Here is a 72089-nt window from a genome sequence, read left to right on the forward strand (position 1 = left end):
TCTGAAGAATTGATATATATGTACCAAACTACATGGTGTAACATCGTACAAGACATTGTCCCTGAAAAAAATTATTTCGAACATAATTCTTCGATAGCTATTAACTCATTAAAGAGAGCATCAGGCATGATAAAGAAAAATATAAATGGAACATTCTGTATGTATGAGGACGCCTGTCCTCACTTCTACTGCAGATGCACAAGCCTCGCTGTAAAAAAAAAAAAAGATAATTTTATTTTCAATTAGTTATTATAATAATTCGGAGCATGCGGTAGCAAAGTTGGTTGAGGCACTGTGCTACAAGTCGGAAGGTCACGGGTTCAATTCCCGATGATGTAATTGGATTTCTTCAATTGGTCTAATCCTTACAGCCGCACTATGGCCCTGGGACTGAATCAGCCTGTAACATAAATGAGTACCAGGAATTTTCCTGGGGGGTAAAAGGCGGCCGGAGCGTAAAGCTTAAAACTTCACAGACATCTGTGAGCCGATTGTCTAGAAAATGTGGGAACCTCGAAGTCTCACAACCCTATTGGCCTCCATGGCCTGTTACAGAGATAGGTTTACCTTACGTTTTACCTTACTGTAATAATTCCAGTATCCTTCATAGTAAAAAAAAAAAGTAAAGATATCCTTGTAAGAGGCCGTGAAGGCCCATAAGGTTGTGAGGCTTCGAGGGCCCCACATTATCTAGACAATAGGATCAAAGATGGCGGTAAAGTTGTCAGCATTACGCGCCGGCCGCGCTTTACTCCCCAAGAAAATTATTTCATTAATTCCTGGTACTCATTTCTGTTAGAAGCTGAGTCGACCCCAGGGCCATAGTGCGGCTGGAAGGATTATGTCAATTGAAAAAAATCCAATGACCTCATCGGGACTTGAACCCGCGACCTTCCGGCTTGTAGCATAGTTCCTCAAGGAACTAAGCTGCCGCGTGCCCCCATCCTTCATAATGTTCGACATTCTTATTTTGGACTTCGTACAATATTCTGGTTGATTAAAAGCAAGCTTTTTGTGGCTGTGAGCGTGACTCTGTTGGACCACTCGGTGGATGAACCCAAAACCAAGCTTTAAACTTAATCCATGAAGCAGGCTTTGAGGTTCTCAGCGGTGGTTCTATCTTCCGGTATATAACTCCGTGTAGTCTGGTAGGTCTTTACCAACATTTCTGAGTAACATATTGTCTCCGTCTGTATTATCTTGATTGATTTGCTCTTCAATCCTGAAGACAGAAGAGGCAGATTCCTTCCAAGCTTCTGTTCGCTTCTAACACACTACATGGCTTTTGGCCCAGAAGACAGAACTCGTGATGCCTGCGCGCATTGTAGAAATGATTTGGACTGTATAATCAGAGACCTGAACAAGAACCAGTATAGTTTTAAAGTTAAAAATATTTTGAAGTGTCAAGTTGTCCCAAACGTTAACTAATTTGTCTCCATGAAGGTGATCCCTTCTTAAGAAGCCATCATTCGCTCAGCTACTCAAGAATTTTCCAAAGTTTTATGAAACCCGAAGGTTCATTCCCGTGCACATAACAGCTCTCAATTTGTCCCTATTTTGAGTAAGATAAATCCAGCCCAAACCACTCCAACCTCTTTCTCTAAGATCCATTTTAATATTATCCTACCACCTACCTCTGCGTTTGGGTAGTGATTTCTTTCATTCTGGCGTTTCCATCAAAATCTATATGCATTTATCTCCTCTAATGAGTGCTACATGCCCTGGCCATCTCATCCTCTTTAAGTAGATGATTCTAATTATACAAGTTATGAAGCTCCTCATTATGCAGCTTTCTACAACCTCACTTCATCTCTCTTAAGTTCAAATATTCTCCTCAGCACCCTGTTCTCAAACAACCTCAGTCTATGTTCCTCACATAATGTCAGAAACCAAGTTGCAAACCCATACAAAAACACAGACAAAATTACAGTTTTCTGTATTCTAATTTTTATGTTTTTAGACAACAGACGAAAAGCCAAAGGATTCTGATCTGATTGGTAGCAAGCATTACCCAAATTTAATGTCATCTTAATTTCCTCCTTAATCAAATTTTGATCTGTTACTGTCGTTCCCAAACATTTGACTGTACCACAATTTCAAAGGGTCTATTAGCTATTTTTATATTAGGATTTTACCCTGTATTCTGGCGACGAGACATCAAGATATTTTGTTTTCATTTCAATCGATTCTAAAACAACCCCCTTACTATCACCAATCAGAGTTTGGGCTTGATTTTATGGTATCTATATTATCACCGGATAGATTTACATCATGCTAAACATTACGTAATACACTAATATTACACGTACTTAAACATTACTTATAATATGATAATAATGTACTTCATTATGCATACATCCCCGCTTTCTTTCGCGAGTTCCGGAAATTCGAATATGTGTTCTGGAATGCACAGTTTTATTTACATACCAGGTGCCCTTCAGCCTTAATACGCTTCACCTTACCCACATTCTGTGCCACGTCGTTTCTCTTACCTGAAATACTGCCAGCGTACAACTGGCTGGAGTTCCGAATGGCCCCCATACCAGGCGTCCTCCCCCGTCCCCCCATGCATACACCTGTCACCGCTGTCGTCCCCCTTATCACATTATTTTCTTCAGGCTACTCTGTGATACCTGGGTAAGTTACTTAATGTGGTGGCGGAATATTTTGCTTTTGATGTTAGCTGTCAGAATGCGGCGTATTTCTTTAAGACGTGACCATAGGTTGCAGCATAAAAATTCCGAGAGCTAGTGTTAAGAAATATGTTTGGTATTTAAGCGACCTTTAAAATGTACTCATTTTGAAGATGTAAAGGTACGTATAATTGGTGTATGAAATGAAACAAAGATTATACTAAGTTTTTAAAGTTTGTGACTGTTATATATTAATACAGTTGTTGTGTTTCTGAACATTAGCAATTGTTCTGCTTTTATTTAGAGCACGTGTTTCGAGACTGAATTCTGTCTCCTTCTTCAGGTGGAACCTACTCAGTTAGGCCCAATCGATAGCGGTAGACGGCGACAGAACTTTTGGAGACTTTATTCTGTCTCCGTCTTTAGGTGGAACCTACTCAGTTGGGCCCAGCCGATAGCGCTAGACGGAGACAGAATCCAGTCTCCGAAACGTTTTGCGTTTTAAATAAAAATAGGACGTGGATAATGCCCAGAAACATAATAATTGTAAAACTTGTATTACTATTGCAAACCTTTGGTTATAAATTTTCTTGCTAGACAATTTGAAATAGATATGTATTTGACTCTGTAGCAATGTAGCTAATATGTATTTGCAAGTCATCTAACTGTTCTAGCTCTTCTAGATTTTGTTTTCGTGGTTTTATCCTGTCCCTCCAAGCTAACAACAGAAGAAGTCGGCTCAGGTAATAACGCTACTGAATCTATTCGGGAGATTCCGCGTTCGAATCTTGGCCAGGATTATTCTGAATCAAGTTTCGTTGTTTTCTTCAGCCCCTCCAGAAAATTGTAGGAATAATACCTTCATTTATTCAACTGCTGCTTCCTTCCAGATACTTCCAATTCATTTCTCGCTCTCATCAATCATTATACGGCCAATGCCCGGATATGCTAACATCGTCGTTAAGTAAACTGCAAATAAAAGTAAAATTGTTCATGTGCTTAATTAATTAAGCACCATGCCATGACGGAGTATGGGAGAGTGGAGGTGTAGCTCCACTATTCTTGACCTCGACACTAGATGGAGGTGAATGGTCAGTTTTACGCCCAGACCGCTTTTCCTCTCGGGAAAAAAGTCCCGGTTCCCATCGGATACGAGGCTTGGTGGGCCTCAGCACCAATCTAGACTCTGTGGAATACCGAAAAAGCTTTCTCCTGTCGGGAATCAAACCCCTGCAATCCAGCCTATGCCGTCGCTATACTGACTGAGCTACCCCGGCACCTCAGATGAACTATAAATAAATAAAATAAATGCATACTAGATATGAGGTTCTGACAGCGGTCACTATGAGGAAGACGGTGTTTTGGGAAGTAGTGTCGTGTAGTTTGGTAAGACCTCGACGTTTCGCGGAAATATATCGCCTCCATTTTCAGGATCGAAGAATAAGCCTAGCAAGTAGTAGGACTTACCGCTTGCCTCTGCTGGCCTCTCAGTTATAGCAGCTGCAAACTGACAGCGATCTGAAAGTCGGTTGCAAATTTGGGCGTTCGACAGATTTAGAGATCAACCACAAGTAGCAGTTGGATGCATGGTCTTTCGGTTCTGTCCAAACCATTGGTGCAGCAAAGGGTATAGCATGTCGTTTTCCGTTAAACCAGACCCTGAGGTCCGCAGCACACATTGGGCAACACGTATAAGAATCTCAGTGCTTCTCCTGGTTACCAGGAAAAGGTAAAGTTGTTCCAGTGCATAACTTATTAAGCGTTATCCCATGAAGACGTATGATGGAGTGGGTGTATAAATCCACAATTTCTTGACATCGGCATTATTTGGAGGTGAGTGGTCAGCTTCACGCCCCGGCCGCTTTACCCCAGGGGAAAGAGCACCCAATACCCATTGGATAGGAGGCTGTGTCGGCCCCAGAGCCGGTCTGGACGATTTGAAGAAAAGAAAATTCTTGACCCTACCGGGACTGGAACTCTGACCCCTCAGTCGTCCAGCCCGTAGCCAGTCGCTATCCCGGCTCCTTATATTCACATATAAGTATATAAAAACTCTTTATATTCACTGAGTATTTGCTAAACCGACTCTCAATTAAATAAGAATTTATTTATTAAAAAAACTTGATTACTGTAAGCGACATTGAGGTGGATGTTAATAAAACTTGGGAAACTATTAGAGAGAACATAAAAATGTCAGACAAAAGGAGTCTAGGTTATTATGAACCGAAGAAGCATAAGCCATGGTTTGATGAGGGATGCTCAAAATTATTAGATCAAAGAAAACAGGCCAAATTGCAATGGTTATAGTATCTAAGCGAAATAAATGGGGATAATCTGAACAATATAAGACGTGAACCCAGCTGGCATTTCAGGAACAAAAAGAGGGAAATATCTGAAAGACAAAATTGTTGAGATTGCAATGAACAGTAAGAACAAGAATATTAGAGACCTGTATAGAGGAATAAATGACTTTAAGAGGGGTTACCAGCTTAGCAGTAACTTAGTGAAGGATGAGAATGATGATCTGCTTGCAGATTCCCACAACATTTTGAATAGGTGGAGGAACTACTTCTCTGTTATTGAATGTACATAGTGTCAGTGATGTTAGGCAGACATAAATCCATATAGCTGAGCTGTTAATACCTGATCCTAGCCCTTTTGAAGTTGAAAGTGCTATTGCAAAATTGAAACGGTATAAATCGCCAGGTAGTGATAAAATCCGGCAGAACTTATTCAAGCAGGAGGCGAAATATTACGTTCTAAGATCCACAATCTAATTACTTCTATTTGGCCTAAGGAAAAATTGCCTGATCAGTGGAAGGAGTGTATTATTTTACCAGTTCACAAGAAGGGTGATAAAACTGACTGTAGTAATTATCGGGGGATATCACTGCTATCGACTTCATATAACATTTTGTCCAATATTCTTCTTTCAAGGTTAAGTCCATATATAGATGAAATTATTGGGGATCATCAGTGTGGGTTTTGTCGTAACAGATAAACTACAGATCAGATCTTTTGCAATCGTTAGATATTGGAGAAAAAATGGGAGTAGGATGAGACAGTACATCAGCTATTCATAGACTTCAAGACAGCCTACGATTCAGTTAGGAGGGAAGTATTGTACAATATTCTAATAGAGTTTGGGATACCCATGAAACAAATTAGGTTGATTAAAATGAGTTTAAACGAAACGTATAGTAAAGTCCGTGTAGGTAAACATTTGTCTGATAAGTTTCCTATCCAGAATGGTCTAAAACAAGGAGATGCTTTATCGCCACTCCTTTTCTACTTTGCCTTAGAATATGCCATTAGGAAGGTCCAGGGAAACCAGGTGGGACTGAAATTAAACGGGACACATCAGCTGTTGGTCTACGCCGATGATGTGAATCTACTGGGTGATAATGTAGATACCATAAAGAAAAACACACAGACTTTAATTGATGCAAGTAAGGAGGTTGGTCTAGAAATAAACACAGAGAAAACTAAGTATATGTTGCTGTCTCATCACCAAAATGCAGGGCAAAATCATGACATAAAGATAAGAAACAGATGTTTTGAAAACGTGGCACAGTTCAGATATTTGGGAACAACGATAATAGATCGAAACCTGATTCAGAAGGAAATTAAGAGGCGATTGAACTCGGGTAATGCTTCCTACCATTCAGTCCAGAACCATATGTCTTCTCGTCTGTTGTCTAAAAACATAAAAATTAGAATATGCAAAACTATAATTTTGCCTGTGGTTCTGTATGGGTGTGAAACTTGGTCTCTGACATTATGGGAGGAACATAGACTGAGGGTGTTTGAGAACAGGGTGTTGAGGAGAATATTTGGACCGAAGAGGGATGAAGTGACAGGAGATTGGAGAAAACTGCATAATGAGGAGCTTCATAACTTGTATGCTTATCCAAGTATAATTAGAATGGTCAAGTCAATCAGGATAGGATGGGCAGGGCATTTAGCACGAATGGGGAGAGGAGAAATGCATATAGGATATTGGTGGGAAAGCTGGAAGGAAGGAGACCACTGGGATGACCAAAGCATAGGTGAGTGGACAATATTAGAGTGGATCTTAGAGAGATAGGATGGGATGGTATGGATTGGATAGATCTGGCTCAGGATAGGGACCGGTGGAAGGCTCTTGTGTACACAGTAATGAACCTTCGGGTTCCATAAAATGCTGGAAAATTCTTGAGTAGCTGCAGAATTGGCAGCTCCTCCAGAAGGGCTCAACTCCATGAGTGAGTAAGTAAGTAAGTATTAATATTAATATTATTATTATTATTATTATTATTATTATTATTTATGAGCCTACAGTTTAAATGAAATGTGAAAGAGATACAATTAGTTACTCCGCCCATCAGCTACAAAAAGTAACTCTTTTTTCGCAGATCCATAGAATAATTTCATACCAAGTTCATGCAAAGCAAGCTGACTAAATTCCCCCAAATAAAATCTTGCAAAAGGGATGAGTTTGTCGACTGAAATCCCTCAACAACATCTGTGATATTTCGGTTGTGTAGGATAGGTGATACTCGTAAACATAAGAGAGACACTTGTCAATACTGCACGCTGCGTCATCATGTTTTAATGAAGAAACGGTCTCTATATGTCGAGGGTATCTGCTAGTATATTGATTAAGTTGGGGACACTCCATCCAAATTGGTGATTGAAGGAAGGTTAAGAATTTCTCGTCATAAAACGACATCAAGTTACTAAATGCTTCACAGGACCTCAGATATGTTTCTTTTTCTTGACCAGTTGATAGGTTAGCAGCTTCATCATAAGGACTCCAGCCTATGAAATTAGCACACATATACAAAATAATAATTCGACTTCATAGTAAATTAAACACCACAGAAAATTATTTTAAAACCTTTAAAACAAAGTCACTCGTCTCTTTGCATATACAAATGTGCTACACCACTAACCGTGTTAAATGGTGATAATCTATTTGCAGATTAATTCTGTCGATTTAATGCCCCTCACAAACACAAGCCTATTTTAATTTAGGTTAATCCTAATAAACTGAAAACTGAACTCAGCAGTTAAAATGTAAAAGTCACAAGACAGGAATGTGTTTGGTTGTGATATATATTGTAAAATTGTGTTGTGAAAATGGACAAAGGAAAGTGTCATTTGTACCCGTGCGTTGAAGTCTCCATGTATAAGCATGGGACAGAAGAGTTAATGGACCTTGACCTAGTGAAAAGCAACGTTTCATTAACTCGATATTGACAATCTCTACCAGCTTGTATCCACGAACAATGAAATATGTCACAATCTGTGCTCCTTCGACTTCAGAAAAGCACAAATGTGTTAAGTTACCCACTCCACATTCTTTCTGTAATCTAAAGTTCTGACATGCTTAGTAACTCCTCTTATAATGTAGGACATCTTTGAGGCTCTGCTTGGGTTAGAAGCTAAATTGCATGAAGCGCGGAGGAAGTGAGGAATTAAAATAGGAATAAGAAGGTAAGAGCTGTGTACCGGTACATTACTGTGTGAGGTAAGGCATACTGCCGTCACCTCTGGTGCCTCTTCAGCACACAGTTCAACTCAACTCTACGAGATGTACTCTACAGATGTAACTGATACTCAACGTCTTGTTATTGCCAGCACTGGACACCGCGCGATACCTCAAGCAGTGTGCTGTCAGCGGCACTGCAGTTGTAGGCAACCAGTAATGCAAGTATTATCTTAAAAATACAAGTGAAGAATATATTTCATGTTTGTTGGAGCATATGTATGTATGTAGTGAGTCTGGAACGGGGTCCACTCAGCCTCATGAGGATAATTGAGGAGCTATTTCAAGGAAATAGCGGCTCTGATCTAGAAAACCGACATTAACGGCCGTGGGGGTCCGTTGCCCTGACCACGTGACATTCTCTGTCCACAAAAGTTGACGCTAACTTCGCCGACAAGCGGCGGTCGCTCGGTCGGTATAGTTGGCTTGCGGACTACAGGCCACGGGTTTTTTTGTTGGAGCATATCCTGTCACTTGTGTAAGTAACAGAGCAACGCAGGATAAAGTCCGTCCTGCCTTAGTCCCAATCTCAACTGATTCATCCTACTTTAAGCAGTAGGCTCCTGCAACGAAGATGTGTACATACGGCCAAAGGTTAGTCTGTAAAGGTAAAGTTGTCCCTGTGCTTAGCTAATTAAGCATTACCCCGTGAAGACGTATGGGTAGTGACTCATACTCATCATACTCATACGTCAGGGGATTTAGATAGACGAGGAACTTCTATGGATTGATAATTGGGAGCGGCAAACCAAAGCACACGGAGAAAAGCCGTCATCAGCACAACAATCTCAGCGCAATGCCACGTGACCTGTAGCGGAGCTGAACCCGGGAATCTGCTGGTATATGGCAAGGTCTCTGTAATCAGTGACTCATAAAACAACCGAAATTCAGTAATTCGTAAACCTCACCAATATTGCGTTTCCACAGGAACAGTTTTCGACATTAAGGAAGAGGTATGATTTTTTTAATGCTAGTGGGGTGGGACTAATACTGTGGCCACTTCTGAGCTATTGTACCAGCCCCAGATGATAGGTGAGGGTGATTGTGGAGCAACTGGTGGAATGAAGATTGGAAGGGGAAACCGAAGTATTCGGAGAAAACCTGCCTCAGCGCCACATTGTCCACCACAGATCCCACTTGACCAGACTCGGGATCGAACCCAGGCCGCCGCGGTGGGAAGCCAGCGACTAACCTCTTAAGCTATGGCGCGGCCTGATATAATTCTTACGTACCACAAAAGTTTTGAAGAATTCTGTATTCTGGGATATAACGGCGTGTAATCTGTCGAAAGTCGACCGATATTTCCTCCATCTTCAGGGTCGAAAAATAATCTAATCAAGAAACAAGCATGAAGTAAATAGCAAGATTGCTACCTGCTTGATCGCGGCTTCTTGCTTGGCTTACTCTTCTATCCTGAAGATGGAGACGAAATTTTCCTCCGAAACTTCGGTCGAATTTTGAAGGATTAAGCGGCCTTATATCTCAGAAGATAGAACTCTTTATAACCACGGCTGTAAGAACCTCAATTCCTACATAAGTTTTCTTCTAAGCTGTATTACGGTCAGTGGCCTGTGACCTTGCTAAGTCGTCTTCAACTTTGTTCTCAAAGGAAAATAAGCGATGTCATCAGGTTTGAGTTTTACAATGCGCCATATGCTGTGGAGTTTCAGTGTTTTAGGTCAGACCATTTGGACAGCATTTTAGAGTAATCTGTGAAGGTCGGTGTTTAGTTTTACCTCGTGGTGCTACACACAGGAATAATCAGCAGGTAGCACAACTCTACGGTCCGTTTGAATTAACTGTAAAAACCTTTATTCAAGACTTTCATGTCCGTTGAACTAATAAGCAAACAAATGCATATGACATGGTAGTGTCTTATATTAGCTACATGCTTGTGTTAATCGTATGGGATTCTGAAGAAAATGACAATCCAGAAAATCTGGAATGAACAACGGAGTTAAAACACAGATAAAGTAAAATATAAAACTGATCCTATGTTTAATTAATTAGGTACTATATTATGAAAACGTCGGTCACGGTAGCCGAGCGGTCTAAGGCATGCACTGTCTTCGCTCGCTCGGAAGCCGGGATCGTGGGTTCGAATCCCACTCAGGGCATGGATGTTTGTGTGCGTTTTTCTGTGTTTGTCTACAGGTAGAGGCCTTGCGACGAGCTGATCACTCGCCCAAGAAGTCCTACCGAATGTGTAAGATCTAGTAAACCGAAGTGAAACGGAGAGTTTCATGGAGGTAGGCATAGGCCCAAATTGGGGCTGTAGCGCCACAGAAAAAAAATTATTATGAAAACATATGGGGAGTGGAGGTACAGCTCCATTCTTCTTGGCTTCGGCACTAGATGGAGGTTAGTGGTCAGCTTCACGTCTTGGCCGTTTTCCCCCAGGAACCCGCTCCTAGTATCCACTGGATAGGAGGCTGGGTGGATAAAATACAGAATGATATTATCACGTGTTGGTTGTGTGACTATAGACGGGTTTGGTATTGATGGCCGGATTTACTGGACTCTTTAGCACAGTGCGTGAATACACTTTACAGTTCACTATCATACGCACACGCACACACACACACTATTGTCCACAGTCACTTCTGCACCGCCGTTGCTTTTTATTGGCTTCCAACGGAGGACGATCCCCTTCCTCTGGGTTCCCGAACTGTCCCTGGCCTCATATAACAGTCTTCACAACGGCTGAGCTGCAGCAGTCCTTTATCTAACTCACTAACTCTCCAAACAATTCGTCCTCTTTATAATATATCGGCACAGACCGCACATAAAACACAGCTTCTCTATTGCTGTTCACGTGCTGCTCTCGTTGGATAGTTGTTTATTTCGCCCTCGTTGCCTAGCAACGGGTCTACATGCTACGTTATTATGCTGCCCTGCATCTGTCGAGGAATAAGTGAGTCTTACTTCATGCCAGGAGAGAGCAGACAATTTATTAGGAACCAGAATGCTATATAGGTAAAATTATCCATTTGTTTAGTCAAGCATCAGCCATGAAGAAGAACTGGGAAAGTGAAGTGGAAAGTAGTATGTTCTCGCATGAAGAGCTTTTGTCCTTAATGCTAGTGGGGTGGGACTAAGTCTCTTGTACTGCGGCCACTTCTGGCCTATTGTACCAGCCCCAGATGATAGGTGAGGGTGATTATGGAGCAATTGGTGGAATGAAGATTGGCAGGGGAAACCGAAGTACTCGGAGAAAACCTGCCCCAGCGCCATTTTGTCCACCACAAATCCCACTTAACCAGACCCGGGATCGAACCCGGGCCCCCGCGGTGGAAAGCCATCGTCTAACCGCTTGAGCTATGGCGCGCATGAAGAGCTTACCCATGGAAGCAATTCCTCCTTTCCCACACGTGTCCTTCGCTACATGTAAAACCTTGATTAGTAAACGCATCTGTAGAGGTTGTGGGAAACAGTCTGTGGTCCGTGATCTTCGGTCGTGATCATCATTTTTTAAGTTACTTTAAAAATGTAATTAAATACAATTACAGGACGAATAAATGAAATACAGTATTTAGGAATTCTTAAATATACGTAATATGCTGAAGTGTGTTATAGCACATGAGATGGCAGAAGGAGAGGTCCGTAAATCTGAAGGTACGCCAAGTTGCGTACAGGAAGTTGCAGGATAGGTACATGAATACGAGAGGAGCCTTAACAGAGGATCATCCAACGCATTGTTCCTAAAGCGCATGCGTCGGTGATCTTCATTCGCTCCTACAATAGATAATCTACAGTTTATCAACATATACAAGAATATGAGAATATATATATATATGTGTGAGTTTTCGTTCTTCCTGTCAAAGACAACAAAAACAAACATCAAATAAGAAGAATGACGTCTTCTGGGATGTGGCGCCGTGTAGATATTCTGTGAACCGACGTTTCGAAGGAAAGTATCACCTCCATCTTCAGGGTAGAAATATCCGCGAGCGAGAAACCTGCGTGAGCAGGTGTCTGCAGACTGGAGACCGTCTCTAGGAGCCACCCAATCTCTTATCTAGTGGAAAGCGGCTGGGGCATGAATCTGACCACGACCTCCATCTAAATAAATTATTTGTTAGCATGTTAAGAACCAGTCGGTACACGACTTAGGGACAACTCTCCAGCTATCGTGTATATGAAACATAGGTTCATTCCGTCACAGTAGGCAATATTCAGCACAAAGTTCCTCTTAATGCAGTGACTCAACAGCTGTGACAACAAACAATTTACCGAATCATCTCCGTACTCCAATGCAGATTGGGGTTATAAATGCGAGTCTTTTAAAAACTAAAATTTATGTCATAAATTGCGGGTACTGTCACAATTCTTTCGCGAGGGGGGGCAGCTAGAAAATTGTATACGGATTTACTATTAGGACACGTAAATATAATTATAAGGATTGTCAAAATAGGTTTCTATTTAAACAGAGACAATACATATGATTTCTTCAAATAGTATATAGTTTTTGGCTTTAGTATTTCGCGCGTTTCCTTTCTATACCAATTAGGAGTCTTTAAAAAATCTTAAGGGACGGGGGATATACCGTATTTACGCATGTATAGGCCGCAGCACAATTTTCAGACAGAAATTATAAAAAAAATAATTTTCTTGGAATATTATTTCAGGAGTAGAACACCCTGTATTACTAATTATGAATATAATTTTTTTAAATGAAGTGTGATTTCGAATATTTCGAATATAAGCCGCACCCCAGTTTTCCTCTTGAATTTTTGGCAAAAAAATGTGCGGCCTATACATGCGTAAATACGGTACCTGGCTTTCCCAACCCCTTACCTGTTTGCGCCCAAGCCACCAATAATCCATTAAATACGAGTATGTTTATTTTCTATGTCAAGACAAGTGGTTTCAGTGCCTTCAGATGCTGTAATTGTAGGCTTAAGAACCAGCACGTGAAGAGAGAAATAGCGGTACCGCCTAACGTTCCATCTTGAGACATGACGTACACCCATGGAAGTAAGTTAGGTGAAAACATGTTTAAAAATAACAGGAAATACTAATTATTGAAGTTCAGTGGCAAGAAAGTGTTTCAAGTAGACCTAAATGGAGAAACATTTCCGCAGAAACTATTAATTTACAGCTGTTCATAAAGTGGCGTTACAATTTTATTTCACGCTTTCTACCAATCACAAACACGCCTTCGCTAACAGCAGTAATTAAACGATGCGTTATTTACTAATTATGTTTTATGTTATAAATTGTTTTTCGTATGTAAACATTCTCGTTTTAATGTTTTCTTCTTTACTGCTAGTGGGGTGGGACTAAGTCCCTTGTACTGCGGCCACTTCTGGTCTATTGTACCAGCCCCAGACGATAGGTGAGGGTGATTGTGGAGCAATTGGTGGAATGAAGATTGGCAGGGTAAACCGAAGTACTCGGAGGAAATCTACCCCAGCGCCACTTTGTCCACCATAAATCCCACTTGACAAGACCCGGGATCGAATCCGGGCCGCCGCGATGGGAAGACAGCGACTAACCGCTTGAGCTATGGCGCGGCCTTAAGTGACTCTTAATAATGAACTTGTCAGAGCTGGAGAAGGAGGAAATACAGGCATTTTCCAACACACCAACACAGAAATTTTTTGTTCCGTTTCATGGCGATAACTTATGGAAGTCTGGAGCTAACAATGTTTAACTTGATATGGAGAGAAACACCATGCACGTGTCTGCAAACTTCATGTGAAACATTCTTCATGTGTTGAACATTAGAACTTGGCAAGTGAGCAAAACTTTGAGGTTATGTTCGGTAGATTTAACGTATTCTGGGTCTATATTAACATAAATTATGCACAGCAATGGATCATTAATTCCTATAGGATTAATCGTGTCTGTTAGACGAATGAAGGTAGCCGTTACAAGTTATTTCATTGACTTCCTTTTACGTCTTGTTGAAATTTTTTACTCACGTCTACTCTTATTCTCATTCTCTTAACATCGTTCCCCTTCTAGATGGGTCGAATAATCTAAAATCTGCAATCCATTTTTTTCGTCCATCATCGCTCCTTTTCGGTTTATTTCCAATTTGTTATCCCTCTCTCGACGTCTTCAAATATCTAAGTAAACCGTCCTGTTCTGTGCCCTCCCATTCGTTCCTTTCCTTTAAATATTAAAAATGATGCCCTTCTCAGCAGTTTTATTCTGTCCATTCCATTCATGTGGCAAACCTATTGTAATCGATTCTATTCTAAGTCTATAAACGAATTTTAAATTCAAACTAATTCTTCAAAAAAATTATTTCTAATTCTAACTCTCAAAAACTACATGTCCATTGCTTAAATTCAAAATAATGTGACATGACGCCTGAAAGCCGGAATAATGGAAACAGATCGGAAGTTATTCCCTGAGGAACGAGTATTAAAAGAGAACTTTCCCGGTACAACATCTATGGTTACTAGGGTTTTGAGACACGCAGTGTAACTTTAACTGTTGAAAGCCGGTATCCATGACAACGAATCGTTCAAAGCACAAGAACGTTGGGACGCGATAAAATTAATTGATGGAAACTCGGATCCGATAATGACTACGCTGGCGAGCAATTGTAAACTACAGAATCGTCCACTTGTCAGTGTCATAATTAATTGTAGTTCGGCATGGTGAAGATCCAATAAATTGACTCACCGAGCCAAAACCGCGTCTAAAGTCACTAATACACGTGGCAATATATTTTATCAATTGTTATTTACTTTCCTAATTCTTTAATACTCGTATATTGTGGATTTTCGAAGCCTTGGAAAAAATCTCCACCTTCTCTTACAATTACATAACCCTAAATGTGTTTACGTTGACCGCTATGCATACACAATATTTTTATATAACGACTGACGTGATTATGGCAAGGTCTGTTTCTTTCCGCGTCCATAAGTTCAAGGTTACAAGAGCTCTTCAAGAGAGAGACCGTCCCTCTCCCTGCATCTCCTTCAGTGTCATATCATATTTACCCTCACACCTGTTTTTGTGTGTGTGTGTTCTGTCACTCGTGCAATGTAAGTGATATTCACATCCCTGTGCAAGAGGCACACAAAACACGTCCGCATATTTCACCAACCATAGCTACACGTTCAAGTAGGTATTTCTCTGGAATATTCAAATGAAATAGTGAAAATAACAGTTTAACATTCAACGGGGAAATCTGACACATCTCTACGAGGTAGCGTAGTTGGTTGAGGCACTATACTACAAGCAGGATGGTCGCGAATTCGATCCCTGATGAAGTCATTGTATTTTTCAATTGACCGAATCCTTCCAGCCCCAATATGACCGTGGGGTCGACTCGGCCTCTAACAGAAATAAGAACCAGGAATCTTCCTGGAGGGTAAAGGGCGGCCTGCTCGTAAGGCTGACAACCTTACCGCCATCTGAGAGCCTCGTAGTCTCACAACCTTATGGGTCTCCATGGCCTGTTACCTTACCACGTCCAGCTTCGGTTTTACACAGATAACCCTCCTTGTGATCTCTTGAATAGAGCAGCCTTCGGAGACACTTCGAAATATTCGGGGAATATTTTGGGAAACTGTGCCCGAATTTGTCTGGACTGACTGGATGAAATCACGGAAAGCATCAATCACGATAGCCTTTCATCCAGCCGAAATTCTAAACAATACAAAATGCGAGTTCATATAAATTTGAGCGGAAACCCATTAATTGCAATATGGAGTTTTATTCTACAAAAGTCGTCTATAAAGTATAACATGATCGTTTTATCGTGGGATAAATATTCCACTACATATTCCAGCACCCAGTAAGATTACCATCTAGTTGTTACGACACGAGGTGTCACAGCCTCTTATTACATTTCATATGTCCCGAATGCATTCCAAAGAAATCTTCGTCAAGGTTTACAATTTCATGATAAAAGTTGCTCTAACTTGCTTCACCTCCGAAACTGCTCGATAGATTTCAATTAGATTTAGTATTTAGATTTAGCCGAGCGGTCTAAGTCATGAACTGGGCCGCGCCATAGCTCAAGTGGTTAGTCGCTGGCTTCCCACAGCGGCGGCCCGGGTTCGATTCAGGGTCTGGTCAAGTGGGATTTGTGGTGGACAAAGTGGCTCTGGGGCAGGTTTTCTCCGAGTACTTCGGTTTCTCCTGCCAATCTTCATTCCACCAATTGCTCCACAATCGCCCTCACTTATCATCTGGGGCTGGTACAATAGGCCAGAAGTGGCTGCAGTACAAGGGACTAAGTCCCATCACACTAGCAATAAAAAAAAGGCATGAACTGTCTTCGATCGCTCGGACACTGGGATCATGGGTTCGAATACCACTCAGGGCATAGAAGTTTGGTGTGTGTATGTGTTTTCTCTGTGTTTATGTTGTCCTGTGTTTATATAGCCGCCTTGCGACGGGCTGATTACTTGTCCAAGGAGTCCTACTGTCTGTGAAAAAAAGATTACGAAACTGAGTAAGAGGCCAGGGCCTTAAATGGGCTGAAAGAGCCATTAAAATAATTAGCGGAATACAGGAACCGGGATAGCTCAGACGGTATAGCTATGGATTATGGGCTGAAGAGCTGGGGTTCGAGTTCCCGCACNGAAGAGCTGGGGTTCGAGTTCCCTCAGGTGCAATAGAAGTTTCTCTTCAGCACATCGTCTAGACTGGTCTAGACAAGCTCTGGAGCCTCCCAGCCAATGGGAACCAGAGGCTCTTTCCTCGGGAGTAAAGCGTCCGGGCAGTGAAGTTGACCTCTCACCTTCATCTAATACGGAGGTCAATACTGAAACTGTGCCTACACTCCTCCAAACGTCTTCATGGAGCACCGCTTGAATTTAAGCACAGGGACAGCTTTACCATTTAGCTTTTACTGGGGCAATATGCAATGTCCAGCGTGATCGTTTTATTAACTAACAGACCATCGTCACAAAACTTTAGAGGTTCACAGCAGATTTTGTGTTCTGTGTTATTACGAGTATCAAGACAAGAGAAGATAATATTAGGATGAATTTTCTGTAAATGTTTCGAGGGTGGAAGTTTGGTGGTCTTATGTATTAGAAGTGTTACACCTTTGGGTTATTGTCACTTGTCTAAAACTCATGTCACATGTTTTTGTTTTTTTTATTTTATTTTAATCATGTAACTTATCTCATTTAAAATCTTTATCTGTTATTGTATTTTATGATTTATATTATTATATTATCGTATATTGTCGAAAATCCAACACTGCACTGAATTATATAGTATGCAATTCAGTAGATTAATAACACGTTAATCATGTATTTGCGTGATGACGGTCTTCTAAAACTCCGAAACACGTAGCAAAATACTTTTAAACATCAACTGTTTTGGTGTTGTGTTGTAACGGATTTCAATGAAGAAATTTATATTTTTGTTAGTTCAACATTTCTTCACGTGTTTCAGGGCATCTTGAAACTGACGTAAACTGTACATACAGTATACGCTGAGGATATATTCAAACAGATGGCAAATCCGTTACATGTTTGGATTTGATTTTCCAAACAATATTTGGTACGTACTTGTTGTTTCTTTCTTGTACGTTATATGACCCATCCATTTGACTCTTAATGACTTTATCAGCTTCACAATATTGACTTAAAAATACAAGTTGGGATTCTTCTCGTTATGTAAGTTCGTCCAGTTTCCAGTTGCTGGCGATGTGTGTTACGTAGCAGCAGAATTACAAGTTTGATGGTTAGGAGTCGGTTTGTCCAGTCCAGTCGATCAGTGAACTTTCATGCGAGCGTTGACCGGAACTGACCAGCTCATGATGATCCAAATAAGTGCCCCTACGCATCAGTTCAGGGATATGAACTCCGAAACAGCTGCATACTTATGGATTTTCGGTAGTTTGAAGATTAGCACTGGCTTTTGATATTTTTCTCATGGAGTTTCTCCGATAATGGTAGGTATCACTTTGTTTAACGATGCTCTCTCAAGTGAAGAGGGATTTGAAAACTAGTTCTAGATGTTGAATACAGAAAGATTTAGAAAGAGTCGGCCGTTTCCTATGTGTCTACTATTCTGGTATTCGCCGAAAAAGTTGAAAAATATGTAATTTCCTTTCAATTTATTGTGTAGGCCTATATTTCGGCATATCATCCGAAACTATATTTGTTATAATGATGTAACATTCAGGAGTCTGCAACACGTCTGAACTCGAACCTCTTCCACGTTTCCCAAATTTTGTATTCCGAACAGCATAATTGAGCATTCGTAATTCGGCTATTCCGAACACGTGTGCCTTTGTTATTTTTCAGTTTCCTAAAAATAAATTATTCTTATTCCTCTTGCTCCCACTTTGGAACATTTCTCAGTTTCTTGATCATTTTCCAGACGGTAGGACTCTTTGGACGGGTGATCAGCTCGTCGCAAGGCCTTTACCTAAACATAGGACAACACTTCGCTTCCTAGCGAACGAAGACAGAACATGACTTAGAGCGCTCGGCTACCGTGACCGGATAAAAATTAATAGTATACCTTTAAAACTGTACACTTTATACATTTTCATTTTCAATACAAATAAAAAGGCTGTGTTAAAAATTTCGCACGATCGCCATGTTGAAATTTATGAAGTATGATACTTATATGATGCTCTCCAGTGGCATAACTTCCTACAGAGCTCCCTTACCAACTGCCATTGTGCTCGACATGAATAATATGAGACACACAGACATTTTATATGGCTCATTTTCTTTTCGAATCTACGTACAAATAACTATTTATGACTTCGATAACTCTGGCATGGAATGGTGTAGCCACGTATCTTGTTTGCGATTGCCACGTTCAGGAATGTAACATTTCATCACGCCATCTCTATGAAAACCCCACAGGCCAAGGCTCCAAGGGCACTCGCTTGCAGCCTTCAGGTCCCGAATTGTAAGAGCAGCAAATGACCAAGATCCAATGGATAACCATTGTATAATCAACCTTTCATACTTCCATACACATTCTTGTCCATATACAAGTGGCTTCGGCCGATTATATGCAAAATAACGAAGGTATATAATGTTGATACAGTAAGCCAACCAGTGACTAGTGCCCCACAAGGAATGTACAAAATGTGATAAAAAATCTGCTTCCTGATGGCTGACCCAGGTGTAAAACACAGCCACCAAAACAATAAAATACAAGGCCTACAGTAAGGTGACAAACATAAAGCTTTTCTTACACTCAGTGAATGCATAGCCCAAAGCGTCTTATTGTATTTCTGCGCCTAGGTCACTGGTCAGAATAAGATACAATTTGGAATGGGAGATAGTGTGTCTCGAATCCATGAACGAGGTACACTGTTTCAAACACTCCTTCCCATAGACACCGGCAGGCAACTACCTCCCTCCCCGCCGGATTTTTGGAAAAATCAAATTTGAAAAAAAAATGAATATGCAAAAAATTAATATAAAATGGGAATTCAATAAAGATTTGTTTTCTTTATCCAGTTTTAATACAGAGACCTTCAACTCCAGGGTGATATGTAAAACTATTCTTAAACACCAGTAGCAACTTATTTAAAAATGATTATACCACTAAAAATGTTTCTATTAATAATTCTATCTTACTACGCTCAGTGTAGTCCAGTGGAAGTAAACTGGTGTTTCGAAACAACACATCGCCTCCATTTTCAGAGTCGAAGAGTAAGCCAAGTAAGAAACCGTGGTGAAGCAAGCAGCAAGACTGTCATATATCACAGATGGATAACAAAGATATTCTGACATAGGCCATGGTTCCTCTTCATGATCAGATGACAGCAAATTGTAGTGAAAAGCATTGTAATAAACGATTCGACTTATGGAACACACTAAATTCATAGTTTTCAATTTTGATATTTAGAAATGGAGTAACGCCAAGCAGGTAAATTTAGCATGAAATCTGTCATTATCATTATAACATTGTGCAAAACACGCAGTTATCCATTTAAACTTGTCTGGTTTTGGCAAAACTTTTCCTTTTTTGTGCTCGACTTTTGAAGTCCCCACCTTTTATGGAGCCCATATATCCATTACTCTGTTCACAAAAACCTTCTGCTGGTCCCTGTCCTGAGAAATCCAGTCCACTTCTACACACATTCCTTTCATATCCATTTTAATGTTATCTTCCCATTTATGTCAAGGTCTTCCAAGTAGTCTTTCCGACCTCATGATCTATAAGTTGATAGAAATATGTAGCAGTTAAAAAGGCATATTGTGTGTCTGTGTGTGTGTGAGGTAGAAGGAAAGATGTTTATAAACTGTTTTAGAAATGCTGGGATAGTTAACTCCAACCTCTCCAGTTCTGATTTGTTACAGAGGATGACATCACAGAATACAGTGAACTACCATAATCTCCTTCCTCAGATGATCTGCGTTCACCAGAAAGCCAGGCATAAGATGCACAGTGAACACTGACAAAATTCTGTCATAGCTTCAACGTAAACAAACACTCACATACCTAAACGAGGTTAATTTTGAGGATCACAAGGGAGCTACCCTTCTTTCGAAGATCAGAATCTTCTGTGGTCCACCACCAAACTGTCTCTATTGGCCAGTGACAGACCTCTGATTCTCACATTACAGCCTGACTAGAGCAATGACATATAATAATTGTCTTTCCAGACGTTTTGAAAACGTAAATACACGAAGTTGAGCCCTTCTCAGGAAGCTGCCGGTAGCTCAGCTTCTCAAGAACTTCTCACAATTTATGGAACCCGAAGGTTCATTACCGTGTTCACAACAGCCTTCTACTGGTCCTTATGCTGAGCCAGTTAAACCCAGTCCATACCACGCCATACTACCTCTCTAAGACCCATTTAATAATATCCACCAACCTGCATCTTAGTCTTCCTAGTGGTCTCTTTCTTTCTGGTTTTCTTACCAATATCCTATACCCATTCCTCTTCTCCCCCATTCGTGCTACATGCCATGCCATCTCATCCTCCTTGACTTGATCATTCTAATTATACTTGGTGAAGAGTTCATTTTATAAAGTTACATAAATAAATATCTCCTGTCACCTCATCCCTCTTCTGTCCAAATATTCTCCTCAGAACCCTGTTTTCAAACACCTTCAGCCTACATTCCTCCCTTAATGTCAAACACCAAGTTTCACACCCATACAGAACCACAGGCAAAATTATACTTTTGAATATTTGAATTTTTACGTTTTTAGAGAGCGGATGAGAAGATAAAAGGTTCTGGACTGAATGGCAGTAAGAATTACCCGAGTTCAGTCTCCTCTTAATTTCTTCTTGAATCAAATTTTAATTTGTAACTATCATTCCAAAATATTTGAACTGTGCAACATTTTCAAAGGAGCTGTTAGCTACCTTTATGTCATAATTTCGCCATGCATACTTAGTTTTCTCTGCATTTACTCCTAGCCCTACCTCCTTACTAGCATCAATTGAAGTTTCTGTTTTTCGTTATAGTATCTATGTTATCTCGTAGCAGATTCACATCATCAGCATAGATCAACAGCTGATGTGTCACATTTCATTTCAGTCCCACCTGGTTTCCCTCAACATTCCCAAAGGCATATTCTAAAGCAAAGTTCAAAAGCAGTGGCAAAAAGCATCTCTTTGTTTTCAACCATTTTGGATAAGGAAATTATCATACACGTGGTTACGTATACAGACTTTAGAATATTTTTCATTTCATCACATTTTAAAGAGCCTAACCAGTTTCAAGGGTGCCCCAAACTCTATAAGAATTTGAACATAAAAAGTGAAACCGCCATTTTAAGTGAGAAAGCTTTTGCTTTTTTGGTGGTACTTAGGCCTCATGGTAAGAGAAGCTGAACTAAATGTCAGCAAAGGGAACAGCTACTGGCTAACAACTATGATTCAGTTTTCTGGTATGAACATACAGGTTCTGATCATCACTGGACCCAGACTAGCGCCCATCTTCCCATCCACTGGGTACCGCAGGACTGTTCTAGAATTAAGAGGCCAAATGTGAGACTGGCCACTCCAATATAAACAATTGAATACTTGTAGAGCTTCACCTACACACACCTATCTGCTATCACGATGGTTTGGCACTGGGTAGACCTTACTATTATTACATTTTCCTTATCTATTTTACGCCTGCTTCCCATGATAGGTTAGATACATAAGTTGACAACAGCAAGAAAGGCAGAAACAAAGTGGCTGCCTGCACTGTCAAACACAAAATTCCCAAGCTGAATGTTGACTCTGGTACCAGTAGTCTGCTGAAACCTGATGTAATGCCAATGTGTTTAAAATACGCAATGTTACTGTTGCAACAGCCAGGCCTGTACAAATGCATGGCACCAGGTAGCTTAAGCAGCAACCAGAATTCTACTTGCTGCCTGCTCCTTGCTTGGTTTACTAACAAATGCCTGCAAACTTCTACTGGACTACACATTGTTACAGAGTTAACTCTTCAGTCACTGACATGAAAATTTCAAATCCAACACTGTATTTATTCATATATGGTTTATATAAAACTGTTAGTAGCTCAGACAGTTCAGGATTAAATGATAAAAGAGGGTTAGTGAATAACAAATTGAAAAAGAAATAGTGATCACATAATATGAAGTACTATAATGCCATTTGTCTGGAAGGAGACATTTTAATTGAAGACAGTTCAGATTCATTGGCATATATAATTAAACCTAACCAATATAACAGTCTTATGACCCAAGAATGGGAACATGAAACAGCCTGCTATAATGCAACACATTGTATATACTCCAAACCCTTAAAAGAAAAAGGAGCAAAGTGTCCTTATGGCAAAATTTAACAATTTTTTTTTCACAGAAACCAACAAAATTCTGTTACCAAACAACAACACCTTCATCATTCATGGAGCTGAGCCCTTCTTGAGAAGCCACCAACTGTGCAGCTGCTCAAGAACTTCCCAGCAATTTATAGAACCACAAGGTTCAATACCGTGTTCACTAAAGCCCTCCAGCGGTCCCTATCCTCAACCAGATCATTCCAATCCATACCATCTCATCCTATCTCTCTGAGATCCATTTTAATATTTACTCACATATGCTTTGGTCTTCCCAGTGGTCTTCTTCCCTCCAGCTTCCCCACCAATATCCTATATGCATTTCTCCTCTTCCCCATTCGTGCCACATGCCCTGCCCATCTCATCCTCCTTGACTTGATCATTCTAATGATACCTGGAAAAGCGTACAAGTTATGAAGCTCCTCATTATGCAGTTTTCTCCACCCTCCTGTCACTTCATCTCTCTTTAGTCCAAATATTCTCAACACCCTCAGTCTATGTTCCTGCCTCAAAGTCACAGACCAAGTTTCATACCAATACAGAACCACATGCAAAATTATAGTTTTGTATATTCTAGTTTTTATGTTTTTAGACAGAAGATGAGATGACAAAAGGCTGTGGACTGAATGGCAGCAAGCATTATCCGAGTTCAATCTCCTCTTAATTTCCTCCTCAATCAGGTTTCAATTTGTTATCTTCGTTCCCCGCTTTCATCTACAATGTGCTAAGTCTGTAATTGGCCTTGCGGCTGTTGACTTGGCACATAAATAATAAAGAATTGAATTGAATTGAAATATCTGAACTGTGCCACATTTTCAAAATATCTGTTACCTATCTTTATGTCATGATATAGCCATGCATTTTGGTGACTAGACACCAATATATACTAAGTTTTCTCTATGTTTACTTCTAGACCAATCTCCTTACTAGCGTCAAATACAGTTTTTCTCTCTTTATGGTATCTATATTATCACCCAGTAAATTCACATCATCAGCATTGACCAACAGCTGCTGTGTCCCATTTAATTTCAGTCCTCACCTGATTTTCCTGGACCTTCCTAATGGCATATTCTAAAGCAAAGTTGAAAATGAGTGGCGATAAAGCATCTCGTCTTAGACCATTCTGGATAGGAAATTTATCAGACAACTGTTTATCTATATGGACTTTACTATATGTTTCATTTAAACACATTTTAATCAGCCTAACTAGTTTCAAGGGTATCCCAAACTATATCAGAATACTGTACAATACCTCCCTCCTAACTGAATCACAGGCTTTCTTGAAGTTTATGAATAAGTGATGTACTGTCTCAGTGTACTCCAATTTTTTCTCTAGTATCTGACAAATGCAAAAGATCTGATCCGTAGTTGATGTTACGTCGAAACCCACACTTATGATCCCCAATAATTTCATCTATGTAAGGATTTAACCTTGAGGGAAGAATATTGGATACAATTTTGTAAGAAGTTGATAGCGGCACTATCTCCCAATAATTAGTAGTCAGTTTTAGCACCCTTCTTGTGAACTGGTACAATGTATAAGGGGTGGGCATTCTTGGCCCTTGCACTGCAAACTGGTACAATAATAGACTCCTTCCACTGATCAGGCAATTTTTCCTTATGCCAAACAGAAGTAATTAGATTGTGGATCTTAGAACGTAATATTTCGCCTCTTGCTTGAATAAGTTCTGCCGGAATTTGATCACTACCTGGCGATTTATACCGTTTCAATTTTGCAATAGCACTTTCAACTTCAAATGGGCTAGGATCACATATTAACAGCTCAGCTGTATGGATTTCTGTCTGCCTAACATCACTGACCCTATGTACATTCAATACCCGAGAGTAGTAGTTCCTCCACATATTCAAAATGTTGTGGGAATCTGAAAACAGATCACCATTCTCATCCTTCACTAAGTTACTTCTAGGTTGGTAACCCCACTTAAAGTCATTTATTCCTCTATACAGGTCTTTAATGTCCTTACTCTTACTGTTAGTTGCAAGATCTTCAATTTGTCTTTCAGATATTCCCTCTTTTTATTCCTGAAATGCCTACAGGTTTCATGTCTTATATTGTTCAGATATCCCCATTTATCTCACTTTGATCCTGTAACCACTGCAATTTGGCCTGTTTTCTTCAGTCTAATAATCTGAGCATACTTCATCGAACCATGGCTTATGCTTCTTCAGTTCATAATAACCTAGACACTCTTTGGCAGAAATTTTGATATTCTCACTGATAGTTTCCAAGCTTTATTAACAACCACCTCAGCGTCTAAATTTTCTGAAGCTGCGAACCTATATGAGATGTCAACAAACATGATACTGCTCTTTACCCTCTACCTTGTTTATTTTCTTGAGAATGATCCTCTTCATATGAACTCTGCCTACAACACCCTATGCACCATAAACTCATACTAAGGTCACTGGGATAGCTCAGTTGGTACACTAATGGGCTGGACACCTCAGGTTCAAATCCTGGCAGAGGCAAGAGATTTTTCTCTACTCCACTGCATCCAGACCAGTTCTAGGGCCCACCCAGCCTCCTACCCAATATGTACTGGGAGCTCTTTCCACATATTAGTTGTCTTCTTCACTATGTTATGGCCATGTGTGACTTCCATATTATGACAGTATTTTACAGCCCCACAAATTAGCCTTCATAGTCTACAATAGTGTGCACGATGCAGCAGATGAATACTATTTTACTTATATGAATATTGTTCTCTAGTTAATTACAGACTACACTGTACTGAGTGGTGGCAGATTGTCTGCATACCCAGTACTCAGAACTGCCCTTATCACTTGGTACAAACACTTTTGAACTCTGTGAGCTATGTTTACTCATATAAAACTGCAATATATTCTACACTAAGACACAGCCCTCAACATAATTTTCTAAAGCAGTTTGGATTCCTTTTATGAAAAACAAATGATGCAAAATAATATGAGACTATAGGTTACCTCATAAGAGTGACTATGAACTATATTGCCTTCTGGGAAGTGATACTGTGTAGTTTGTTAGGTGTTGGAGAATATTTTGGAGAAATGTACCACCACCACCTTCAGTGTCAGAGTAAGATGAGCAAGGAAGCAGAGAGCACAGTACTCTGCTTCCTTTTGAACCATATAAATGGAGGTAGTATGTTCCTCTAAAAAACTTCTACCAGGTTCACATCCCAGAAGACAGCACTCTCCACAATACAGTGTTTGTTACAACCCATCCAGTGTCTATGTCTCCTGCCACAGCACTATTTCAAGCTTAAATCCCACTAGCCAAGTCTGATTACACATGTGAACAGTTCTTTATGAAGCATCAGCAAATATTCAACCGTTTACTAGAACAGAGAAGCAATGGTTGGATCCTATTATCAATATCTGTAAAAGGAAAAATTGTCAAGCTTTATTACAAACTATGCCATGAAAACATGGAAGGGAGTGGAGATATAGATTAAGGTAAGCAGCTGGCCTTATCACCACAGGATGATCCCCCAGTACCCAATGGACAGGGTGTTAGAAAGATACAACTAGCATGGACACTGTAAAGACTAAATTGGGAACTGAATCTAGATTCCTCGATTCTGAAGGGTTCTGACAGTGTTGTATAAACACTCTGCTGTCCAGTAAAATAAGGAACACAATATTACTGAAACTCATTCTGTTTCCAAAATGCTGTTCTTTAGAATACCAATGATTGATAAGTCCAAAAAACACAGCAATCTCAATTCCTTGGCCATCCAGCTTGTAACCTACCTACTATTCTGAGTTATCTTTGCCAAAATTGGAACAAAGCCCCAATTCTTCAGCTCTTAAGGGTTATGATGATGGTCTATAACATCTGGGACATTTGAGTCTTTGGACTTTGTCCAGCATTTGGTTCTCTATAGAATTAAAGATGAACAAAATCTAAAAACTCAGCATGCCCAATTCCTTGGTCATCCATCTTACTATGATCAACTATCATGGCTTCTCAACATCTGCAACACTAGCATAATACTTCACCATAGAGTCCAGAATTTCATAAACACTCGAGTATTCCAATCTGCCTTATGAGGAACAATTAAGCACTACATAATGAAGACATACAGGAGAGTGGATGTATAGATACACGTATTGTTGATCTAAGCACACCAGTTGGTGGTGAGTGGTCAGCTTCACACCGTGGCCACTTTACCTCCAGCGAAGAGCCCCTGGTACACACCAGACAGGAGGCGGGGTGGGAACCAAAACATGCCTGGACAATGTGGAGAGGAGAAAAATCTTGCCCTTACAAGAACTTTAATTCTAACCCCTCAGCTGTCCAGTCCTTAGCCAGTACTATCCCGCCTCCTTAAGTGAAACGAGTACAATAAAAATCTATTATAATTTGAAATTTTCTGTTCCCCAAATTCTCCCAACATGGCCCCTAGAACCACACTTGGCAATACACAGGTCAACATCTTTCAAATTTGTCAAAATTTAAGCAGATAAAGATCTCAGTATAACATCAATGCGAAAGACTCAGGTCTGGTTTTATTCATTTTATTGGAAAATGGATACTAAAGAGGAGAGGCTGTAAGACAACACAGCATTTTACACAGTACATATCTTAGAACCAAGCCTGATTTTTAAATAGCAAGGATTTTTCCCAATAATATAATTTTAATAAACCATCATGAAAACTAAATACCAATCAACACAGCAAACACTGCTTTGGGACGGGTCTGAAATTGAGAAACCATTTTATATAAAACAATATGAAACACTTTCACACAAAGGAGGATTAAATGTAAGTAGAAATTTTTCCAGATGAAATTCTTTTATCGTCAAATTACATTACACTTCTTCAAGGCTATTGAGCATTAAAAAAGGAACAAAAATCAGAACATGTACACTAGAATATCCCTGAATATCAGTTATATGGTTCAAAAGAAAAAGAGAAAAACAAAAACAAATGAAGTTGATTTCCAATGGGCCAAGGGGGGATTAAAGATTGTCACAGGGTGAAAATTTACAGTAGTAACAACAATATTTCTTTCTTACAATCCAATACACTTTTTTTTTTCTGGAAACATCCATTTTTAAGCACATATGTAGCATTTACAAATTATGATCGCTTTTTAAAGAAGCACATTTAAGTTTTAAATATCTATGTCCTTTATACTTCCCCCTTTCGCTGGTGAAATCATCTTCAGAATGAAAACAGCCCCTTCAATACAGGGATGTTCGTTTTATTATCTCTCCAAAGTTATTACTAGTACCATTGCCATTTCACTGTCAAATATATACACAATCTGTACAGACTTTCTGGCAATATGGAGAAGTGTAGGCCACTTACTTAGTGCAAAGCTAGTTACAGCATTGAATGTGAAAAACCTGCATTTCTCTCATTTTCTTCAAACCAGACAAAACATGGCAGTACACTTAAACAATGTCACTCTCTTCCTCATGCTGAGCTTATAATAATTTAATTGTTGTAGACAAACATGCCATAAACAAACCGATGTTCATTCACACACCCCTTCCGAAATAAGTCTATCGTTGAAGACGAAAGATAAACAAAAACACCCCCCCCCCACCCCCCAATATCTACTATGTACCCACTATTTGTCTATCTTCTCGTGCATTTCAAGTCCCCATTTTCAGAAAAGTTATTAAAAAAACACAATCCAAAGGCATTTATTTGAGCTAACATCTACACCGATACGATGTTTCTGAGAGCCCTTTTTTATTCTGACGACGGGAAGGCAAAAATGACATCATCACAGGAGCACACATCGATATTCACACATCAACCAAGAGCTGTAGGGTTGCAGCACTCCCCAACAAGACAGGAATAATAGTTAACATGAAGTCTGCAATCTAGCTCCATCATATTTCCTCTTGGGGGAAGCAAAACTTCCATTATGCTGTGAGGCAGTCCTGCTGACACCACCACGATACTGCACGCAGCTCACATCTGGGTGAGTGGAATCACGCGTCTCCCCATCTTCTGAGGGCTCGGAGCAGCCTATCTTTCTGGGCCGTGGAAATTCATGCATCTGTTCAGCGGTTAGCATGGAGCAGCATCTCAATACCCCTTCCCCTTTTCAACAGACACTGCGACTGTTAATTTTAATTTTCATGTTTAAAAATATTGAATAAAATTGCAATCAACTTTTTCCCTTGTCAAACCCATGAGATCAGGCCCTCGTAATAGTGGTGTACTTCTTCCTAAAAAAGAAAGTCAAATACAAATATTTAATTGACAGATCAGTCATTAAAATGAAACAGGTCCTTACATGAGGTGAACACTGTAACCATGTTCCAGACTCCTTTATCACTGTCTTCCTGTACATTCTCAATAAGTTAAGCACTTGATATTTAGGAAAGAATAATCTTAAAGGCTTATATGAGGTCCGACAAATAACAAGACTAATTCTGTAAGAATATGGATTATGGAATTCTGCCACTATGGCTGTCTGAGATAAACATTAAAAATTCTTTAAATATAAAATTCAAAACAACAAATTCAACCAAAACTATGTCCTTAAGAAATTCAGACTGCATATGCACACTGAGTAGGACATACACCAGGATACATCTACATCTGACAGAGGCTAGTCTGACCACATGTGTCAACATTTAGTAAAAATCTGTGTCAGATGAACTTCAACTACTGACAACATTGGAAGTCACAGATCAGTGACAAACACCTTGCTTCATATGTGAGAGGTCCTGGTTTCAAAACTGAAGGCAGCTTATCCTGATTAGATTTTCATCATTTTCTTCACTTCTTATAGAGAAACACTGGACTGTCAACACAAAATACACTTCCACAGTTTTCCGACTGCATAATTCATAACTGTCATCCCATCCAACAGAATGAAAACTACACGGCTAAAGTATAATACATAAATAAACCAAGCCTTTTAGTCGGAATTTTACCTTCTTCTTGCATAAGGAACACTATAATATATAGTAATATTCTGTCAAAACCTAATACCCTTCCTCCTCCCAGTGTTTTAATACGTAAATTTGCATGCATAATAATTCACAAGATGTCTATTTCAGATGGAATTAAGGTCTGAAATTTGGTGAATATAATAATTCACAAGATGTCCATCCAGTACCGTCCATTTCAGATGGAATTAAGGTCTGAAATTTGGTAAATATATAACAGATAATGACAATGAATATAAAAAATAAAAATCACAAATTTTGAAAACAATTTCTTGGGTTATTTTCCTCTATTGTACATATCCCAAACAGTGTGACAGAAACACAAAAGGATGGCTAAAAAAATTGAGAAACTCGTATCCTTAAAAAGAAAAAAAAACACTAATTTTCATGATTCAGAGAACAAAATCTGACACTTCAAGAACATGACAGAGTGCTTATAAATGTGTCTTCAGTCAATATCTAAACTGAGAACTGCACACAAAAGAAAAAGGTATTAAAAAAATTTGGCAAAGAACGGCTAATAAAATTTACACAAGGCCACCAAAGCCACAGGGGACAAGACAAATACGCAAACTAAAGGCCATGCAAAACATAATGAAGTGTCCAAATTTCACAATCTGACATACACAACATGAAAACATCACACTCAGCACTGTCCTGAAGAACACTGACTACTATATAAAACAGTTCTACAGGAAAGAAAAAGTGTTATAAATCAAAAAAGTTTTACAGAAAAATTCACATGTAATTTTCTACAAATTTTCAATTTAAGATTACAAGAAGCTACACAATGACTGGTATTTACATCCATAGCTGTAGGCCTTAAAAAATATCTGCAAGTTGTTAAGTTCAATTTAGTATGACATTCTCATAATCTATACTCAATGGTGTTTCTACATATTCTGTACATTCAAATGTAAAATTATCCCTACACTTAACAAAAAATACATCAGGTGGGTGAGCAGGTACAGCTACACACATTCTTTCATCCTGGACCCTAGTTGCAGCAAAGAGGCAAACTTCTCGCAACTTTATTCTTGGAGAAAGTCTCAATATTATGGCTAAAAGAACAATTCCCAAAGTGACTGTTTAGAATCAAACCACTGAACACACTGATCTAGAGGCAATGCTCAGTTCAAACTTTGGCCAGACATTAGCTATCCTGTGGTTTTTCATGGTTTTCCTTAGTCCACGAAGGAAAATGCCAGGACACTACCTCAATTAGGCCATGACTATTTCCTTCTAAATCCATTAACTCATCATCCTTCCATCCAATGCTATACAGTACAGATACTGTCAGCATTGCTAAATAACCCATAAAGAAACCAATCAAACTCCAACTGCCAGTCATTCTATCGACTCAGCTTTGAAAGCTCTATTTTCTATATGAAATGGTAAAGTTGTCCCTGTGCTTAACTAATTAAGCACTACACCACGAAGGCGTATGAGGGAGTGGATGTATAGATTCATATTTTCTTGACCTCGGCACTAGTTGGAGGTGAGTGGGCAGCTTCACGTCCCGGCCACTTTACCCCCGGGAAAGAGGCCTTGGTAAACATTGTATAGGAGGTTGGGTGGACCTCAGAGCCAGTCTGGACGACAAGGAGAAGTGAACATACTTGACCTTATCGGGACTAGAACTCCAACCTCTCGGTCGTCCAGCCCGTAGCCAGTCCCTATACTGACTGTGCTATCCCAGCTCACCTATATGAAATGGTATGTAAGATTTTACATTAACTGCATAAAGAAATGTTGAAAGCAATTCTTGCCATCATGTTTTTTTGTGGTTTGAGTTTAATCTACATGGTAAGCCAATTAAATTATGAGACTGATACCATAGAAATGATTTATTTTAAGCGTAAGTAGAGTTTCATCTTCTGGGATATAGTGCTGGGTGGTCTGTTCAAAGTCAACTGACATTTCGGATGAACGACAATAATAATAATAATAATAATAGGTACTTTCATTTAATGTTATCACCGAGGACAATTCCATTTCATTTACCAAGAAAAATTCAATTTATTACATAGCTAAAATGTATGCAGAATACATAATATATCTGATGGGACAAATGATGAAAGTAATAAATTAACAGAAAAGGAAAAACAAAAGAGAAACAAAGATCTCATCAACACACGCAAAAGCCAGATTTCTGTGTTAAAACTTCCAATCCATGTGCTCTACAATACTCACCTCATTTTAAATAATCCTGAACAAATTCAAATAATAAAAAAAAATGCCCTACAAACATTCTTCTTGACTTTTCCGTACGCATCGGGCCACTTTTCTTTTGAAATCCGTATAATTTTCTCTCCATTCTTTCTGGAAAACACGGGAAAACGAGACAATTATGGAAAATTCAAATGCATACAACAAAACGAAGTATAACGAAGTGCGACAAAAACCAAGACATCAAAATCCAATTAACCCATGCACATTATTAAGACTCTAGTTTCTGAAGAGGCCTGTGTTTATTAACCCTTTCTGTGCTGAGTTTGGATAATCCAAAATACAGAAGTGCCAAAAAACATATATAAATACCTGTACCCTAACCAAACCCAACTCGAACACATCAAAGGATGTACACATGCCCGCAGCACAGAAAGAGGTATAATAACAATTTCATTAGACACCAAATTAACATAAAACTTTATTTCACATGGGCAATTTACAAAGTAATTATGCTGTGAGCAAGAGATAATTACAGATATCACTGCATGTGCAATCACTTTCCTGTAAGATTACTCCTAAAAACAATATACCTTTAGTTTCAGTTTGTCACCAATCAAATATCTACTTCTTGAGATGCACAACTTGTATGACATAAAATTCAAAACTGAAGATTTTTAACTATAAATTCTCAAAGAGTGGGGACATTTATGCTGGTTGTATTACACAAAATTTACAAATTACATATTGCTGACACCAAATGGAGTTGATGTTCCATGATGATGACTGTTCACTCCCCCATACATCTTCATGGCACAGTGCTTAATTAGTTTAGCACAAGGACTTTACCCCTTTCACCTTTACAACCAGAATAAGCCCATGCAGCAATCCAAATATCAAATACAAAGTGTGAGTTATTTAACAGTGACACATTATTACAGTTCCTTCTTGCTGTTAATGCAACCTCTCTTGGCACAATGCGGGTTACCTGGCAAAACATTACAATTAATTTCAATATATTCCCCCGATTAAACGTAATAAAAGTGAAAGTAAGTAAAGCTATCCCTGTTACAGGCTGTGGAGGCCCATAGGGTTGTGAGACGTTGAGGTTCCACATTTTCTAGACAATCGGCTCACAGACGGTGGTAAGGTTGTCAGCCTTATGTGCCGGCTGCCCTTTACCACCCAAGAATATTTCTGGTACTCATTTCTGTTAGAGGCTGAGTCGACCCCCGGGCCATAGTGCGGCTAGAAGGATTAGGTCAATTGGAAAAATCCAATGACTTCATCAGGATTTGAACCCGCGACCTTCCAGCTTGTAGCATAGTGCCTCAACCAACTATGCTACCACATGCCCCCGATTAAACGTAATACATAAACATATTTAATATTTTCCTTTTCATGACAATTTTCTTGAGATAATGCCATAATTCAAACATCATATACTTACTGCTGCGTCTACATTTGCTGGGCTTTCATCGTTGGGATCAGCCAACATGGATATGACTGAGATTAGAATAGTCTCGACCGTGTGAACTGGTAGCCATCGTTCTGATGCTTTTTCATAGCCCCATTTGTCATCACCAGGCTCGTGAAGAATTGATATGCAAACATCACCATTCTTCTCAACTATAAAAATGAAACATGCCGTTAAACCAGTGACACATTAACATTGTTCATATGGGGTGATTCAGGATGAATTTGCCAAATTTCTTGGGCACATTAATCGAGCGATTTTGAGGAAGCCCTAATAATATGGGAACAATCTGGAAAATATGAGTCATGGTAGTATGAAAGTGAGATAAACTACTAGATACAGGGATTTGTAGTGAAATGTTTCACAGTAACATCAACGTAAAACTAAAGCATCTGTCATAGTACACTCCCATTTAGTTGATGTGCAGCTTATCCATGCACCTTTTTTAGTGCATTAGCAACTCAGTCTGTCCATTTCTCTATGTACTCATGAAACTACTAAGGAACCACCGGAAAGATTTTGATGAAATTTGATACTGGGGAATTTCATTAAAAAAAATTAGGGCAACTAAAATTTTCATCTATATTGTACAATTTTATCCAACACTTTACATGAAGACTTATATGCAATTCTGCATGCTTCTCAAACACACTTAGTAAATATTCATGAGAGCAAAAAATGTCTTCAACAACAGCTGCAAAGAAAAATTAAACATGCATTTTATGTTTGATGTACTTTTTTCTAGATGTTTTATAGTTTTAGAGATAATTAAAGAACTCAGATGCTGTGCATACATACACTAATTTCTAACAGTACCTTAGATACTTGTACCTATTTTATATTTTTTGTGTCTTCTCCCTTTCATTAGCATAGATAACCAGGAGTGTACTGTATTTATTAATGAAATATGTTACAAAAACTGTTCAATTTAAAAAAAAAAAATTTGGATATGGCAAATAACACTAAAGAAACGGCTTCTTGAGGATTAACTACTTCTGTGCATTCCAATCACAGGCAGACACTTCAAACAGTTTCCGCATTCTGCATTCCATTATTCTTGGCTTGCCAAGTGAATCATATTAATGTACTCCTGGTTCCTGGGCTTGAGTCATTTCTGCAAGCAATGCCCCAGTCTCCTTGAATGTGACTAAATTAATATGGTGGTTGTAACTCTCTCTCTCTCTCTCTCACACACACACACACAAAATACCCATATAGTATATAAATTTTATTATAGTTAGTAAAGAGTGTGCATTTTAGATAATTTTATAAATATCTGCATTAAGAAACTGCAATGCTCAGCCAGCTGGAAGGCAGGCATAGGACATTACAGGAGTACAATCCATGACCAATAAGGTAATATTTAATGAAATGCAAGAAGTCTTAAGTTTTAACCAACCATACAACCCAAATGAAATTCAATTATGCTCCTGGCTCCATCATATGTTTGCCCTCATGTGTTATCTGGACAAACCTGTAGGTGGCATTTATCCACAAAAAGCTAGTAACGGTCTCCTTACTCAGTCAACTTCATAAAACTTACACTTTTGGAAATACAATATAATAGACCCTTGTCATATCACGCCTTGTTATACCAGCAGACTCAGATATAACACAGCTCTGATCATGTCAACCAATAAAATTACACACGCTTTACATCATGCAAATTCCTATGAAATGTTTTAGTAGTATATGATTGTACTGCAACATTCCATGCTGTGGTTTACAGGTACAGAGGAAAAAGTCCATAGTTACGCTGTATGTTTCTGGTTTCTTTAACCTTGGGAATACATTGTTCAATCATCAAAATTTCATGAGCCCCCCCTTTACTTGATCCCAGATGGTTGGAAATCTCATTGAGCTGTTGGAGAGGGTAATTCCCCAAAATTACCACACTGTGCTAACTAGTGCACACATAACAAGGATCCCAAAATCAGACACATGTCAATTTAGTTTATAATGTGGGTATTGCAACGGTCCCTTGACACTTTATATTAAGGGTCTACTCTAAGGCTGCACCATAGCTCACGCGGTTAGTCGCTGGCTTCCCACCGCGGCGGCCTGGGTTCGATCCCAGGTCAAGTTGGATTTGTGGTGAACAAAGTGGCACTGGAGCAGGTTTTCTCTGAGTACTTCGGTTTCCCTTGCCAATCTTCATTCCACTAATTTCTCCGCAATCACCCTCACCTATCATCTGGGGCTGGTACAATAGGCCAGAAGTGGCCGCAGTACAAGGGACTTAGTAGTCCCACCCCACTAGCGCTGTACTGCCAAATCAAATGCCAATTCCAAGCTAAAATAGACACACAGATTTTTAAAAACTGAATATTTATTCTTTGTAAGAAATCTGGACTACATTTCTTTGAGGGGTATGAATTTAATACAGATACACATCTTGAAATTATGTAAACACTGGTAAGAGACTGACTGGACTTCTCGGGTGAAAGGTGTTCTTTTGGTTTAAAACTGAAAAAAAATATGAGACTTAACAGATTTTGAACAGTTCACTTTACCAATAACAACATGCTCAGGCAAGCTAGTACAACAGTAATTTAAATAAGTACTAAAACCATGTACTATTCATAATTCATTTTAAGATTCAAAAGTATCAGACCTTACAGGTTCTATTACCACTATTATATGTTTAAGAATAAAAGCTTTCATGGCAAGTAAATGCAGGAAAGTCTTCTTGGGTGAACAACCAAATTAAATGGAATGGATTTTCAATGTTTTGAAAACTCACTGTTTTGAACATCAGGGATTGAGGCAGTGAGTAGCACAACTGTCCCGAAAGACATCATTATGCTGTCATATGCATATCATGTCACCAAACTAATTTCCTACATTAAATTATAATGATTCGATGGTTATAACTGCACCAAAATATATGGTTGAAACGCAGTTCCTTTTAAAATTTCCTAAATAATCACCTTAGCAAAAAGTCGCATAATTTAAAATGATTTATCACCATACAAAACTGAATGCCCCTCAATTGTATCTTGCTAGGGCTGTCTCCAATCCACAAGGCCACTCTGCAGTCATGTCAATACTACAGATGACATGAGCTACAGAATAGCAAGGTTCATAGCTTCCAGTGGCTTAATGTTCAAACAGACTTGCATAAGTAAGCCACCTAATGTTCTTGGCCAAATCAGGGAGAGATCAAGTCAGCAGTGTTCCATAGCAAAACTGAGGGGGGGGGNGGGGGGGGAAGGATCAATTAGAATGAAAACAGACTGCCTTCTACAACGGGGACTCTTTTATTGAGAGGGAGGACTACCAAAATGATGATGAAAGACCAAAACCATCTTGGGATTCATAGGAAAATGAATTTAATGACCTAACCCAAAGTTCATGGTGATGATGACGATGACAATAAAGAATAAACATTCTTACAATACTTGATTACAGAAAGTGATCTTTTCTGTACACCAATCCACATTCCTCACAGATAATATGAAATACCTAACATAAACTACACCATTTGTACACGTAACGATCAGTAGTAATAATATTAACTAAATAAAACTCCATGGTCTGTAGTCCACAGGCGAACTATACCGACTGAGCAACCACTGCTTGTCGGCAAAGTCAGTGCCAAATTAGTGGATAGAGGGTGTTGCGTGGTCAGTGCAACGGATCCCCAAGGCCGTTAATCTTGGTTTTCTAGACCAGAGCAGCTACTTCCTTGATATAGATCCTCAATTATCCTCACGAGGCTGAGTGGACTCTATTCCAGACCCACTACTTCTCAGAAAATCTGGTAGCACCGGGAATCGAACCCTGCACCTCTGGATCTGTAGCCAGAAACTCTGACCACTAGACCACAGAGGCGACAGTAATAATAATAATTATGGGTAACAAACACTTATGCTCTTATAACATGAAACCCAAACAAAATAAAGTAAACACAAGAAAACTTAGTACTGAAACTGCTGTGTCAAATCTGTAAAAACATGGTATCAATCACAAGTCGTGTACCTTAATGAACTGCCTGCCTAGACAAAAAATAAATTACATATTTATTGGAACGTACGTATGGACCACAACACATCTTTTAATACTGTTATGGGTACCAAATGCAGTGAGACTGTGTCATTTGCATATGCATCTCGCACCATTAGAATGATCAGGAAAGCGATCAGATGAAAAGCAAGCCCAAGGTCATCCACAGATGTTCTAGATTCCTTCCTGCATGTAACGTACTTAGATAAAAGGACCGCGCCATAGCTCAAGCGGTTAGTTGCTGGCTTCCCACTGCGGCGGTCCAGGTTTGATCCCGGGTCTGGTCAAGTGGGATTTGTGGTGGACAAAGTGGCGCTGGGGCAGATTTTCTCCGAGTACTTCGGTTTCCCCTGCCAATCTTCATTCCACCAAATTCTCCATCATCATAATCACCCAGGAAAGGCTACAATAGCCAATCAGTGGCCACCGTGCCGAGTGGACCCAGTTGGACTCCACCCCCCACTGAGTGAATTAATTAATTAGATAAAAGGAGATGGCAGCAACCTAGTCGGTCAGATTTCGTCACCAGTGATCACAGTCTTCAGGAACTCAGGATCCCTGTTGGCACATGCCAGCAGGTCCTGTGTGACCGCAATACCGAGTTGTTGCTGCTCTGGCGAAAGCAGCTTGGGCACAAATTTTGCCGCCACTCTTCACATGCACAAATCCTCAGTCACAACTGTGTTTGCTGAACCTCTGCTGATCCCAACCTCATCTGCAGCTTCCCAGATGGTCAAACGATGGTCCTCCATGTGTCCACACTACTTCAATGACATCAGCATTTCAGCTCGTTGACGGTCTCCCAGAACGCTGGTCACTCTCTGCTGACATACGGCCATCTTTAAAGCGGTTGAACCACTCTTTAATTTGAGTGACCCCCATTGCATCATCGCCAAAAGCCTGCTGAATTTAGCGGGCTGTTTCCGCTTGAGTATCCCCAAGTTTCTGACAAAACTTAATGCAGTACTGCTGCTCCAAGCATTCTGTCATCTTGAGTGAAACGAGAATGCGACAAACATGTGTTACACCACTTTGACATCTGGCAGCCACAGACGCATCCGGCAGTGTTGCGAGTCAGCAAAAAATCACACATGCGCATGAAAGTCCCTTCTACCACTACGCTCAGTTTCCCCACCCCTTTGGCCATTACTTACAGCGGAAAAAAATAAAGTCGGATACTTTTTGACAGCAGAGTATACATCAACAATAACAAACATCCCAATCATGCAAAACTCCCATGTTACATCTGGCAAATATAATGTACTAGTCGAAACTATGGATAGAAACATAACATTGAACTGTACATTTATGACTTTATAGATCTTGCTCGCCTTGCCTATCGTGAGAAGAAACAGCATTTGGGTGATTTTTTAATATCCCAGATAAACAGGATATTTGACCAGACTGTTGCTAATAGCCCAGAAGAAAAGCAACACAGAAAGATAAGCCAATGAAATTACTGTTCAAATACATTCAATTAACCTATGTAAGGTAAAGGTGTCCCTGTGCTTAACCAATTAAGCATTACGTCATGAAGGCATATGGGAGAGTGGATGTATAGATCCACATATTAAACTATGCATGATGATACAATCTGAAATGTTGAAGCCATTAAAACTTCAATTATATTATTAATGAAGAACACTTCTTGTAATCTCTTGAAATAACAAAAGGGGCAGGGGGGAAGAGGAGCAGTACTAATATTATGTAATATGCATCAATAACTCATTCCTCCTATTAGTTTAGTTAATATTTAAGGAATGTGTTTCAAATGAAAGGTGTAAAGTTCAAACAACAAATATGAACTTATATCTGTATTATTTTGGACAAAATAACCATGTATATGATATTTAAGCAATAAATTCCTCCACCACTACTACAAGCATGTGTTCTTTCACTGACAAACTTCACACCCATTGTCAATTCATGGCAATAAATTACTACACAGTCCGTACTTCTTACTTTAATTTAACTGAATATTTCAAAACGTAAATTCCACTTTTTCTTCTGTGGTTCACTTTAACAACAATGTCCATAGCTCAGATTCAACAGTTAGGAGCCAGGATAAAAATCCAAAACACAGGCACACAAAGTTTTCACACTATGACAGAAGATAACCCTGAATAATCATATTTACAGAATCAAACTCTTTATTGGCCTGAAAATGGGTGATAAATTCAGAATCACAAATACAAGTCAGGAAATTTTCAAGTTACTTTGAGTCTACAAATACACAACACATTCTTACAAAAACCTGATCGTAACAAATCCAAAAGAACAACTTGGTCTCAAAGCTGGATCAGCATGGTGAAACTGATGGAATAGCCAGACAGGCAAGACATGACAAATGGGTACTTCAGATCCACAGGGCAGAGTCCTTCTCTAGAAGCCAGTAGACAGCACATCCAGACCCCACCTCCTCAACATGGAATCAGGAAGCTGAGTACCATGCCCATCACAGGCTCTTGCCTGAATCTAGTCCAAATCCAACCTCCCACCCAATTTCCTTAAAGTTCATTTTAATATCATTCTTCCATCTGCACCCAGGTCTTCCAAGAAGCATATTCCCTTCTGGTTTTCAAACTAATATTTTGTATCCATGATATGTATATAATGGCCGTCTTGTAGTGCACTCAATTTAACATGTCACTTCACTACATGTGAATTTAATAATTTTATGAAAGACACATGATGGCAAGCAGTGCAATAGTTTAGCGTAAATAAAGCATCTGAAGATGGCACAAGACGGCTATTAAATACATATCATGGATGAGAATCAGTGCAACAGGACTCTAAAATACAACATTAATATTTTGTAACTTATTTCTGATCTCTCCCATGCTTGCTACAAGGCCCTCCACCCTCAAATCCCATCCTGGATTTGATAACCCAAACAATATTTGGTAAAAAGAACAATTACAAAGTTCCTCACTATGCAAATTTTCCCCAGCCCCTAGTCACTTCTCTCTTACATTAAAATATTTTCCTCAGCACCCTCTCCTTGAACACCACTAACATACGAATATCGCTGTATTCTGTGATGTGATGCATAGACTGCTAGGTAAGTACCATTCCCTTGAAATATTGGCACCGAGCTACCTGATTACAAGCCGTCACATCCCAGGAGGCAATCTTCACACTCACCACTGTGAGAACCTCAAACCTCACTCTCAAGCCTTCTTCCCTCCTTAATGTCAGATATAAACTTTCATACACATACAAAACAACACGGAAAATCGTAGTTTCTATATTTTCACCTTTACAGTTTTAAATAGTAGGCATGATAAATTACCACAAATTATTCAGATTTTCGAACATCATATTCAATATAGTAATTTGTTACCAAAATCAAAATTCTTCCTTGCTAGATCTCTTTTAAGGCACAGTATTCTCTGCCTAAAACCTGAATATGGGTACTATTGGTTAGTAATGCAAATATCATCAAAAATGTACTTGATTCTACTTTCAACATGTGTCTGGTATTATTACACCAATATGAAATTCAAACACAGTGGACTGATACCTCCCTCACCAGATGGCAGAAGGTATGCATGGATAATGGTGTAAAGGGACTCTGAAATCCTGTACATATAAGTGAGGTACATGAAATTACATTACATAGGATATCCGGATGAAAGGTATCCAAAATAAAAAATTTATATCTCGGAAACTAATTGTCATACACATATCTGGTTTATGTCATTGAAAAGGAAAACTCTGAAAGTTTCTTTTTCATACCTGGCTTAGGTGCCACCACATTTTTGCCACCATATTAGGAATCACCTGGACAGAGAGGTGGCTGGGATATGAATTGGCAGAGGTGGACCAATCGCTTGGCCTCCTAGGTCGCCAGACGTGAACAACACTGTCTACCGGGTTAAGATCAACGAGCTTCGATACCTGAAAACCCCCATAATGGACGCTGTGGCTACAGTAACACCAAACATGCTTCAAGCCTGGATATTTGTCGTGCCACCAAGGGAGCCCACATTTAAATTTATTGAGAAAGTATATATGCAGGAAAAACTGTGATAGTTTCCCTTTGTAATGGTGTAACCCATTAATGTGTATAATAATTTTTTTTCTGAGATATAATGATTTTATCTTGGATACCTCTGTATGTAAGGGGTGGGCCATAAAAACCGGCCCTTACACTGCAACCTTCAATGATCTATTGTGCTTTTGGATACCTTTCATCTGAACACCCTGTATAACTTTTATTGGGAATTACCTTACTATTTTAGTTTAGAACGCTTTTCTACTGAGAACATTAGTTGTAGCAGTAATGTTCTGCGATTGCATTTGGAAGAAGCCTGAGTTCAAATCCCAGTCAGACACCAGGAAACACTCTCAACTTCATCATTCACAAACTGTCTTAACATCTGATACTATGTAGTCTGCCATACTTATTGCATCGTAAAATAAACAAGAAAAAAATACTTTCCAGGTCTGTTTACATCCATTTTGCAGTACTAATCACCTATTTTCAGATTCTGTTTGCTCAAGGTACACCAATTTCTAAAAACCTATAAATTATGTCATGAAGTTCTTTTTGTTGATAATTTCAATACAGCTATTGCTCCATTTCTGTCAACAACTCCAGAAGATAAGATGTCTAAATGTCCTGGAAATGATATTTTTGATCCTCGCATTACAAGCATTCATGCATCAATTAAAAAAAAGTTCCTTCAAATGCTCAGTTATGCTGTACAAAACTGTGTTAAATAAATTAGCACATCTCACACATCAGTCATTTATATTATATGAACATACTGCATATAGAATAAATTTAAATATGTGATTCAAGATTGTTTTGAAATGATTACTAACACAGAACAATCAGAACATGCAGAAACAAGCCCAGAGTTTGACATTCAAAATACACAACACGGCCCCCTTCATTCGTGGGTCTCAATAACTAAGTAGGTGAACTATAATCTAGCCACACCAAACAGAAAATTTATAGAGCTCGTATTTCAGACACCCTAGGTCCAAGGGTAAGATATATGTCTCTCTATTTTCTGCCTACCTTCCAAGCAAACATTTCCATACCAGTTATATATATATATGGATGAGTCACATACATGAACACCAAGATCGCTGCAAGTTATTTCATACATAATATCCAACGATTTCATGCCAGTACTGCAGAATCTTTTTCATGAGATCAGTTCCAGTCAAAAACATCATGCAAACTTGGGTTAAATTCTCAGCAGTTATGAGAACTACAGATAATTGGATTTCAGCATGTTTTGAACTAACACAATAAATCAGTTCCTTCATTAGTCCCATTTTATCCAAATTAAGATCAATATATCTAAAAAAAATTGTAGAAGAGATTATAATAATCTTATTTCCATTTGGACATGAGCAAATTCACGATGAACAAGAAATTTCAAACAACGGTCAAAAGAAACAATGCTGAATAGCAAGTAAATAGACACTTACTGTTTGGATGCCATATTTCTGTAATAAACTTCATCCGAGGAGGTCGTAAAGGATACTCTTTTGGAAAGTGTAGATGTGCTTTGAAAAATCCACCCTCACTGTAAAATTTAATGTACAGCATCTATTGATTATGTATGCAAATGATGTTCCAGCAGTCTTACATTGCAAAGTTATAGCTACTAAATGCATTATTCGCTGAACTACACAAACTTACTATAAAGTGTCTGGAGGTCCAATGATGAGTACCTCCCATCTATAAATGTCATTGTCGTCTATGAGGCCAGCTGAAAACCCTTCAACAGGGTTCTTGTTCAGTTCTGAAACAGGTAAGTGTGTCAATATTATGTTATGTATCACAACACGTCAACCGAATTCCCAGAATAACAAAGCGAATTTGGTGGACTGCAAAATGGTTACTCATGCAAATTTCACAGTACAGTAGCCTGGACTTACAGCTACTTTCGCGGTAATGCACATGGAAATACTAAGTTCTGTACATTTTAATACCTCGAAGATGTGTTTACACTGAAAACACAAATGTATTATCAGCTGCTGACGACAAAGAAGTGAGGCAACTTGAGCGAGGTCGTAGTCACGCAAGAATGGATCACATTACGTCTCTGTAAACTTCAATATTTCACAAACTAGGTGGAAAGTAGGTTTATAATTAAACATACCTGCTAGTTGTTTCCGTAATAGAAGAGCGGACTGTGGCTCTGACATGAATATGAGAATACTTCAAATTTATACGGCAAACAATCACTCCCTGGGAAAGATGGCTAGGTTCTAAGCTCAAGGCCGCATGCGCAGGACTCCATATGCTACTTCCGGCAGTTTGAAGAAATGTATGAAACATTTACGAATCGAAATTGCGTTACTCCTAGTGGCAGAATTTGTAACTAACACTAAAGTGGTGCGTCATCTGAAGGTATATATTTGAACTAGGTTGAATTCACCGTCGATGGAAGGAGTCATCTGCAGAAAGATAAGTGAACTATATTACGAGGTTTTAAAAAATTCCTCGTCTTAGCTGCAGAAGTGCGTCATCTATAGGGGTACCACAGAACTAGATACGGTGGGCACCTTTTTAGTCAACTTCAAAACAATTACACTTCGTCGTCGACTACGACCGACTTCCGTTCTGACTGACAGGTCTAAGTCGATCTGGTCGTATGTCGGCAATATATTTATTAACAGTATTTTTAAAAACTTTTACATTTCAATCATCTTTTATTTTTCATTTTTTTGTGGTCGTAAGTCGCATAGGTCGTAAGTCGACGACCAAGTGTAGTTACGCAGTCGCCTTGCAACAAAAGTTAATGTTATCAGACGTGGAATCATGACTTGCTCCTTCCAACGGGAGTTGAAGAACTGTCACACCTGAATGGATTACTTCACTGGCCACAATTTGCCAACCTGTGTATGGGTCCATTTGTCTTGCCACGATGAGAATGCGGAGCAAATAAGACAGAATAAAGACATTGTCCCAATAACCAATCCTCATGCGAGGCAATTTCCCTGCTACATGCATTGGCAGTCTCCCTGCCGAGCAGACCCACTGGGCCCGGTATGCAGCATAAGGCAACCGATTTTGCTGCTTTACGGAGGCTGACACCTGATAGCAAATCTTGTTAACAATGTATGGCTTCGTGTGTGTTCGTGGAGGCGCTGAATGACATTAAGAATGTCCCCACAAAGAAAGCGACAATACAGAGGTTGATGTAAGGTGAATATAACAGCTCTGTATATGTGTCATAAAAGTTCGGTTGTGTAACTCCAGTTAAAAAAGTTTCATAAGTTGTGCTCTTTGCCAAATATAATTACAAGTCAAAGAGGATGAGGTCAGGGCATATAACACGCAGTTCACACGAGGGCGTGTACGGGAATGAAAAAACGGTCATAACTCCGTAACCGTCCAAAATCGGACACATGTTTATACTATGAACTTTTTTGATCACAAAGACCTAGGAAATCGCCTCCTGCAGTTATGCCCTAAAGTCATGAAACGCTCTGTATAACCGATTTCTCGGGTGACCTCGGGCTTATGAACTGTAAGTTACTGAATATGTATAGTAACACACATTCAGGGAAATTAGACAAAGGACAGAGAACCAGTACATATATTGATATACGCGATAACGACAGTATGTATTGTCACATGTATTGGTGACCACAGACGGGGTATGGATTGGTGAATGGATCTGTTAGACTCTTAAAAACCGTAACTACAATTCATTATATAAATTTCACTGATTCTCGCACTTTACAAATCACATCAGCATGCGCTAAGTCTTCGCCAGTCTTCTGTCTTCACCAGCCGTTCCCTAGCAACGGATTTATAAGTCTCACTGTAACAACACACATGAATTCTTCTTTGTGCAGTCTAATTCCTTTCCTGACATTTCTTCTCAATCATCTTCGACTGCCATCTCCAGAGACTCGCTCAATTCTATCTCAGTCAAAGTCAAAGTCACATTGGGACTGACGGCCATTCAGTCAGTAAATCTTGGTGTCGAGCCCCATCTGGGGCTCATGACCAGATATTTATTACTGTTTGAAAGTTTCGGTCTTGTTTTTGTGGGGCGCCCTTTAACTTGTTATTTTAAGTGGACTGCAACGCGCGATTTTAGCTCATTTCAGAACAGTGTAACAGTAGGACGCATTAAAACACCTGAAGATGGCCATGTATGGCCGAAACATGTTGTGTTAAGTGTTAAATGGTGAATAGAGAGTTGTTGCATTAGAGACGGACTGTTGATACATAGACGTTTAATTAAAGATTTGAAACAGGATGCTGAAATACAGAATTTAAAATCCATTTTAATATTTTCGTTCCATCTGTGCCTATGTTTCCCAAAACTCTGATCTTTTGAAATCAAAAATTTCTTAAGTGTGTCTTGCTCTCTCCTTGCGATATATGTTCTATCTTACCCTACATTTAATGTCGCTAACAATGGGCCCAATAGATAGAAAGTATGCATGCAAATTCTGAATTTTTTCATCAAGTGCTTCTCTTTGTCCTCCTTTTAGTTCAAAGTATGAACTACTAAAAGAAGACTGCTGAAGTAGTCTAATAATAACAATAACAATAACAACAACAATAATAATAATGATAATAATAATAATAATAATAATAATAATAAAAGTATGAGAGTGCTAAAACTAACCCTGTGAAAATGGCCGCGCCATAGCTCAAGCGGTTAGTCGCTGGCTTCCCACCGCGGCGGCCCGGATTCGATCCCGAGTCTGGTCAAAAGGGATTTGTGTTGGACAAAGTGGAACTGGGGTGGGTTTTCTCCGAGTACTTCGGTTTCTCCTGCCAATCTTCATTCCACTAAATTCTCCATCATCATAATCACCCAGGGCAGGCTAAAGGCTACAATAGGCCAATCAGTGACCGCCGTGCCGAGTGGACCCAGTTGGACTCCCCCCCCACTAAGCGAATTAAAGAATCCTTGCGAATAGCAGAATTAATATAAGTAAAGTTTTGAAAAAGTTAAGTTGTTCCTGTGCTTAAGTAATTAAGCACTACGCCACGAAGGCGTATGGGGGAGTGGATGTATATATCCATATTTCCTTGACCTCGACAATAGCTGGAGTTGAGTGATCAGCTTCACGCCCCGACCGCTTTACTCCCCGGGGAAAGAGCCCCCAGTATCCATTGAATAGGAAGTTGGGTGGACTCCATAGCCGGTCTGGACGACGTAGAGAAATTTCAAGACATTGTCAAGACTAGAAATCCTATCCCCTGCTCGTCCAGCCCGTAGCCAATCGCTGTACAGACTGCGCTATCCCGGCTCCTCATATAAATATGCCTAGGAGAGTAAAAATACATTAAGAACTGTAGACAAACCTACCACGAGAAGAATAAAGTAGTGTAAGAGCTTTATCTGGCATATCCTGTCTTCGCTCGCTTGGAAACGGGGATCGTGGGTTCGAATCCCACTCAGGGCACGGTTGTTTAGTTTGTGAGTGTGCGTTTTTCTGTGTTTGTCTACAGGTAGAGGCCTTGCGACGAGCTGATCACTCGCCCAAGGAGTCCTACCGAATGTGTAAGATCTAGAAAAACCGAAGTGAACGGAGAAGTTCATGGAGGTAGGCTTAGGCCCACTGGGGCTGTAGTGCCAAGCGGGGTAAAAAGAGGCATATCTGTGTGTGCAACACAGACCTAAAGCGTCTGGTATACTTAAAGTTTTTCTTGTACTTAATTAAGCACCATGAAGAAATACGAGGAAGTGCAGGAATAGCTCTAACATTCTTAACCTCGGTACTAGATGGAGGTGAGTTGTCAGGTTCAGGCTTTGGCCGTTTTATCCCTCCGGAAAGGACCCACGGTACCCATCGCATAGGAGGCTGTGTAGGGCCAAGATCCGGTCTGGATGTTATGAAAAGAAAAATATTTTTCCGATGCCGGGAATTGAACCTATGCCATCCAGCCCGGTACCCGTCTCTATACCGACTCAGCTATCTTGGCTCCTTAAAGAGACTGGACGTCAGCATAATCAGACAATAAGTTATTACGTGTGTAAAATGTCATCGACCGAAATACAATCCTTGTTGAAGAAATCACCACTAGTATAGTGTCGGTGCTTAATGTGGTGATGATTAATTCTCTCAGAGAGAGAGAGATGCGAGCTGTTCATTGCCTGACTTGTTCCCTTATTGCGTGCATGACTGATGTGTATCCATGGTAACAGTGAATCTGTCATTACCGTAGTGCAGCCAGAATATTGCAACACTTTCATGACTCGCTGACAGAACTAATCAACACAATTTAATTTGAACCACTACATTTTCATCTCACAGATAAAAGGAAATGAAAACAAAACACAGCGATGATGCGTCGCATGTCTACAACTGCGCATGCGCAGAGGAGTTCTGAGGAAACAAGCGTGGGCGTTGGGGTTATGACCGAATGTGTGCCGATCTGTGAAGTATTTCTACTCGATCTGTAAGGAAAATATTGCCCTTGTATTTAAAGCGTACACTTTGGGCCTCGCCATAGCTCAAGCGGTTAGTCGCTGGTTTCCCACTACGGCGGCCCGGGTTCGATCCCGGGTCTGGTTAAGTGGGATTTGTGGTAGACAAAGTGGCTCTGGGGTGGGTTTTCTCCGAGTACTTCGGTTTCCCCTGCCAATCTTCATTCCACCAATTGCTCCACAATTACCCTCACCTATCATCTGGGGCTGGTACAATAGGTCAGAAGTGGCCGCAGTAAAAGGGACTTAGTCCCACCCCACTAGCAATAAAAAAAATTAAAGAGTACACTTCATCAAAATAATATTTAATAAAATTGTAAACTCGTATAATGTAATCTACTACGTTTATTAGGCATATTCCACTGAGGGAGGATAAGTATAATGATAGAAGACGAATTCTTCCGTTATTATGAACAAATATAAAGTTCACATGGAACTGTTCATTGTTAGGTGATACTTAAATTGGCCAGAAATATAAACCCGTCAAAAGGTTTCAATGTTCATTGTAATTACATACACTAAACGAAAATTAAATATATTGTGGCATGTAGATCTGTTGGTAGGCAACGACCGCAAGATAAGCAGTTATACAACAGCCGTTGATAAATAATGGATCTGTAAATAATGGCTGTTGCTAGGTAATGGCTGAGTAGCGATCACGTGGACATCCCAACAAATGCAAACGCAACAGTGGATAGAGCAACAGGGGAACGGTGTGTTCTGTGGTGTCCGTGCGAGACGTTATAAGCAGGATAAGTCTAGAGTTGAGAGTCGACAGTTGGAGCAAAGAGTTATTTGTGAGATAGTCGCCAGCCGGTAAGAACGGGAACAAAATATTACTTTCAGTCGTTCCAGGTTTGCGTGATCTCCTTATTTTTGTTACAAGAGACAAATGTTTAGAATTCTCCTTGCTCGTTCGGCATCTTCTCCGTCTCGTTTGTATTGCAGATAGCCGAAACGAAGTGTCACAGGCGCGCTGTAAGGAATGTAGACCTAACGAGAATAAATTATGTATCATTTTCAGTTTATGTTCTTTGCATTGATTTGACTTTTTAATATTGTGACATGATGACTGAAGAAGACGGCCATTGCTTGATAACGGCTCCATAAATACGTATAAGCCGCATCGGATACGCATGTGACTTTGGAAGAACTGTTGGAAGCTGTGTTTTCTATGCGGTCCATGTCGAAGCTACATAAGGAGGACATCAGCCGGTTAGCTCCACTGTAGCCCTGCGACTAATACGAGGCGACGAAAAGGGAAACCAGCGCCTTTGGGTATAACTGGACCACCATGTTCTTGGAGATATAAATACGGGGGGACCTGGCTCTTCAGGTTGGGGGAGTCTCGAATCTGAGACAGTAAAATACGGTCACGAGTCCCGTGAGATTAGGACCTGAGAATGACTGCGCTGGCGAGAGACAGCAGCAGTTGTAAACGACAGATCAGTTCTCTCGTCAGGGAGAGCACCCAACATCAACAAACCCACAACGTCTGACAGGAGCAAATATCTGGTCTTGGACTCAAGATGGGGGCTTGACACCAAGACAGACTGGTCGACTGACCTTCAGTCGTAACATAGCTTTCATTTTGACTTAGGAGTTGGTAGAGAACTAGTGGCTGTCATGAGTTAGTTGTGAGACAGTCGCCATCCAGCGAGGACGTGAGCACAGAAGCAGAGGAATACCCACTGTTGGGAGCAGTTACCAAGCAACGCCGATGAAAACTTTATACGTTCTGTAGTAAAGTGATTCATAGATTATACAGATCTGTCAAACTATTACAGTTACCTATAGCCAAGTGTTAAAGTGTTCAATAAATCCACTTACCACTACAAATCCTGTGTGTAGTCACTAAGTCATGACAATATTATTGTATTAGTTGGGATGTTTAAGTAATGGTATATTATATTAAATAATATAAAAATTGCCGAGGATATGAAGATCAATATTAATTGAGATTATCACGTCTGTGGTTATGAAGAGTTGCGTCGTCTGTATAGTCACATCGTGTAGTTGTAAGAGAGCCTTATGTTTCGGAGGCGAATATCGCCTCCATCTTCAGGGTAGAAGAGTAATCCAAGTAATAAACTAAGAGTATGCGGAAAGCTAAAAGAACCGGACTTCTGTTTCTTTCTCTCTTGCCTTACTCTTCGACACTGAACAGTGAGAGCATATGTTCCTCCGAAACGTCGGCCTCTTCCTGAACTACAACAAGTTACAACCCAGAGGCTCATTCTCTTAATAACATCATTACCTTTGTTTCTCTTGAATTGTAATTACTAATAGCCTATGTTATGTGAAATGATACCTCAAATCTCCCGTTAACTCCACGCAGAAAAGCCATTCTTCAGAATCTGACAGTTATTTATCTAGTCAATAAATTTCCAAATTTTGTATAGCCTAACCTTTCATTAATATTTATAAAAAAATATGCGAATGAACACTATCCAGATCTAGTTCAATTCAATAAAAAAAAATATACAATTTATTTTTTATTTTTTTTAATATTAGCTTCCCATCCAATCAGGCTTTCCAAATAAAATATAACGTATATTTTTATCTCCTCATGTGTATTCGGGGCTTCCATGGTCAAAATCCTAGCTCTTTCCAAAAACAGAGATACCATGTATGCGAGATCCAGAAGACGAGGAAGAAGATGTAAGAAGATGCTGGATGACCTTGGGGACAGAAGAGGATATTTTCATTTGATGGAGAAAGCTCTAGATCGCATTAAGTGGAGGAACTGTTTTGGAAGAGATTGTGGACCTGTCGTCTGACACATTACTGATGAATGAATGAATTCATTTCACTTGTCCCGCCATGCACTTAGGCTTGTAAACTTTGTTATAATGATCCACCGAGAATCTACTGACACTTATATCAACGATCCCCAAAATATGGCAAACCTTATTACTTAAGTACGCGCAAAAAAGAAAATTGAGGTTGTGACGGGAACTTGCAAGTAGTTGAAATCTGTACAGCCGGAATAGCTCAGTCAGTATGCCGGGCAAACGGAAGTGCAACTCGATTTCGGATCCGACAGAAGCAAGAGAGCTTTTCCATATCGTCCAGTCTCCGATCCAGTAAGTACCAACCGCCTTATCTCTTGGAGTAAAGTGGCCGTAGCGTGAAGCTGACCATTCACCTCCATCTAGTGCCGAGGTCAAAACTGGTAGAGCTGTACCTCCACTCCGTCATATGCCTTAATAGCACAGTGTTTAATTACGTAATTAAGTACAAGTAAAAATACTTTTGCATTTGTCAAATCATTAAGTTGTGTTATTATTAACCTAACATGCCTAATTTTGGTAAATTCTTCGTACAAAAAAGAAGAATTTAGAGTGGAAAAGGGATTATATATCCTTTCCGAAATTTTATTTATATCCAGTATAGTTCAGCAGGTCCCTTTCCCGTCCCAGTGTAAAAGTAAAAACGGAAAGGTATCCCTGTAACAGTCAGTGGAGGCCCATACGGTTGTGAGGCGTTGAGGCTCCTACATTTTCTAGATAATCGGTTGACAAAGTTGTCAGTCTTATGCGCCGGCAGCCCTTTAGCCCCTAGAATATTCCAAGAATATTCCTGGTACTCATTTCTTTTAGAGGCTGAGTCGACCACAGGCCCATAGTGCAGCTGGAAGGATTAGGTAAATTGAAAAAATCCACCTCATCGGGATTCGTTCCCGCGACCTTCCGACTTGTAGCATAGTGCCTCAACCAACTACGATACCGCGTGCCCAGTGTAGATCTGCATATTCTTTTGCCAGTGTTTTTACAAAAATAGTCTGTCCACAAACTTCAAGCCTGGTAGCAGAAAAAGGAAAGGACAGTGTTTAATATATCGGAACCCATTTTGTTTGTCCTCACTTCCGGTACGCGATACACTGGCGACCCCCTTTCCCTCCTGTTGCCTGCTGACAGATATATAACCCCGGTATATCCGCTACTGCTTTACGCATCACAGCAATTCCTCATTAGTTCTCTAAAGTTTCACAGAAAACCGTAGCTGCATCCTAGTTTTGCCGGGAAGAAAAATTGATACGTAAAATAAGAAACATTGATCTGTGTAGGTATGTTCCAGACTTTCAAATGATACTTTTAAGTACGTTTACTTACTTAATCCGTTTCTCTAATACCTTACGGTGTCGAGGTGTTTTTTTTTTCATTCTGATCACTTTACAGACGGTAGGACTTCTTGGACGGGTGGTCAGCTCGTCTCAAGGCCTCTACCTAAACACAGAATAAACACACACACACACACACACATGTCAAACATCCATGCCTTGTGTGTGATTCGAACCCATAGAACCCTTAGCATGCCTTACACTGCTCGGCTACCGTGACCGACAGTGTATAAGAATAATATATAAGAATTCAGTTCGTACCTCACAGGAAACAGATCCGAACCCACGATCCGGCTTCCGAGCGAGCGAAGACAGTACATGCCTTAGACCGCTCGGCTACCGTGACTGGTATTAGGTAGGTTTGCACTCTTGTAAATACATTCTAAAGCATTTAATGGGCTATGATACAAGCCGGAAAGTCACGGGTTCAAGTCCCGATGAGGTCATTGGATATTTTCAGTTGGCCTATTCCTTCCAGCCGCACTAGGCCTTGGGGTTTACTCAGCTTCTAACAGAAAAGTGTACCAGGGATTAATTAAATAATTTTCCTGGGGAGTAAAGCGCGGCCGGCGCGTAAGACTGGCAACCTTACCGCCATCTTTGAGCCGACTGTCTAGATAATGTGGGACCCTGAACGTCTTACAACCTTATGGGCCTTCACGGCCTGGTACAGGGATGGCTTTAGATTTTTACCTACTTATATTTTAACAGATTTCCAAAAATATGCAAGGGACAATTCTCTTCAGTATGACTGTCTACGTGTAGTCCCATCTGTCGGCTTTCAGGTAACACTTCTGCACTGCATTATATGATTTTAATCAAACTTTATATTCAGTTCTTAGTAAACTGTACGCTTACATAAGTAGTCGAATCTTTGTCTAAACTGGGTAATATGAACTAAAACTTTGCATAAATTTCTAATTATTAATATGGTTTTGGATATAAACATATGCTTTAATAAATAGCTACTGAATATACAAGTAATAAGTACGAGGAAATTCATCATCGTCATCATCATCATTGTTAAAATGGCCTTTTTTTTTTTTGAGACACAGTCTTTCTTAGAAAATTCTCTCAGATTTTCCACCCGGGTTTCACGTTCTTGGATCATGCAACAGTGATTCTTTTACAGAGCAAGGTTGTCTGCCTTGCATAGAACCCCCAGTGACAGGTTTGCCCAGTTACACGCCCAGGCACCAGGTTCCATTTTCGTGGCCTTCTGCGGTTCGCAAGGATATGGTGGAGGTATTCTCTCTCGCCTCCACACGGGAAATGTAGCAATTATTCACCACATCTATCCAAGAAACTCTACGACTCACCATACAAACACACGCACTGCTCTGGAAGAATGAAGATATGTCTACGGAACCATGGCTAAAAACCATTACATCCCTTTCCTGTCAACATATAGTAATCTTTTAAACTATTTTAATTGTCCTAATTATTTAGTCTTTATAAACTCATGCATCACAAGTGATTTACTGTAATTATAAAGACAACGTATGTTCAATAACAATGTTTGTAGGCCTAGCTACTTACTTTGTAACGTTTTTTTGCTTCCTGGTGATGGCTACTAATGACCTAAACACGTAAAGCAAAAATATTTTACGTTTATTATTAAAGAAGATTATAAAAAGGTAAAGCTATCCCTGTAAGAGGCCATGAATGCCCATAGGGTTGTGAGATGTTGAGGTTCACAGATGACGGCAAGTATGTCAGCCTTACGCGCCGGCCGCCCTTCAACCCCCAGGAAGATTCCTGGTACTCATTTCTGTTAGAGACTAAGTCGAACTCCTTGCCATAGTGTGGCTGGAAGGATTAGGTCAATTGAAAAAATCCACCTCATCGGGAGTGGGCGACTTGGACAAGAGAAAATTCTTGACGTTACAGGGACTCGAATTCCAACCCCTGGGTCATCCATCACGTAGGCAGTCGCTATACCGACTGAGGTATCCCGACTCACTTGTAAAACGAATAAGAACCCAAACAATTATAAAATTACAGCAAGATATCTGAATACAATTTAGCGCAAACCTCATCTCCAATAAGCATGGGTCGGTTCTGTCATTGGCAATATTTGTTAGGCTCTATTGGTCGGCTGCTCAAAAAATTTAAAAATAAAAACAGAGGAAGTTTCCTGTGAATGAGTAAGAAAGTGTGTGAGACTCTCTGCCGGCTGTCGTTGAGAGGGAAATGCTGCATGTAATTGTCGGGGCTGGGCGCTACCGCCTTGTGGACGGACAAATGGGAGCACAGGCTTGCGCCGGACTGGCCGCGGAGGTTGCGCTGGACTGGTCTGAACGGGAATGAAGTTGGAGCACAGCAAAATCAAAACTGAAAATCAATCGCCGTCGTTGTTGTTGTTGTTGTTGTTGTTATTATTATTATTATTATTATTATCATCATCATCATTGGTTGTTGAGCTCAACACATAAATAAATAAGGAATTATTAATATTAATATTATTCTTATGTGTAGGATCATATCGAATCCATAATTTTATTATTTAAGGATGTTAAGATATTTCTGCCCTTCTTTTGAATCACTTTTTAATATTAGTCTGTTACGAAAGGAGTTTCTTGTCTGTGGAGGGAACCGTCAGTCGTTTCTGTTTTCAAGAAAGGTACCATTACTCTAATTATTAATTATAGATCAATCAAAGTTTTAAACTATTTTTTCAACATTTTTGAAAATATAATAGTAAAAAGTAAAGCTATCCCTGTAACAGGGCGTGAAGGCCCACAGAGTTTTGAGACGTCGAGGGTCCCACATTTTATAGACAAACGGCTCAAAGATGGCGGTAAGTTTGTCACCCTTACGCGCCGGCCGCGCTTTACTCCCCAGGAATATTATTTAATTAATTACTGGTACTCATTTCTGTTAGAGGCTGAGTAAACCCCAGGGCCTAGTGCGGCCGGAAGGATTAGGTCAAATGAAAAAAATTCAGTGACCTCATCGGGACTTGAACCCTCGACCTTCCGGCTTGTAGCATAGCCCCTCAACCAACTACTCTACCATACATGATCAAATCTCCTTTTATTTTAAATTCAAACTTCACCCATCTAGGCATGGTCTTATTCAATCACAATACACTGCAGCGAATTTGCTCACTTACTTGAACTCTATCGCAGTTTCTGTCAGTTCACATGAGCAAACCGGTTCAATTTATTTTGACCTCAGCCAAGTCTTTGACAAAATTCCCCATACTCTTCTCTTGCGTAAACTCGACAATTTTGNACCACTAGGAAAACCTAGACGTGAATAAAATTGTATTATTAAAATGAATCTTATATATAAATAATATAGGGGTGTAGATGAGATTTATCTGGCTCAGGATAGAGACATGTAGCGGACTCTTTCGAACACGATAATGAACCTTCAGCTTCCGTAATGTGCTGGGAATATCTTGTCCGTAATTGGTGGCATTTCGAAAATTACTCAATTCCATGGAGTTAGTATGTTCGCTAGTCAGTGAGATATTTGTTTTTTATTGTAGTCTTTTTAGCGATTTTGTCTGTAAAACAGACAGCGTAAAATGATTAGCGAATAATGAATTGGAAAGCATGTGAAAGGAGTAGGTCATAGCCTATTTTAAGGTACTACCTCCGAATTTGTCTGGCGAGAATGAGGAGAACCAGGGAAACGGTTATTCACGTCAGTCAGTGTACCTTTTGAGATTCGAACTCAGTACTTCCCGAAGCTATACTATTGTAACTGCTGTGTCAGAATACAAAGTTTACAGGAGACTAAAGACATGAAGTCATGCTAAATGCAGTCCTAAAACATTGACCACCCCCTAAAAATGCTACAGCTACAAAACCGATAGAGAACTGGAGGTCGGCCATTGCTCTGTGGTCTACCGCTATAACTGACAGATGTTCTTTAACAAGGTCGATTAAATTCAATAGTTCGATAATTACTACGGAAAAAATTGGAAGCCACTTCACTTCTCAAGAAGGATATTCCACTCTTGTATCCTCCAAGGGGACAGTGGCAACGGGTAGCTGGTCGCATCTCTCCCCACAGCGCGTCTGTCCGCACCCTATTGGGGAGCTCCGCCCCTCCACATGCACCCCACTCACGTCTCTGGACCAATAGGAGAGCATACAGACCAGCACCCTGGTGCCGTGTCCCTCCTTGCGGAGATCCCCCCCCCAGTACAGTCATGCTTCACTGCAAATAGACCTTATACCCTGCAAACCACAATTGTATATGAATTCCTCAAAAAATTAAATTATATTTAAACACAATGAATAGGCGTGGCTACAATGTGGCTTCTCATGCAGGTAAATATTATGTTCGCTGCCTTTTTGGATCTAATTCCGTGTAATGTGGTGGGAAGTTAACTTCTACCATGAAGACGGAGGCAGTAGGTTTCTCCGAAACGTTGGTGACTTGCGATCAGATTATGCAGCGTCTCGTCCCCTAAATAATACTCTTAAAGCATACGTAAGTTGGTTACGAATATAAATTCTATACTTACGTATTGAAAAACTGCATAATGAGGAGCTTCATAGCTTGAACTCTTCTCCAAATATAATTAGAATGATCAAGACAAAGAGGATAAGATGGGCAGGGAATGTAGCACGAATGGTGGGGACGAGGAATGCATATAGGATATTGGTGGCAAAGCCAGACGGAAAGAGACCACTGGGAAGACCAAGGCGTAAGTGGGTGGACAATATTAAAATGGATGTTAGAGAGAGAGGATTGGATGTTATGGATTGGATTGATCTGGCTCAGAATAGGAACCAGTGGAGGGCTCTGGTGAACACGGTAATAAACCTTCAGATTCTAAAAAATATTTAGAAGTTCTTAAGTAGCTGCACACAACTGGTGACTTCTCAAGAAGGGCTCAGCTCCATGAGTGAGTGACTTAAGTATTGAATCTACAGACGGGCTCTGGGGCCCACACAGCCTCCTATCTAATGGGTACCAGGGACTCTTTTCCCTTGGATATAGCGAATGGGGTGTGACGCTCTCTAGGAGGGAAGCTTCTTTACCGCTGAGGTATTTTGTTAATTTGTTAGGTTAATGTTACATTCGAAATTGTAAAAATGTCAATGGTAGAAATGTTTCTTTCAGCAGCTGACATGCCTAGCCATCCGGCCGATCCAGTTCATAAGGGGACTGTCATTGCAGCCTTCTAAGCAAGTGCTATCAAATTCAGAGCTTCATGGAAATCTTCTGTTCTTACTGCACCCTTCGGCGATGAACATTTGGACAATCTGTTTCTCCATAACATGGGGAGAAGTCTCAAGGTTACAAATCTTAGGGTCTAATATCGTCTGTGATGTGACATCGTTAAGTCTGGTAGAGATTTAACGATTTTTTTTATTCACTCGTCTGCTTGTTTATTCCTTACTTCGTTCTTTATTCCACCCTGAAGATGGGAAGAGTTTGCTCCTGTGAAACGTCGGTAAACTTCTAGCAAACTAAGCAGCGTCCCACTCCGTAAGACAGCAGGACACTTTAAAGTCGCTGTCATGAGAACATCAAACCTCACGTCTCCAGACTACTCGGCACCACATCCCAGAAGACAGGCGTAATCCACAAAGTCGCCGTTATGGGAGCCTCAAACCTCAAGTCTCCAGACTACTCGGCACCACATCCCATCCCAGAAGACAGACGTAATCCTCAAAGTCGCCGTTATGGGAGCCTCAAACTTCAAGTCTCTAGACTACTAGGCACCACATCCCAGAAGACAGGCGTAATCTTCAAAGTCGCCGTTATGGGAGCCTCAAACCTCAAGTCTCCAGACTACTCGGCACCACATTCCAGAAGACAGGCGTAATCCTCAAAGTCGCCGTTAAGTGAGCCTCAAACCTCAAGTCTCCAGACTACTCGGCACCACACCCCAGAAGACAGGCGTAATCCTCAAAGTCGCCGTTAAGTGAGCCTCAAACCTCAAGTCTCCAGACTACTCGGCACCACACCCCAGAAGAAAAGCGTAATCCTCAAAGTCGCCGATATGGGAGCCTCAAACCTCAAGTCTCCAGACTACGCGGCACCACAACCCAGAAGAGCGACGTTACGTGAAACGACGTTAAACTGATCCATTATTGTCATATGAAACTTAAGAAATAAGCAGGTTACGTTCCACAGCCTTACTTCACCCCATATCATGCGCTGTACTATAGACAGCATTGTCACGTGATAGGGTGCGACTATTGACGGGTTTTGGTCTGATGACTCGATTTATTGCACACTTTGATACAGCACGTGACTACTCTTTGCGGTTCACTAGTATCCACAGTCATGTGTTTATTGCCGTTGCTTGGGAGCGGCTTCTAAACAACGTACGTTATCTTTCCTCTGTGTTCCCGAACTGCCTCCGGCCTCGGCTACCAGCCTCTAACAGCAACAGCTCACAATAGAATGCAATTTTAAAAGAACTTGGATATTCTTGGCTAAAATAAATGCGATTGTAAACTACAATAATTTTTATGTAATATTTAGTACGGTCCTATTATATTACGGTAGCGTAGTTGGTTGAGGCATTATGTTACAAGCCGGAAGGCTGCGGGATCGAATCCCGATGCGGTCATTGTATTTTTCAATTTACCTAATCCTTCCAGCCGAACTATGGCCCTGGGTTNTAAGTAACTCCCTTCTTCACCCGTCTTCTTAAACCCTGGGATGGACAAGGGAGTAATAACGAGTTAACACGACGCTGTGTGCAGCCTTGGCATCAAGACAGTCATAGTGATAATGAAACAGCGTTAAATGGGACAACGTTCAGTGAGAACGTACTCGAATACAGAATCCACGACGAACTGTTGTAATTGCACCCTAGCAGAAGGAGAAAAGCGGGCCACGGTAGCCGAGCGGTCTAAAGCAGTGTTTCTCAACAATTCTGTTGGTATATTTTACCTTCCTCCTGATTTAAATACATTTAATTCTTGCCTAATATCAGTTCTTCTTCTCCTGTACCCTGCAACTCATCTCAGGAACCGCAGATCAGAGGATTCTGTTGCAGCTGCTGTTCAGATAAAGTGCCGCATTCAGTGCCATATAGCAGAGGGCGTTGTGCAGTTTCAGAACTAATAACATCTGGATAGCATAGTTAGTATAGCGACTGGCTAAGGGTTGGATGGCTAAGGAAGTCGGAGTTCGAGTCCCGGTATGGTCAAGAATTTTCTCTCCTCCACGTCGTCCGGACCGGTTCTGGGGCCCACCCAGCCTCCTATCCAATGGGTACAAGGGACTTTTTCCCCAGGGATAAAGAGACCGGGGTGTGAAGCTGACCAGTCACCTCCATGTAGTACCGAGCTGAAGAAAATGTGGAGCTATGCATCTATTCCCCCGTACGCCTTCATAGTGTAGGGCTTAGTTAAGAAAAGGGACACCTTTACCTTTTACAGTAAAGGTGAAGTAGTTTCTGTGCTTAATTAAGCACAAAGCCATGTAAACGTATGGGGTAGTGGAGTTATAGCTCCACTATTCTTGACTTTGACACTAGATGGAGTTGAGTGGTCAGCTTCACGCCCCGGCCTGTTTCAGTAGATAGGAGGCTGGCTGGGCCCCAGAATTGTTGTGCACAATGCAGAGCAGAGATATACTTCATGCTCCTGTTGGAATTCGAACCCCAGATGTCCAGCCAGTCGCTGTACCGACTGAGCTATAAAGAAAGGGAAATGCGCATGTGCAGTAAGAAAGAAGATTCAGCAGGCTGTTATTACGTATTCTGAAACAAACTAATGATTATAATTTATTTCATGGTTTGCTTGGGATATTTCAGTAATAAGACAGACACTGAAGATGGAAACGTCGGTTGAATTTCATCGGACTACACGGTGTTATATCTCCGAAGAGAGAACTCTACGTGTATGACGATTGCAAAAAATATGAACAAATAAAAGAGTAGCCTAATTTGGCTCGAGATATTAGTATTTAAAACTTATTTCCGGGGGGGGGGGGGGGGGTTATCATTTCGAAACTCGGCTGAGATGTCGACTACCCTGACTGAGGTTATACGCGTTCTACCTCCTCCCCTTCCTCTGGCGTTAAAGTCGCGANATATATATGCATTATCGAAAAGATAAATTAACAAAATGCATAACTGTCCCTGTGCTTAGGATAAGCACCGCGCCTATTTGAATTATATTTTCATTCACTCACTCACTCACTCATGGAGTTGAGCCCTTCTTCAGAAGCTGATAATTCTGCAGCTAATCAGTAATTTCCAAGCACTTTATGAAACCCGATGGTTCATTACCGTGTTCACAAGAGCCCTCAACTCTTCCCTATCCTGAGCCAGATAAATCAAATCTATATCATCCAATCCTCTCTCTCTCTAGACCTATATTTTAAGCCAATTTATTTAGTTGAGTTATGTAGGACCTCACACACTTAACACCATGCTGTTGCCAATTACGGCCGTCAACTAAGTATTTTTTTGTTACAGCTGTACGTTCTCTGGAATGAACCATTTAAAGATCAAGTTAAAATGAGATACTAAACAATTTTAATGAATAAATAAAAATATTTTAAATTCTCTTTGAATTTCATTCCAATCCTGTTGCAATCCAGGTTCACCTCTTCCATTTAGGTCCGAATACTGCAGACGTTCTTAAGCTATTCGGCCTTGAACCGCTTGCTACGTCTGCAATACCAGTAGACTGACATGAGTATCCTGCATCTCCAAATAAGGGCTTCGAGAACCTCAGATCTTTCAAGAACACAACAGACCCTATACCAGTAAGGTGTAGATATAAAAATTTGTCCCTGTGCTTAACTAGTTAAACATTATGCCATGAAGGCGTATGGGGGAGTAGAGGTATAGACCCGCGTTTTCTTGACCTCTGTACTATTTGGAGTTGAGTGGTCAGCTTCACGCTCCTGCCGCTTTACCTCTGGGAAAGATTTCCCGGTACCCATTTGACAGGAGGTTGTATGGACCCCAGAGCCGGTCTGGACGACTTGAAGAAGAGAACATTTTTGACCATACCGGGACTCGAGCTTCGAATCCTCGGTCGTCTAGCCCTTAGCCAGTCGCTATACCGACTGAGCTATCCCGGCTCCCAAGGTGTAGACGTGGATTCAATAAATTTTAGTCCTATGCCGGAAAGCTAAAAGGACAATTTTACGTAACCAAAAAACTATATTTTCCTACAGGGAGAGGTGAAATACGCAACGGAGCACCGCATAAGGTGGACGTATGGGGAATGGCCGTATAATTATGCTTAACCTCGGCATTAAATGGAGGTGAGGGATCAGCTTCATGCCTCTGCCGCTTTAACCACGCCCAAAGAGCCCTCACAGCCGGACTGGACGCTCGCTTCCGTGAGGAACTGAACAGGCCTACCATAAAATAGACCACGGTCGCCTCCCCAGAAATCCCTCCCATCTCACCATGCATTTTACATTGCAGTTTCTTACTGGAGCCTGTAAAACCACGTACTCAGTAAGATTTCTTCCAAGGGGAAGGTAAACCATTTTTTCGAGGGGTACAACTTGAAAATTTGCTTACTCTTAGGGCGAGGGCACAACAAGGAAACTGGCAACGGCAACGCAACCACAATTTCCGAGAATTTTTATCAGCCTGAGTTGAACACAACCAGTTTCCTCAATTTGCGCTGCTCCATTCAGTAACATGTGTTCAACTCAGGTTACTAACAATTCTCGGAAATTGTGGTTGCGTTGCGGTTGCCAGTTTCCTTGGTGTGCCTTCGCCTTTAAATCGCTTAAGAATATTTTACTAATCGCCCTAAAGCATTCAGGAGAGAATAATAAACTATTTAACAATAATGTTTGGTAATTTCTTTCTAGTCTTCAACTAAAAGTCCAGGGAGGGGCACAAAAGCCTCGTTTTCGCTTCCACTTTGGAGTCAGTCACATGATTTACTTATGCAATTGATGAAGCATCGTTAAATACGTAGAGTGATCATGTCAACTTAAATGTGAGACTTGAGGTTCTCAGAAAGGTGCCTATGAAGGTTACTAACTTGTGGGATGTGACGCCGTATAGTCTGGTGATTAACTTCACGCCAGGTCCTTAACGAGTTAAACCTATACATCCCACATATCTTCATAATGTAATACTTAGACAACAGGTCACTTTTACCACTCCATCTACACGTAAACAAATAATGTAACGGTGAGATTTATTTGAATGAGCGAGTGTGCTAGAAGTCCGCCGTAAAGCTGCGGTCATGCCACTTGCCGGTTTTCAACGTGAACGCTGAACTAGAAAGCGATAACAGATGGCGTTGCTAACGTTGATTTTTTGGGGATATTACTGGTAACGTATTTTTACTTTACTGCGGGCCGATGACCATTTGTGCATGGGCTTTGCTAATAGAATGATAAACCACCGACTATCCATTCTCCTTGCTGATGTAATTCTTAAACATCAAGGCTCCGCCTCTGAGAGCGGAAGATGTATTCACCTCTCCCAACCAAGACTACAAAGATAGATCCCTATGCTCCTTGCCAATGAGATGACAGAAGTGTCTCAGTGCAGTGAGGGGGGGGGGAGATGTTCTGTGGGCGAAATGCTCAGCATAGAAGTCTGAGTTTCTGTTGACATGCTGTGAGGATAGACACACGGCGAGGTTCCTGCTGATGTGAGGACAGGAGTGCACGGTGAAGTTTCCAGATCGTGTCTGTGTGTGTGCCCCCATTCTACTGCTTCGCATTTCGGGAACAAGAATGATGTAAAATGTGGGAGGGGGGCAACTGTGCAGAGGGAGGGAAGGTAGGAGTAATGATTGTGTTGATGATAGCATATCTCCTTCATAGTGATTCTGGAAAATGTTCTATAAAGGTGTCAAGTGAAATGAAGGACAAAATATATTTGAAGTGGACATAACTTATTTGTTTTTCCCTTCTACAGAGGTTAGAAACGACTTTTCTTTATGTGTTTGTGTCTTTTTTTAAATGGAGACCAATTAAGACTTTATCCTAAACAAGTGTAGAGAGTTCATTTCAAGAACCATGTCAATTAAAAGTGATTTAATAATATATAACAAACAAAACAAATTCCGTGGCATGTAGTCCGCAAGCGAACTATACCGACCGAGAGACCGCAGCTTGTCGGCGAAGTTAGTGCCAACTTTAGCGGACAGATGGTGTCGCGTGGTCAGCGCAACGGATCCCCACGGCCGTTAATCTCGGTTTTCTGGACCGGAACGATTCTTAGTATAAATGTTAAATAATTCATATTTGTAATAAATTTGTAGTGTGTTCTCTGTGGATTATGAAAGCAATTTATAAGTATTCAGATGAAATTTTAGGCTTCAAATAACTGAGCCGAAGATAAATTTGGCGTATGAATATCATGCAATTTAATAATTAAAGTCACTGAAGATGTTAGGCTCTTGCGCAAACAGCTCCTAATGTTTACGTAAACGTGATTTTGCTTATAAATTTCGGAGGAGAGAGTGGATGAAATCCATTCTTCCATTAAGTCCCATAGACTTGATTGTCATGGCGGTAGTTGTCATGTCGAGCGATACATGTTTTTTTTTTCCTCTAAACCGAAAGGAGAACTGTTCATGAAAAATTAATGACAAGTGACTAACGAAATATGCCATGCGTCGTGCTTTCATAGTTTTGTTCCCCGTTATCTCGGGTAAAGATTGATGTTTAATTCTCTGCTAAGAGCTCGCTTGTTACGTTGGCTTGGCATCAAAAGTAGCTTTGAGTGAAATTACTTCACACCTTTGTAAGATCTGAGGTTTTCACTGCGGTGAGTATGAAGAATGCCGCCTTCTGTGATGTTGTACCGTGTAGATATTGTGTTAACCGACGTTTCGGAGGAACGTATTGTCTCCATCTTCAGGGTATAAGAAATCCGCGAGCGATGAGCCACCTGCTCACGTTGGTTCATCGCTCTCGGATTTCTTATACCCTGAATATGAAGGCGATAAGTTCCTCCGAAACGTCGGTTACCACAATGTCTATATGGTGCCACATCCCAGAAGACGGCATTTTTCTTACTTCACATCTCTTTTATCTTCTCACGATCCCGATTAAACTTTGCGATGACCTGCTTTAACAACAGTAACTCTGGTTTGATTCATGCATTTCCGGTATCAGTACTTTATAAATTTAGATGCGTGTGTCAGTTAAAGGCAAAGTTGTCCCTGTACTCAACGAATTAAGCACTATGCCATGAAGGCCTGTGGGGAGATGCTGTATAGATCAATATTTTCTTGACCTCGGCACAGTTGAATGTGAGTGGTCAGTTTCACGCCCCGGCCACTTTAACCCTGGCGAAAGAACCCCTTCTACCCATTGGATAGGAGGTAGGATAGACCCCAGACTCGGTTTGGACGACGTGGAGAAAATAAAATTCTTGACGCCACCGGGACTCGAACTCCGACCCCTAGGACGTCCATCCCGTAGCAATTCGCTATACCGACTGAGCCATCCTGGCTCCTTATACATATATATTTAATCGTTAAAAAATTATCATATGCCTCAATGTATTTAATTTAATCACAGAGAAACGAGTGTTCTTTGAATTTCTGACTTCAGCCAAAAGTAAGAAGTTTATCTATTAGGTTAACAGTTATAAAATTACAAATATAAATCACTCCGTCCAATGTGACCTGTAAGTTTTTTACTACATGAAAACTTAACACCCTTACATGTGATTTATATTTGTAATTGTTAGTGTGACGGACCAGAATGAAACAAATCAAAGTTATAAAATTATTATTTATGGCTTGAGACAGTCTAAATTTATGACAAAACGTACGGGGTTTTGTAAGAATCTTCGATTTTAGCCGAGTGGCCCATTGCTTCGACTTCCTAACAGATTCACTGTTGTACGGTTCGTAAGAAAAAGAGAGCACGACATGCATGAAGAACATATGAAAATAAGTAACTCCACAACTAATATTCAATTATGATGGCGCTTTCAGAGGTCTTATATGATAAGAGTATACCTTATGTTAAATTTATATAGGCCTAATATGAACCACATTTCTTCAAACTCTTCTTCTATATAATCTTAAACAAAACCAAATCCGTGGCCTTTAGCCTGCAAACGAATTGTTTCGACTGAGCGACCGCCACTTGTCGGCGACGTTAGTGCCAACGTTTGCGGATAGAGGGTGTCGCGTGGTCAGCGCAACGGATTCCTACGGCCGTTAATCTCGGTTTTCTAGACCGTTCCTATATAATCTTTGTCCTCCAAATTGAATCCCAGATAGGCTTACGCTACTTCTAATGAGAATAAGGATTTCTAATTGTAATTATTTTGTGCATATCCGAAGGACTGGGCCTCCTTCAAGGAGGGCGAATTAATTAAACAATCCAAAAGTTAAGAAAATTTCTAAATCGTAAATTTAAAATTTGAGATCTCCTTACGATCAATTTTAAACTCAGAATTCAATTATTTTACAAATTCAGTTATAAACTATATATACTTCAGGAATATATAAAATGGAAATAAGTATATTTTTTGTGACAATTAAATCACTTGTCCAGCAGACTTCTATCACATGAACCCTAAAATGAATAACTGCAGTTAGTTAGATTTATTTTTTGACATACAGTATGTGATTCCCCTCATACAATGATTGTCTTCATTGTCTTTTTGATAATGAGGAACGTTTCACAGTTATTAGTGATGAATTAAGCACCTTTCTATTAGCTTTTGTTGTAGCATCTAGCTATTTGTGAAATTTGACCACTAAGATCTTTGTCCCATGTTACCTATATGGGTTAAAATTACCTTAAACATATCCTTGAGATGGGGCAGGATTTGCAGCTGTGGGATCCCCAGGGAAATTAAAATGTGGAGGCCCACAACAAACAATTTAATTATTACGAATATCTCTTACGGTTTTCTCTTTCTTATGATAACTAAAAATATAAACGAAATTCTCGTAATTTTAGAGAAACGAATGTCTCAGTGAGATCTTTGGATATTTCTGTTTTGTGAAGACCTCAGGGCGACTGTCCCGGTCGCACAATTTTATAACCAGTTTTTCTGATTGGCGTCAAATTAATAACACAGCTTTCTTTTTCTTGTAAGTGGGCTGAACTGAGAGTTGTTAATATAGTCCTCTGATCATTTGTGTCCTTAAATACTAAAGGCGTAAGGCTGACAACTTTACCGCCATCTATGAGCCGATTGTCTAGCAAATGTGGGATCCTCAACATCTCATAATCCTATGGGCCTCCACGACCTGTTACAGGGATACCTTTACTTTACTTTGTAATAACAATAATAATCATATTTGAAACGATGCGAAATGCGAGAACACACACTCGTGAAGTGTGTGCAGAACGGCACACTCTTCCAGATGCCCCAACTGTTGGCATGATCTCCCCGTCTGCTGATACCAGTTTTCAGCGTAGTGTTTTGAAGTACATACACACTTAACTAACCACACGATGATAAGCGGCTTTCAGCGCTTCCGAATAATAGCGCTCGCTAATAGGACTATTTGTTGTGAGGAGTACCGGCGTCAGCAGGCGATGACCGGTGTGGCCTGATGCGCATGCACCTCACGATGGAGACAGCAGCTGAAAAATGAAACATTTTCTTTTCGTCTTCCTCCTATTAACATTTCAACTGAAGGAAACTTGTTAGCACTTTAACTTCTTTACTCATATTGTTAGAAAATAGTAATATTTTCTTACGCCATGTGGTTTTCAGCAGTGTAAATTACAATTCGTAACGACAGGCAACGAAACCGAATAATTGATATTATCATCGGTTTACATCTTATTCCCATTTCGATAGTATTATCTATACGTTTTTCTGTAATTTAAACGTAAGTTAAGACACATCTGAAGATATATTTAAATTCATCAGATTAGTTCTGGTTCACCGAATCGTTGCCTAGCAACTAGTATACATGTTACAGTATGAAAAAGTACGCCATACAAACAACTGAAAACTGTGCGAGTAGAATTAAATTTTTTTCTAAGTTTACGGCTTATTTGAAGACGCTATCGGTAGCTCAGGCTATGTGACATGAAAGAGTGGAGTGATTATATTTCGATGGGTTAACTTAAGCAGCTTTCAATATTTACGTCGAATCTATTGCGCCGAATGGTAGGGTTTTAAATGAATTATTAGTTGTAAAAAATTGGTAGGGAGAGGTAGTGGAATACTTGTGATACTATCCCAGAATTAGATTTTTGAGGATCACGAAAAATATCAGTTACGATAGCCGGTACGCGACCAATATTCGAAGTGAACTTCTCATAAATACAGATGTAAAGCGCTACCGCTGCGCTAGCTGGTAGGATGATTAGTTAACTGAATTTGAAAGTATGAGGAAAGTAGTGGTCACTTGAGGCACTACACCGATATAAACCTCAGTCATTAGGGCCAGGACCTTGGTTCTGATTGTCGCCTACTTCTTGGTTTATTCTTCAACCCTGAAGCTGGAGGCAGTATATTCCTCCGAAATATTGGTATATTTATACCAGATGAAACGACGTCACATACCAGAAAATTTTATTCTTACGTGATCACCACTTCGAGGACCTCAAATTTCAACGTCAATTAAACGTTCATAAGATGATATAAATTTATTTATGTACCGCGGTTTAGAAATGCTACCAGTAGCCAGTATAAACGTAACACGCTAAATCTCAAGGCTGGGCAACTAACCAGCTAATTGATTAACTAATAAACTTGTACATAATGGAGCATAGAATTTCAAAAATTAATTGTATTCAGTCTTTATCTTGTTCACAATAGCCTATTTTGGACCCACATCCTGAGCCAGACGAATCCAGTCCAAGCCTTGTAATAGCTTAAAGATCCATTTTAATATTATGCCCAGATCTCCCAAGTACGAATACTTATCTTATTTCAGATTTTCCGACTAAAATTCTGTGGGATTACACATTTCCCATCAAAATCAGGGCAATTAATTTCGTGAATTAATAAAAAAAAGCAACACATATTATTTATTTTCATGATTTAAACAGTTCTATAGCTTTCTTTTCTTCAATAATAATCAGGAATATAATACAAATTTCACAGAAAATTCTAACAATTTAAAAGTATTTTATTTTTATGAACATGTTGTATATATATATATATGAGTTTACAGAAGCAAAATCTTGCCTGTTATGAGGATATATTGGTACAAGAACAGTGTTGTCAGATTTCTGATTTATTTTACAAAGTCGATTGAACTCCAACTAACCACAGAAACACCACAAAGAAGTGAAGACAGTTATACAATCAATTTAAATGCTGCTTCGCCACTGGAACCGAATCTGGTGGCAATTAAGTGATGAAAAATACTACAGGCTTGAAAGAACTCGGACAGTTTACCTTATAAAACTGTCCGGTCTAGTTTAAAAAGTGTTCAACCTGCGTACTTTATTGACTGCCTCTGTTGGAATATCGAAGGAAAGGAAATAAGAACCTTACATTCGTGCAGGGAAACACAAAATATGGGCCAGAAGGAAATTCTGACGAAACTCTTAATTGCGCATCGCATCAACGCTTTCGTTTTGTCTGCCTGTGTCCAAATAATGTTCTATTCTGGATGGAGGAACTAGGATGTTCTCCCAAGTAGACTACTGAGGCATATTCATAACAATGTGTGGGTTGGGTAGCTCAGTCAAGGAAGTGATTAAGCTATGGGGTGGACGACCGGTGACATAGTTTTCAATTACGAACAAGGACAGTGAGTTTTCGCTTCACTACATTTCGTTAATACAGAGTCTTTTTTTAGTAACTTGAAGAGTTCACGGCGACCGGAGCGCCGTTTGCCGCGAAGTGCATGCGAATTTTGTCGATATATCAGCGTGTCTGGCCTCCGGTAACGTTTGGAGTAAGATAGTTATAATTTACAGATCACCGCAGGTGTTGAAAATGCAGTCCTCTACACGTAGATATTTTTCGAAATTAATTGTTTAGTTAAAAAAACAGGTACAACAATCCTTCTTGCACTTAGCCTACAGCACACCAGACACCAACTTTCACTGGATGTCTTCAGCAATTGTGTTGCCCATCTTGCACTAGACTTTGACACTCCAATCTCTTGAGCTAGATGTTTCAGTGATTTTCTAGGTGTATGTTTAAGTCTGGTCCCTATGTCATCTTAACTTCTCAGATAGAGTCTTGTTGTTCTAAGTTTATTCACCAAACTATGAATTGTTTGTCTATGGGGAACTCTTTCATCACGAAATTTACGTCGAAATTTTCGCCGACACTTTCTAGCAGATTCCTATTTCATGTAGGTTTCATACAAAGGTACACGTTACTCTAAAATGTACTGCACCATGACAAAACACGCGCTCATGAATTGTAACTGAGAACAAATGACTAAAGGAGCTGATAACTGCTGCCTACTGCTGACAAATCATAAACACTCACACATGAACCACACTGCTTGCCGTGAAGCATAATGCCATCAAGCGGTGTTCAAGTTAATTACTTCCCTTCATTCCAAAAAATATCTTCTGATTCATCGGCAAAATTTATATGCACCTGGCGGCAAGCAGCGCATCGCTCGCCGTGAAGCGCAAAGCCGTGAACTCGTCAAGTTACTAAAAATCACTCTGTATAAAGCTTTCTTTAAAATATGAATAATTATCTCGGAATTTTTAAGCGGACTTCAAGAGAAGCATTTAGGGTATTTTTTATTTATTACAATATACAAATTGTGTTATCTTTCGTTTACTTATTTTATTAATTTTAAAGGCTCTTTATGAGCTTCTCAGGTCACACATGCGCCAATTATTAATCTCTTTTTATTTCTAGATCTGAGATTCGATTAGGCCCATAAGTAATCTCCAGTGATATGTTTTAGAAGTGTGCGAAACAGTGAGACTGTGTAAGACGGAAGAGTTCGTACAAGAATCTACAAGAACGAAGTTTGGTTCATATACAGTGTGATCTATTTTAAGAGCAGTGATACATGGACGGAAATGCCGGCTTCTTAAAGTGAACTTTATCGCGAATGAGACGTCACTGTTTGCGGCTGATGAAGCAGTCCTGACTGGGAGATAGGCCAGTGAAGGCCCCCTGAAAAATGCAACACCCTACTTCTCACTACGGGACTGCTGCAGTTCCAGGGATGACTAGGGCGTGGGTCCCTACAGGGGCCACTGTCCCCGACTGGGGGCCCCCACAGCCCCTGCCGTCATACTCAACACCGATGAAGGAGATGGAAGGTAAGACTAACTACAGAAATTAACATATTCGGTATCAACAATGAAAATTTTTGTTCTTTTTAGGCTGTGCAATCTTGAGAAGCGCTAAGCTCGCTAAGAGGCTCCGTCCGTTTGCACGCTTGAAACACATGATGAGCGCTTGGATGGATTTTCATTAAATTTGGCATTAAAAATGTTTTATAGATAATTCAGGTCGGAAAATTGTAAGAAAGCACTAATATATATTCAATCAATACCCTCTGTCACAGTGTTGAAAGCCATTAAATTACCTAATGAAAGGGGAACATTATTACTTATTCCTATTTAAACTGACATAGCTGCCTTTTCCCTGTTGCTTATCTCTAAGAAGCCCTCTTAAGACGAGGAAAATGAGGCGGCAAGTGCGACGTCGAGCATCGGACTGGCTGTTAATTAAAAGGTGGAGATGCCAGATCTGTGACTTTTAGAGCGCTGAGTTGCCACATAAATCAAGGCACCTCAGACATCGTGAGGATTCCTGCAGCGGTGGCTCAGTTCACAAATTTGTCGCAGCAAATAGTCACTAAAATGGTAGGGCCGAGAGGACGCTGCATTTGATGTCTGGTATCCGAAACTTCTGGGCACAGTGCAGAGACAGAGTGTCTCTACATTCAGATCCATGCACATCATGAGTTCATTAGGTGAGTAGGTAAACGTGTAAGTGAGGGAGTGAGTTGTCAAGTGAGTAAGTCAGCGTGTGAGACAAAGGTTGAGCGAGTGAACTAGTTACTGACCAGGGGAAGCACAGATTAAGTGAATGACCGAGTTAGTTAGTGGCTGGGCAAGTGGAAGAATTAAGCGTGTAGATCAGCGAGCGAGTCAGCATGTGAGACAAAGATTGAGCAAGTAAACTAGTTATTGAAGAGGTGAACCAGAGAAATGTCAATAAATGTACATCCGACTACACATCATCACGTCCAGAAAGCAGCAATCTATATAGTCACCGCTGTAATAACTTCAAATCTCACGTATTATACTGAATTATGGATTTTCTTACAACGTTATGATGTCTATCTGTCTATGGTCCTACGGCCCTTTGTTGGACCTTGGCCGCTTTTTCAGTTTCTTAATCCTATAAACAGTCGATAGGATTCCTCGGACAGGGTATCAGTCCGTCACAAGGCCGCTACCTACACAGATAACAACACAAGCATAAAATAAATGCACACAGACTTCCATGCCTTGAGTGGGATTCGAACCCGCGATCCCAGCGTTCGAGCGGGCGAAGACGGTTCATACCCTAGACCGCGTACCCATGCTCAGGTGAGGGAGTGGGGAGACACCTACTCCGTTGGGGCCGTTAAGAGCTGACCTCTAGTGATTAGTAAATTACCTATAATTATGTGGATTGTTTTAATCAGTCCGTGATAGTAACAATAATAATAATAATAATAATAATAAAAATAATATTGTCATGTGTAGGGTGGTAGCCCTGACGAAAATGACGGGGTTCTATTTGGGATAATTGGATTTATTAGCGCCTTGGTTACACTCTCTCTCTTAATTACAATTAGCACAGCGCTATCGCGGTTTCTACACTTTATAATCCACTGTTACACACATACACACACACACACACACTAGCCCTGTTCTGGTAACGCAATTAAAACACAGGAACTAGCGCTTCAGATCACTCCAGATATCACTGGACTACAGCACACGTAAAGTCTTCAACGTCCATTAACTCTTCACAGCTGAATCCTCAGAAGTCCTTTCCATGACGGCTTCGTTTCCTTGACTCACGGCTTCTCGGTATGACTAGTTACGACTCGTAACTGCCTAAACTGAATTTTCATCTGAATTGACTTCTCTTATAAGCAATCTGCACACACCCCACCGAAAACGCCTATTATTGTAGACGTATTTACAGTTCCGTTGCTTAGAAGCGGATTGTATAAGAGATTAAGGGAGATTGTAAATGAAGGTGGAAAAAAATCAAATCATCCAATCCAGAACTAGTTATTATTAGTCAC

General features: G+C 40.1%; 2 protein-coding genes across 4 annotated transcripts in view; one reads left to right on the forward strand and one right to left on the reverse strand.

Moving 5' to 3' along the window:
• Window positions 1-27373: 27373 nt before the first annotated feature.
• LOC111874614 (ubiquitin-conjugating enzyme E2 G1) lies at window positions 27374-43720 on the reverse strand. Its single transcript, XM_023870250.2, has 6 exons — window positions 43566-43720; window positions 43103-43205; window positions 42889-42986; window positions 33409-33587; window positions 31983-32111; window positions 27374-29060 (listed from the first exon to the last, which is right to left on the reverse strand). Exons 1-5 carry the CDS (start codon window positions 43609-43611, stop codon window positions 32031-32033), a joined length of 507 nt encoding a protein of 168 aa, XP_023726018.1. The 5' UTR covers window positions 43612-43720; the 3' UTR covers window positions 27374-29060; window positions 31983-32030.
• Window positions 43721-62531: 18811 nt separating this feature from the next.
• The window catches only part of LOC111874617 (T-box transcription factor TBX10), a 68008-nt gene continuing 58450 nt past the window's right edge, over window positions 62532-72089 (forward strand). The window contains exons 1-2 of one of the 3 annotated variants that reach the window (XM_023870254.2): window positions 62532-62829; window positions 69686-70098. In XM_023870254.2, coding sequence (XP_023726022.1) covers window positions 69957-70098 — 142 coding nt within the window. In that variant the 5' untranslated portion in view covers window positions 62532-62829; window positions 69686-69956. The remainder of the gene's footprint in view (window positions 62830-69685; window positions 70099-72089) is intronic. The other 2 variants (XM_033755525.1, XM_023870255.2) reach the window with 2 other exon arrangements.

The sequence above is a fragment of the Cryptotermes secundus genome, unplaced genomic scaffold, assembly GCF_002891405.2.
Source record: "Cryptotermes secundus unplaced genomic scaffold, Csec_1.0 scaffold1747, whole genome shotgun sequence".
NCBI classification, from domain to species: domain Eukaryota; kingdom Metazoa; phylum Arthropoda; class Insecta; order Blattodea; family Kalotermitidae; genus Cryptotermes; species Cryptotermes secundus.

Excerpts from the sequence above, each read along its gene's own strand:
- LOC111874614 (XM_023870250.2), bottom strand. The coding sequence starts at position 43,611 with ATGTCAGAGCCACAGTCCGCTCTTCTATTACGGAAACAACTAGCAG. Across the intron at positions 42,987-43,102 it reads GGACCTCCAGACACTTTATA|TGAGGGTGGATTTTTCAAAG; the intron begins GTAAGTTTGTGT and ends TAAATTTTACAG. Across the intron at positions 33,588-42,888 it reads AGAAATATGGCATCCAAACA|TTGAGAAGAATGGTGATGTT; the intron begins GTAAGTGTCTAT and ends TCATTTTTATAG.